General features: G+C 43.2%; 1 protein-coding gene across 1 annotated transcript; it reads left to right on the forward strand.

The window, feature by feature from the left end:
- Window positions 1–10047: 10047 nt before the first annotated feature.
- On the forward strand, window positions 10048–28866 carry LOC309797512 (uncharacterized protein; the record flags this gene model as incomplete). Its single annotated transcript, XM_082646023.1, has 7 exons — window positions 10048–10115; window positions 10577–10601; window positions 15146–15211; window positions 17713–17783; window positions 18245–18269; window positions 26233–26280; window positions 28792–28866. The coding sequence occupies exons 1-7, from the start codon at window positions 10057–10059 to the stop codon at window positions 28864–28866; spliced, it is 369 nt and encodes a 122-aa protein (XP_082502149.1). The 5' UTR covers window positions 10048–10056.
- Between the last annotated feature and the right edge of the window lie 43223 nt (window positions 28867–72089).

The raw sequence follows: 72089 nt of genomic DNA on the forward strand, positions 1-72089 counted from the left end.
TCAGGGCAGCAGGACCCAGGGTCACTGCTCTTCTTACAACCCACTGCTCCATCCGGCCAGCCCTGCCCCTGCTCCCCACACTCCAGTCCTGCCTACCCTCTGACCTTTCCTCAGGCCTGCCTTGGTCTTATCCTTCCCAGTTCTTCCAAGGCTGGGGTAAACCCTGTCAGGTGCTGTGTGTTTATAAGGCTTCCTCTGCTGTAGAATTTTGTTTCAGTATTCCAGACTAAGGGAATTGGAACAAGTTACTGTTAACTCTAATATTGCTTTCATCCTCTCTAAGGGGCTAAGAGACTTACGGACTTGTTTTGAAGTACCTAAGGTTAGCTCAGGCACAGGACACTTACTTCTTTTGTGAAGTTGGTTGCATATCTAGGCCATTTTGGAGAATGCTGCAATGAACCTAAGTTCATCTCATTGTGATATTGATTTAATTTCCTTTGGCTATATACCCAGAACTGTGATTGCTGAATCATATGATATTTCTGTTTATAATTTTATAAGGAACCCCCATACTCTTTTTCATAATAGCTGCACCATTTCACATTCCCACCAGCAGTGTACAATGTTTCCAATTCCCGACATCTTGGCCTTGACCTGTGGGATCTAGAGCACAGGCTTAGTAGTTGTGCACGGGATTAGTTGCTCCATGGGTGGATTCTTAGTGAACAAAACGTGGTTTCAGTATGCCTACTACTGGGCCAATTACAACTTCATTTAATAAGAAATCTCATCTCTTAGTACGTCTCATAGCATTCTAAATGGTTTTGATACATCTCTCTGCCACTTCCCTCATTCTAACTGTTGCCTATTAGAGCCTCGGGATAAGTCCTCCCCTCTTACCTGAAGCAACTAGTGCTAGGGAGTCCTCCTTCATTTTGCAGGGAGCCCGTGCTTGTACCCATATGCCACACCCAGTTCTGGAGGATTCCAAGAAAGAAGGAGCCTCCAGGAGTAGATGGAGGAAATTCACTCCACCTTTCTCCTTTGAGGCTAATATTCACTATCAGATTCTGTGCTAAGGGAACGAAATGTCCTTCTCCTGTGGAAAGTCTGTCTTCCATCACTTGTGCCGGCCCTGTTTCTGTGTGCTGGGCAAGAAACGCTGCGTACAGTGAAGACAGAACCAAGAGATCTACCCCAGGGATTGAGCTCAGGGTGGGCACTGACTCCCTTCCCAGGAGGGCGGAGAGGAGGTTGTGCTTTGCAAGGTGGGACAGAGAAACCAAGCAGTGTGACAAGAGCATCTCCACTCATGTTGCTGTGCAAACTGCCAGATGAAGTAGGTTCTTGGTATTTTCTGAAGGCTTTTGCAAGCAAACAAGTCTGGGAGTAAAGTCAATTAAAACATGGAAAGTTATATATAAATTTTTTTTTCGATAGGAGTCCTTTGAGAAATACATACTTTAATAGAATATGATTGCCTTATATGTGTCAATATCTTCACCACCAAAGAAAAAACAGAAAATGCTTGATTGTAAAATGTCACTTGTTTACCCAAGAGACTGTGTATGAGTAAAGTTGTTCTAGAAATCCTCAATCCCTAGGTCATAGTTTCCTGATGGTGCTGAGTGAAACCCTGGTGTGTGATTCAGTGCCTGCTACGCACAGGGAGGCTCTTAAGAACTTAGAGACGCGCCCAGTGAACCCCACGTGTGAGGACAGGATTAGAGCCTCAGGCTGGACTTGAAGAGGGGAATGCTTTAGAGAAGTGGAAGGAGATAAAGGAAGGGCACCTGAGCCATAGGGAGTCAGGGGTGTTTGGTTTAGAGACCAAGGAAAAGTGTACACCTGAGCACAGCCTGGGCCACACTTAGGATGCTATTGGCGCTTCTGGTTGAATGGGGAAGAGAAAGGACATGCCCCTCTTGCTGGAGTGAACTCTGGAGAGATGTCTTCTTTAAAGCCTGGGGAGAGGACCTTCTCTCCCATTATCTCCTGATACCTGTGTACATTCGAGACCCTTCCTGCTTTCTTCTTTCCCTCTGTTGACTCCGGTTCCTTATTTTTCTTCTTTTTTCCCCTTTTTGCACTTTGTATTTGTTTTACATATGTAGATTTTCTTGTTGTAAAGTACACATACAATGAAATCCAACGTCTAAACAAGTTTTCAAATGTTCAGGCAGTCCTGTTGACTACATGCACCTTGTTGTACAGCATGTGCCTAGAACTTTTCCATTTTGCAAATAACACTTGCTAACCATTGAACAGAGACTTCCCATGTCCACCTCCTGCCAGCTCTTGGAACCCCCCTTCTACTCTCTGCTTCTCGGAGTTTTCTTTCAGTTTTTGACCTTCCGTGACTGGCTTATTTCACTCTTACAAATGTCCTCCAAGTTCTTTCGTGTTGCTGCAAATGGCAGGATTTCCTTTTTTTCAAAGACTGAATGACATTCCACTGTAGGTATACACCACATTTTCTTTATTAATTCATCTTCCCATGGACACTAGGCAGTTTTCCTATGTTGTGTATTGTGTATAATGCTGCAATGGACATGAGATTGTTGATATCTCTTGGACATTCTTGTTTTATCTCCTTTGTATATAAACCTAAATGAGTGATTGTGGATTTTATGATAGTTCTCTTAATAATTTTGGGGGGACCTCCATTCTGTTTTCCATAATGGCTACACTATTTTCCATTACTACAGGGTACAAAACAGGGTATAGAAGTTCCACTTCTTCACATCTTTGCCAGCATCCATTAATTTTCTTTCTTTTTTCTTGTTTTCTTTTTTTTTTTTTTTTTTTGCATTACACGGACCTCTCATTTTTGTGGGCTCTCCCTTTGCGGAGCACAGGCTCCAAACGCACAGGCTCAGCAGCCATGGCTCATGGGCCCAACCGCTCAGCGGCATGTGGGATCCTCCCAGGCCAGGGCACGAACACTTGTCCCCTGCATCGGCAGGCAGACTCTCAACCACTGTGCCACCAGGGCAGCCCTAATTGTCTTTTTATAATACACATCCTAAGAGGTGTGAGTGATATCTCCTTGTGGCTTGATTTCCATTTCCCTGAGGCTTAGCGATTTTGAGCAAATTTTCATATGTAGATTGACCACTTGTATGTCTTTATGGAGAAATGTCTAGTGAAGCTTTTTACCCATTTTGAAACTCAGTTATTTGCCCGCTGTTTTTCTGTAATTGACTTGTTGTAGTTTCTTATATATTCTGGATATTGGTCCCTTATTCAGATTCAAGGTTTACACTTATTTCTTCCCATCCTATAGGTTGTCTTTTCATTCTGTTGATTGTTGAAGAGACCATCCTTTCTTCACTTGGTAATCTTAGAACCTTGGCCAAGATCAGTTGGCCATATATATGTGTGTTTATTTGGCGTCTCTCTATTATATTTCATTGGTCTATCTCACTGTCTTGATGACAGTAGCAGACTGTTTTGACTACTGTGGCATTGTTATGTGTTTTGAGTTCAGGAAGTGTTAATCTCCATCATTGCTCTTTGCTCTCAAGATTGCTTTATCTACTTGTGGGGTTTCCATATGTATTTTAGGATTCTGTCCACTTCTTTAATAATGTCATGGAATTATATGGGTTGTTGCGATATATGTGTACATTACTTTATGTAGTATAGAAATGCCAACAGTATTTAATAATGCAGTCTATGAATATGGTATGTCATTCCAATTACTTGTCTCTTCTTTAAATTCTTTCCACAATGTCCTGTACTTTTCAGTATACAAATTTTTCACCTTCGATGGGGCCTTTTCCACTGCCTTCCTCAGGTCTTCTAGAGTCAGGGGTGTGAAGGATGGACTCATGAAGAGAGTGAAATCCCTCCCTCCCCTCTGCACCTACTCTCTGATTATGTGTAATACAGGTGTACTTGGCCCTGCCCTTCACCTCTGTCTACAAGTGGGCCCCTTGTTGGGAATTTCTCTTGTATCTGAGTGTTGACTGTACTATTTCAGTGTCCACAAGGACTCTCCCAATGTCTGGCATGGGTTCAAGAGCCAAAGGTATACCTACATACGAATGATCAGATCAGGCCATCAAATTTTCTGCAGTAAAGAACAACCAGGGGAGGGGTGGCTGATTGCCTCTTTCTCATCTTTGGATTTCTTACAGCTGAGCTTTCCAGTGTGGTAGCCACGAACCAAATGTGTCTATTTATAATTAATTTAGTTCAAACAATAATTAACTCATTCTATTAAAAAATGCAAAAGACACACAATTGCTTGGTCACACTAGCCATGTTTCAAGTGTGTCTGTAACATCTGGAATTTCAGGTTGGTAAGGTTGATGGTGAAAGCTATAAATGGGTCTATAGAAGTGAGGGGTCGAAAGGTGATTTTCTCAGCATCTCTCCCTCATTTGAAATTTTCAACTGTGATCAATATCTTATTGAAGGACTCTGTCTGCACAGAGCACAGGGGAGGTCTGAGAACCTGGAGGGAAGACCAGGGGGATGCTGTGTGAGCCAGCAAGTCGAGAAGGAGAAATGGGTGGGTCAACTTGTATAATAACTTTATGCTCATGGTTGTGTTTGTACAGAATGCATGGTGGAGAGCATACATAGCAGTGATGCTGATGACGATTCACGTAGCGAACAACTCTCAGGTAGGATCTAAAGGGAGACAATTCCTAGAACACTTGGGTTCCACCCGGTTCTTTAGAAACTAAGGAGGGTGAATATGAAATCAGGAAGAAGAAGGAAATATGTGTAGAATTCTGATTTGTTCTTTCCAAATTTTAATGATATAATAGAGTTATGGTGTCCATGTCCTTTGACTGTACTGTGCTTATAGTCATCTTTTCTTGCTTTGCCATTCAGAAATTTTCTTTCTCACAAGACTACTCTTTCATTGCTTATTCACTGCCAAAGATGAAAGCTTCGTTTCTCTTTGGTACCTGGAGGGTATTTTGCACCAGGGATTTTGGTTTCCTTTTTACATTCACGTATGATGGCCATATCCTAGTGGGAACAAAGCTCTCATAGTCACTTGACACTGGAGAACAAGTTCTTATAGTGAGTGTCAGGTGGTGGATGAGACTTGAACTCTCTCCCTCTACACTTTCAGGACTTGTAGCTTCACCTTAGTTTTGTCCTCACTGTTTATTCCTCAAGGAAACTGCACTCCCAGAGGTGGATGAGTCACAGAACACATGCTTTGGGATCACAGCATGTGCTCAGTCTCCTCATTTCAGCCTCAGCACCTCCCAAGGCTGATGTGCTGACATGCTTCCATTTGAGAGGGTTCCACGTCCAGCTGCCCCTACAGACGCTTCATGGCCAGCAGGAATTCTAGAGGACTGTGTGATGGGCTGCTGGGCTCGCTTCACACACTGGCTCTCATAGCCCTGCTAACCTGGTCTCCTGGAATTGAAGAGGCCCAGGACAGAGACTCAGGGCAGCAGGACCCAGGGTCACTGCTCTTCTTAAAACCCACTGCTCCATCCGGACAGCCATGACCCTGCTCCCCACACTCCAGTCCTGCCTACACTCGGACCTTTCCTCAGGCCTTCCTTGGGCTTATCCTTCCCAGTTCTTCCAAGGCTTGGGTAAACCCTGGCAGGTGCTGTGTGTTTAGGAGGCTTCCCCTGCTGTAGAACTTTTCTTTCAGTATTCCAGAGTAAGGGAATTGGTTCAAGTTACTTTTAACTCTAATATTGCTTTCATCCTCTCTAAGGGGCTAAGAGACTTATGGAGTTGTTTTGAAGTACCTAAGGTTAGCTCAGGCACAGGACACTTACTTGTTTTGTGAAGTTGGTTGCATATCTAGGCTATTGTGGAGAATGCTGCAATGAACCTAAGTTCATCTCATTGTGATACTGATTTAATTTCCTTTGGCTATATTCCCAGAACTGTGATTGCTGAATCATATGATATTTCTGTTTATAATTTTATAAGGAACCCCCATATTCTTTTTCATAAGAGCTGCACCATTTTACATTACCACCAGCTGTGTACAAAGTTTCCAGTTCCCCACATCTTGGCCTTAAACTGTTAATTTTTTTGTTTTTTTTTTTTTTTTTTTTGGCGGTACGCGGGCCTCTCACTGCCGTGGCCTCTCCTGTTGCGGAGCACAGGCTCCGGACGTACAAGCCCAGCGGCCATGGCCCACGGGCCCAGCCTCTCCGCGGCACGCGGGATCTTCCCGGACCGGTGCACGAACTTGTGTCCCTTGCATTGGCAGGCACACTCTCAACCACTGCGCCACTTGCGAAGCCCTATACCATACAGTTTTGATTCCTGTGGCTTTGTAATGTGTTTTGAAGGCAGGAAGTGAGTAGCCTCCATCTATGTTCTTTGTTCTCAGGATTGTTTTCTCTGTTTGGAGTCCTTAGTGTTTCCATATATATTTTAGGATCTTTTTTTTTTTCTGTTTCTTTGAAAATGACATTGGGATTTTGATATGTATTATAATGAATTTATACTTACCTTTGCATAGTGTAGAAATGTCAACAATAATAAGTCTCCAGTCTATGAATATGATATGTCATTTCAATTATTTATTCCTTGTGAAATTATTTCAGCAGTGGTTTGCAGTTTTCAGTGTACAGGCCATTTACCTTCTAAGGGCATTTTGTCCCTTCCTTCCCTGGATTTTTCAGAGGCAGTGGTGAGAAGGCTGGCCTCATGAAATGAGTGAATGTCCCTCCCTCCCTTCTGCACCTGCTCGCCGATTATGTCTAGCACAGGTGCACTGGGCCATGCTCATTACCTCTCCCCTCAAGTGGAACACCTGTCGGGAATTCCTCTAGGATCTGGGAGTTGACATTACTGTTTCAGTGTCCCCAAGGTCTCATGAGTGCCTGGCAAGTGTGCATGAGCCTAGGAAACACCTACAAAGGAATCATCAAATCTGGCCAGCAAACTGCCCTGCAGAAGGTGTTGGGCTGCACCTCTCACGCCTGCAAGCCCTGTACTTGCTCAGCCTCAGGGCTAAGGATAGAGCCCGGAGTCAGGGACAGAGACATTCATGGTTTAATAGATGGGAGATCTTTCACGTCTTAAGCAAAGTGGTCCTGGAGAGACATCCCACTGTAGATAGGCGATGGCAGGCAGAACGCAGCAGCAGCAGTAGCAGCATTCTTCACTCTGGGCGGAATAGGCAGGCTACCAGTTAAAGGGGGAATTGACAGCAGATGGGCTCATCGGTTACCAGGGAAACCTGCAGAGGGACGCATCCCTCTTACCCCTTGGGCTAAATACCTTTACGGGGCAGAGGTTTTTCCTTTGGTAAACCATCAGCAAACAGCCATCTTGAATGGGTATATATATATATATATATATATATATATATATATATATATATATATATATGGAGAGAGAGAGAGAGAGGGATGTGTATTATAGTGTGGTAGCCACTAGCTAGATGTGCCTGTTATAATTTATTTAATTCAATCAATGATTAACTCAGTGTATTAAAATAAAACAAATAAAATATCCGATTAGTCCATCACATTAGTCACATTTTAAATGTATCCATAAGACTTGTAAATTCATATTCGTGTTTCTACAGAATCGACTCTGGATAGCATTTGTGGCCGTGATAAGGAAAAGGATACAGGTAGGAACAACACTTAGGTAGGATCTAATGGCAGAGGGTTCCTGGAACTTTAGGGTTATATCTCCTGCTTTGGAGACTGAGGAAGGTGGATATGAAATCGGAAAGAACAATAAAATATGTGTAGAGTTCTGACTTGTTTTTTTCATATTTGGGTGATACAATAGAGAGAAATTGTGTCCTTAGACGCGACTCTGCTCTATAATCACCTTTTCTTGATTTGCTCATCAAAAATGATCTTTTCCACATGAGCTTCTCTTTCTTGTGCTTGTCACTGCCTAATATGGAAGTTTGTTTTCTGGTTAGCACATCTAGGGTATTGTGCACAGAAGAGTTTGTTTTCTTTTGCATATTGACCTATGATGGACAGAACCTGTGGGTCAAAACTCTCATGGGCCCTTGAAACTTGAGACCAAGTTCTTCTAGAAAGGGTGAGGTGGTAGATGAGAAGTGAACTGTCTCCCCCTGCACTTTCGGGCCTTGTGGCTTCACCTCATATTTGGTGCTCACTGTTAGTTCCTCTTGTAAAGGACAGTCCCAGAGATGGATGAGTCACAGAACACGTGCTCTGGGATCACTGCATGAGCTCCTTGAGCTCATCTCAGCCTCTCCATATCCCCAAGGCTGATGTGCTGACATGCTTCCATTTGAGAGGGGTCCACGTCCAGCTGGCCCTAAAGACCCTTCATGGCCAGCAGGAATTCTAGAGGGCTGTGTGAAGGGGCTGAAGGGCTTCTTCACAGCCTTGCTTTCACAGCCCTGCTGACCTGGTCTCCTGGGATTTACCAGGCCCAGGACAGAGACTCAGGGCAGCAGGACCCAGGGTCACTGCTCTTCTTACAACCCACTGCTCCTTCCAGACAGGCCTGCCCTTGCTCCCCACACCCCAGTCCTGCCTACCCTCTGACTTTTCCTCAGGCCTGCCTTGGTCTTATCCTTCCCAGGTCTTCCAAGGCTGTGGTAAACCCTGGCAGGTGCTGTGTGTTTATGAGGCTTCCTCTGCTGTAGAATTTTGTTTTCAGTATTCCAGATTAAGGGAATTGGGACAAGTTACTTTTAACTCTAATATTGCTTTCATCCTCTCTAAGGGGCTAAGAGACTTACGGAGTTGTTTTGAAGTACCTAAGGTTAGCTCAGGCACAAGACCCTTACTTGTTTTGTGAAGTTGGTTGCATGTTCTTCCCTCAACCCAGCTGTTGCCCAGATTTGGTTAATATTCCTTTTCCTCAGAATGAGATGGTGCAGAGATAAATGTTCTAAGCTCTTGACTTCCTAAGTGGAAAAGCCAAACTGAGAACCCAGGGGTGGGTCCCAATATGGATGCTCTGGATCGCTGACCTGCATTTACCACTCAGCCAAGGGACCCTCAGTCATGAAGCAAGGGAGTCCCTGCATCCGTATCCTTGGCTGGAAGTCCTAGCATCTCCAAAGGTCCAGACCTTGCCCATCAGGTGGCCTTAGTGATCACAGAATCCAGGGCAGCTATGGGTGGACTTATCAGTTGACTTTGGCACAGTCATTAATGTGAAATTCACCTCAAGACCTGCATTCTCCTGGTCAGCTCACAGATTCTGAGAGGTGTGAGACCCCACGTATACAGTACAGGTCATATCTGTCAGTGCTGGTGTCATTGCTTAAACAAGGCCAAAAGCAGATAAGAATCAGGGAGCTATTTTATTGTATTGGATAACATTACCATAAGCCATAGCATTGGTCAATTCCTGTAGCCCACACCCAAGGACTCAAAGTGGAACCTGACTGTTAGCCTATACACTTCTCCTGCACAGCTGGGTTAGAGACAGGCTGTGCTCAGTCCGGGCTCCCTCTTCATAACGAAGTGTCCCACTTATGGAACAGCTCCCTAGAGTATGGACAGCCCCTGACTCAGTGGGCATACATACATTGTATAGAAAACAAAGACTGGGAGAAAAATATGATACGATTGATAGTGGCTGTATCTAAAGGGTAGGATTTCAGTTTTGTCAAATCTTGTGTATTTGAATTTCTTTAAGACAAGTGATTAGTGAATAAATGTAGCATATTTTGTCTAGGATTGAATTCAGTCCTTTAATGGAGGTTGCTGTTAATCAAGTATAAACTATCATACAACAGAAGACATGATAAATGCAGTCGCTGGCATTGTGGATGCTGGGGAAAGAGTGATCTGGGAAAAATCAAGAGACAGTGGCAATGTAGCAGAAGCTCAAAGCTTGGGTCATGGGTCTCTGTCATTGAAACATAGCATGCCTTTTAATGTTTACCATTTTTTAGATCGACCCTTCCCTTCTGATTAGGCTCCCCTTAGCTAGAAAGCCAAAGCTCTATTTTAAGTTCCTTCCTCTTTTCCTTTGCCTTCCTTCATCCCCCAAAGAGGATGGCCCAACACCAGCTCAGCCCACACTTACTAACCTCCCACATCCATACACACCACCCCATGTCCTCATCGAGAAGAAAGCCCCTGAGTAATTCCTGAGCCACAGCACCAGTGTCCTGACAGTTACTCTGTGTCCTTCCAGCTCTCCCTGAGGATGTGGCGGTTGACCTGCACCGTGATAGGACAGAAGAAAAGCCTTCGTGGATCATCAAGGTAAGCTGGATTTTTTCTGGTCTGAGATAGAAATATTGCTTTATTTCTCTTTCAATAGATTTAAGTTATGTATATTTGAGGGTATTCCTTCCAGATACATACAATTCCCTTGGTTGGGAGAATGTGGAGTGAGAGTCTATTACCAACTCATGGAGCCCGATTCCACAGGACATTACAATTGACAGCATCCATTACAGCCTGTAGAGTATGGAGCTCTCTCTCCTGCAGCGATTTTTCTTCTAGGCAAAGAATTCTGTAATTTCCAACCTAAATGGACTTGGAAGTTCCATCCTCCCAGCAAAGTTCTTGCCTTTCAGCCTGAGTAGGTTTGCTCTGTTAACTCTTGCTGGGTTCCCTGGACCACTGTTTCTTATCAGGTTTTCTACTGTCAGCAAATGAACAAAAGACCTCAGCATCACTGTGATCTTATCCTCATAGTGTTTTCTCTTCTGTAATTGCAGGTGGCCTTCACAGAACATGAAAACGGTATGTATTCTGGAATCAGTCACTTGGGGAGGAAGAACTTTGAACATGAGAATGTGGGACATTCTTGCTGGTTTTAGTGTAGAGGGCAAACTGATTCCAAATTTGTGCTGGGAATGAGAGTAGGGGTCCTGGTGATAGAAAGTGTTTTACAAGTAATGGAATCAATTACTATACTCCCAGGAAGAAGCTGCATTACGGTTAGGTGGTGTATGTTTGTATGCATGAGACTGGGTGTGTCTGTATGTGAAATGAGTGGTATGATTCTGTGTTTGTATGTGAAGTTTTTGTGTTGTGTTTCCCTTGATTTATGTTCCCCTAAACATCACTGTTACTGGTGCCAACTTTCTAGAAAATATTCCCATCACCACTGCATCATGAATGGGTATGGATATAAAAGTACATATATTGTACACTTTCAGTGTGTGCATTGATTTTATACCAACTGAGCCTCATTTAACCTGGAAAACAAATCCTATCACCACCCAGGCAAATGTTTACTGGATTCTTTTTTTTTTTGGCTGTTTTGGCTCTTTGTTGCAGTGCGCAGGCTTCTCATTTCGGTGGCTTCTCTTGCTCCAGTGCACGAGCTCTAGGTGCATGGGCTTCAATAGTTGTGGCACATGTTCTCAGTAGTTGTGACTTTCAGGCTCTACGGCACAGGCTTAGTGCATGTGTTGCACGGACATAGTTGCTCCATGGCTGGATTCTTAATGAAAAAAACTGGGTTTCAGCATCCCTATTACTGGGTCAATTACAACTTCATTTAATAAGAAATCTCATCCCTTAGTAGGTCTCATAGCATTCTGAATGGTTATGATACATCTCTCTGCCACTTCCCTCATTCTAACTGTTTCCTATTAGAGCCTCGGGATGAGTCCTCCCCCCTTACCTGAAGCACCTTGTGCTAGGCAGGCCTCCTTTCTTTTGCAGGGAGCCCATGCTTGTACCCACATGCCACACCCAGTTCTGGAGAAGTCCGAGAAAGAAGGAGCCTCCAGGAGTAGATGGAGGAAATTCACTCCACTTTTCTCCTTTGAGGCTAATATTCACTATCAGATTCTGTTCTTAGGAAACGAAATGTCCTTCTCCTGTGGAAAGTTTGTCTTCCATCACTTGTGCCGGCCCTGTTTCTGTGTGCTAGGCAAGAAACACTGCATACAGTGAAGACAGAACCAAGAGATCTACCCCAGGGATTGAGCTCAGGGTGGGCACTGGCTCCCTCTCCAGGAGGGCAGACAGAAGTTTGTGCTTTGCATGGTGGGACAGAGAAACCAAGCAGTGTGACAAGAGCATCTCCACTCATCTTGCTGTGCATACTGCCAGATGAAGTATGTTCTTGGTATTTTCTGAAGGCTTTTGAAAGCAAACAAGTCTGGGAGTAAAGTCAATTAAAACATGGAAAGTTATACTTAAAAATTTTTTTTCGATAGTGAGTCCTTTGAGAAATACATACTTTAATAGAATATGATTGCCTTATATGTGTCAATATTTTCCCCACCAAAGAAAAAATTGAAAATGCTCGATTGTAAAATGTCACTTGTTTACCCAAGAGACTGTGTATGAGTAAAGTTGTTCTAGAAATCCTCAATCCCTAAGTCGTAGTTTGCTGATGGTGCTGAGGGGAACAGTTGTGTGCGATTCAGTGCCTGCTACTCACAGGGAGGCTCTTAAGAACTCAGAGACCCGCCCAATGGACACCACGTGTAAGGACAGGATTGGAGCCTCGGGCTGGACTTGAAGAGAGAAATGCTTTAGAGAAGTGGAAGGAGATACAGGAAGGGCACCTGAGCCATGGGGAGTCAGGGGTTGTTGGTTTAGAGATCAAGGAAAAGTGTACACCTGAGCACAGCCTGGGCCACACTTAGGATGCTATTGGCACTTCTGGTTGAATGGGGAAGAGGAAGGACATCCCCCTCTTGCTGGAGTGAACTCTGGAGAGATGTCTTCTTTAAAGCCTGGGGAGAGGAGCTTCTCTCCCATTATCTCCTGATACCTGTGTACATTCGAGACTCTTCCTGCTTTTTTCTTTCCCTCTGTTGACTCCCTTTCCTTATTTTTCTTCTTTTTCCCCCTTTTTCCACTTTGTATTTATTTTACATATGTGTATTTTATTGTTGTAAAAGTACACATACGATGAAATCCAACGTCTTAACATGTTTTGAAATGTCCAGGCAGTCCTGTTGACTACATGCACCTTGTTGTACAGCATGTGTCTAGAACTTTTCCATTTTGCAAATAACACATTCTAACCATGGAACAGAGACTTCCCATGTCAATCTCCTGCCAGCTCTTTGAACCACCCTTCTACTCTCTGCTTCTCGGAGTTTTCTTTCAGTTTTTAACCTTCTGTGACTGGCTTATTTCACTCTTACAAATGTCCTCCAAGTTCTTTCGTGTTGCTGCAAATGGCAGGATTTCCTTCTTTTCAAAGACTGAATGACATTCCACTGTATGTATACACCACATTTTCTTTATTAATTCATCTTCCCATGGACACTAGGCAGTTTTCCTATGTTGTGTATTGTGTATAATGCTGCAATGGACATGAGATTGTAGATATCTCTTGGACATTCTTGTTTTATCTCCTTTGTATATAAACCTAAATGAGTGATTGCTGGATTTTATGAGAGTTCTCTTAATAATTTTTGGGGGACCTCCAGTCTGTTTTCCATAATGGCTACACCATTTTACATTACTACAGGGTACAAAACAGGGTACAGAAGTTCCACTTCTTCACATCTTGGCCAGCATCCATTAATTTTCTTTCTTTTTTTTTTTTTTTTTTTCTTGCAGTACATGGGCCTCTCTTTGTTGTGGGCTCTCCCGTTGCGGAGCAAAGGCTCCAAACGCACATGCTCAGCGGCCATGGCTCATGGGCCCCGCTGCTCAGCGGCATGTGGGATCCTCCCAGACCTGGGCACGAACATGTGTCCCCTGCATCAGCAGGCGGACTCTCAACCACTGTGCCACCAGGGAAGACCTAATTGTCTTTTTATAATACACATCCTAACGTGTGAGTGATATCTCCTTGTGGCTTGATTTCCATTTCCCTGATGCTTAGCGATGTTGAGAAAATTTTCATATGTAGATTGACCACTTCTATATCTTTATGGAGAAATGTCAAGTGAAGCTTTTTACCCATTTTGAAACTCAGTTATTTGCCCGCTGTTTTTCTGAAATTGACTTGTAGTAGTTTCTTATATATTCTGGATATTGGTCCCTTATTCAGAACAAGGTTTACACATATTTCCTCCCATCCTATAAGTTGCCTTTTCATTCTGTTGATTGTTGAAAAGACTATCCTCTCTTCACTTGGTAATCTTAGAACCTTGGCACAGATCAGTTGGCCATATATATGTGCATTTATTTGGAGTCTCTCTATTATATTTCATTGGTCTATCTCACTGTCTTGATGCCAGTAGCAGACTGTTTTGACTACTGTGGCATTGTTATGTGTTTTGAGTTCAGGAAGTGTTAATCTCCATCATTGCTCTTTGCTCTCAAGATTGTTTTATCTACTTGGGGGTGTGGTTCTGTATGTATTTTTGAATTGTGTCCACCTCAATAATAATGACATGGAATTTTATTTGTTGTTGCGATATATGTGTACATCACTTTCTGTAGTATAGAAATGCCAACAGTATTTAATACTCCAGTCTATGAACATGGTATGTCATTCCAATTACTTGTCTCTTCTATAATTTCTTTCCCAGTATCCTGTAGTTTTCAGTATACAAAGTTTCAGCTCCTACGGGGCCTTTTCACCTGCCTTCCTCAGGTCTTCGAGTTAGTGGTGAGAAGGATTTACTCATGGAGAGAGTGAAATCCCTCCCTCCCCTCTGCAACTTCTCTCTGATTATGTCTAATAAAGGTGTACTTGGCCATGCCCTTCACCTCTGTCTACAAGTCGGCCCCTTGCTGGGAATTCCTCTTGGATCTGAGTGTTGACTGTACTATTTCAGTGTCCACAAGGAATCTCCCAATGCCTGGCGTGGCTCCAAAAGCCCAAGATAAACCTACATACGAATGATCAGATCAGGCCATCAAATTTTCTGCAGTAAAGAACAACCAGGGGAGGGGTGGCTGGTTGGCTCTTTCTCATCTTTGGATTTCTTAGAGCTGAGCTTCCCAGTGTGGTAGCCACTAACCAAATGTGTCTATTTATAATTAATTTAGTTTAAACAATAATCAACTCATTCTATTAAAAATTACAAAGACCACACAATTGCTTGGTCACACTAGCCATGTTTGAAGTGTGTCTGTAACTTCTGGAATTTCAGGTTGGTAAGGTTGACGGTGAAAGTTTTAATTGGTCAATAGAAGTGAGGGGTCGAAAGGTGATTTTCTCAGCATCTCTCCCTCAATTGAAATTTTCAACTATGATCAATATCATATTGAAGGACTCTGTCTGCACAGAGCACAGGGGAGGTCTGAGAAACTGGAGGGAAGACCATGGAGATGCTGTGTGAGCCACCAGGTCGAGTAGGAGAAATGGGTTGGTCAACTTGTATAATAACTTTATTCTTATGGTTGTGTTTGTACAGAATGCATCGTGGAGAGCATACATAGCTGTGATGCTGATGATAATTCACTTAGGGAACAACTCTCAGGTAGGATCTAAAGGGAGACAATTCCTAGAACACTTGGGTTCCACGCGGTTCTTTAGAAACGAAGGAAGGTGAATATGAAATCAGGAAGAAGAAGGAAATAAGTGTAGAATTCTGATTTGTTCTTTCCAAATTTTAATGATATAATAGAGTTATTGTGTCCATGTCCTTTGACTGTACTGTGCTTATAGTCATCTTTCCTTTCTTTGCCATTCAGAAATTTTCTTTCTCACAAGACTCCTCTTTCATTGCTTTTTCACTGCCAAAGATGAAAGCTTCGTTTCTGTTTGGTACCTGGAGGGTATTTTGCACCAGGGATTTTGGTTTCCTTTTTACATTCACGTATGATGGCCATATCCTAGTGGGAACAAAACTCTCATAGTCACTTGTCACTGGAGAACAAGTTCTTATAGTGAGTGTCAGGTGGAGGATGAGACTTGAACTCTCTCCCTCTACACTTTCAGGACTTGTAGCTTCATCTTACATTTGTCCTCAATGTTTATTCCTCATGGAAAGCGTGCTCCCAGAGGTGGATGAGTCACAGAAAACGTGCTTTGGAATCACTGCATGTGCTCAGTCTCCTCATTTCAGCCTCAGCACCTCCCAAGGCTGATGTGGTGACATGCTTCCATTTGAGAGGGTTCCACGTCCCGCTGCCCTAGACATCTTCCACGGGCGGCAGAAATTCTAGAGGACTGTGTAAAGGGGCTGCTGGGCTTCTTCACACACTTGCTTTCACAGCCCCTCTGACTTGGTCCCCTGGGGTTGACAAGGCCCAGGACAGAGACTCAGGGCAACAGGACCCATGGTCACTGCTCTTCTAACAACCCACTGCTCATTCCAGACAGCCCTGCCCTTGCTCCCCACACCCCAGTCCTATCTACCCTCTGACCTATACTGAGGCCTGCCTTGGTCTTATCCTTCCCAGTTCTTCCAAGGCTGGGGTAAACCCTGGCAGGTGCTGTGTGTTTATGAGGCTTCCTCTGCTGTAGAATTTTGTTTCAGTATTCCAGAATAAGGGAATTGGGACAAGTTACTTTTAACTCTAATATTGCTTTCATCTGCTCTAACGGGCTAAGAGACTTACGGAGTTGTTTTGAAGTACCTAAGGTTAGCTCAGGTACAGGACCCTTAATTGTTTTGTGAAGTTGGTTGCATGTTCTTCCATCAACTCAGCTGTTGCCCAGATTTGGTTAATATTCCTTTTCCTCAGAAGGAGGTGTTGCAGAGATAAATGTTCTAAGCTCTTGACCTCCTAAGTGGAAAAGCCATACTGAGAACACAGGTGTGGGTCCCAATGTGGGTGCTCTGGATCCCTGACCTACACTTACCACTCAGCCAAGCGATCCTCAGTCATGGAGCAAGGGAGTTCCTGCCTCCATATCCTTAGCGGGAAGTCCTAGCATCTCCAAAGGTCCAGACCTTGCCGATCAGGTGGCCTTAGTGGTAACACAATCCAGGGCAGCTATGGGTGGGCTTATCAGTTGACTTTGGCACAGTCATTAATGTGAAATTCACCTCAAGACCTGTATTCTCCTGGTCAGCTACAGATTCTGAGTGGTGTGAGACCCCATGTATACAATACAGGTCATATCTGTCAGTGCTGGTGTCATTGCTTAAACAAGGCCAAAAGCAGATAAGAATCAGGGAGCTATTTATTGTATTGTATAACATTACCATAAGCCATAGCATTGGTCAATTCCTGTAGCCCACACCCAAGGACTCAAATTGGAACCTGACTGTTAGCCTGTACACTTCTCCTGCACAGCTGGGTTAGAGACAGGCTGTGCTCAGTCCGGGCTCCCTCTTCATAACAAAGTGTCCCACTTATGGAACAGCTCCCTAGAGTATGGACAGCCCCTGATTCAGTGGGCATACATACCTTGTATAGAAAACAAAGACTGGGAGAAAAATATGATACGATTGATAGTGGCTGTATCTAAAGGGTAGGATTTCAGTTTTGTCAAATCTTGTGTATTTGATGTTCTTTAAGACAAGTGATTAGTGAATAAATATAGCATATTTTGTCTAGGATTGAATTCAGTCCTTTAATGGAGGTTGCTGTTAATCAAGTATAAAATATCATACAACAGAAGACATGATAAATGCAGTAGCTGGCATTGTGGATGCTGGGGAAAGAGTGATCTGGGAAAAATCAAGAGACAGTGGCAATTTAGCAGAAGCTCAAAAGAGGCAGGATGGGTCATGGGTCTGTGTCATTGAAACAGAGCATGCATTTTAGTGTTTACCATTGTTTAGATCGACCCTTCCCTTCTGATTAGGCTCCCCTTAGCTAGAAAGCCAAAGCTCTGTTTTCATTTCCTTCCTCTTGTCCTTTGCCTTCCTTCTTCCCCCAAAGAGGATGGCCCAACACCAGCTCAGCCCACACTTACTAACCTCCCACATCCATACACACCACCCCATGTCCTCATCGAGAAGAAAGACCCTGAGTAATTGCTGACCACCATCACCAGTGTCCTGACAGTTACTCTGTGTCCCTCCAGCTCTCCCTGAGGATGTGGTGGTTGACGTGCACCATGATAGGACAGAAGAAAAGCCTCCGTGGATCATCAAGGTAAGCTGGATTTTTTCTGGTCTGAGATCGAAATATTGCTTTATTTCTCTTTCAATAGATTTAAGTTATGAATATTTGAGGGTATTCCTTCCAGATACATACAATTCCCTTGGTTGGGAGAATGTGGAGTGAGAGTCTATTACCAACCCTTGGTGCCTGATTCCACAGGACATTAAAATTGACAGCATCCATTACAGCCTGCAGAGAATGGAGCTCTCTCTCCTGCAGCGATTTTTCCTCTAGGCAAAGAATTCTGTAATTTCCAACCTAAATGGACTTGGAAGTCCCATCCTCCCAGCAAAGTTCCTGCCTTTCAGCCTGAGTAGGTTTGCTCTGATAACCCTTGCTAGGTTCCCTGGACCACTGTTTCTTATCAGGTTTTCTACTGTCAGCAAATGAACAAAAGACCTGAGCATCACTGTGATCTTATCCTCATAGTGTTTTCTCTTCTGTAATTGCAGGTGGCCTTCACAGAACGTGAAAACGGTATGTATTCTGGAATCAGTCACTTAGGGAGGAAGAACTTTGAAGATGAGAAAGTGGGACATTCTTGCTGGTTTCAGTGTAGAGGGCAAACTCATTCCAAATTTGTGCTGGGAATGAGAGTAGGGGCCCTGATGATAGAAAGTGATTTACAAGTAATGTGACCAATTACTATAGTCCCAGGAAGAAGCTGTATTACGGTTAGGTGGTGTAGGTTTGTGTGCATGAGACTGGGTGTGTCTGTATGTGAAATGAGTGGTATGATTCTGTGTGTGTTTGTGACCATTTTGTGTTGTGTTTCGCTTGATTTATGATCCCGTAAACATCACTGTTACTGGTGCCAACTTTCTAAAAAATATTCCCATCAACACTGCATCATGAATGGGTGTGGATATAAAAGTAAATAAACTGTACACTTTCAGGGTGTGCTTTGATTTTATACCAATTGAGCCTCATTTAACCTGGAAAACATATCCTATACAACACAGGCAAATGTTTACATGATTCTTTTTTTTTTTCTTTTGGCTGTGTTGGGTCTTCGTTGCACTGTGCGGGCTTCGCATTTCGGTGGCTACTGTTGTTCCAGACCACGGGCTCTAGGTGCATGGGCTTCAATAGTTGTGGCACGTGGGCTCACTAGTTGTTACTTTCGGGGTCTAGAGCACAGGCTTAGTCGTTGTGGTGCACGGGTTTAGTTACTCCATGGCTGGATTCTTAATGAACAAAACTGGGTTTCATCATCCCTACTACTGGGTCAATTACAACTTCATTTAATAAGAAATCTCATCTCTTAGTACGTCTCATAGCATTCTGAATGTTTATGATATATCTCTCTGCCACTTCCCTCTTTCTAACTGTTTCCTATTAGAGCCTCGGGATGAGTCCTCCCCCCTTAACTGAAGCTCATTGTGCTAGGCATGCCTCCTTCTTTTTGCAGGGAGCCCATGCTTGTACCCACGTGTCACACCCAGTTCTGGAGGCGTCCGAGAAAGAAGGAGCCTCCAGAAGTAGATGGAGGAAATTCACTCCACCTTTCTCCTTTGAGGCTAATATTCACTATCGGATTCTGTGCTAAGGAAACAAAATGTCCTTCGCCTGTAGAAAGTCTGTCTTCCATCACTTGTGCCGACCCTGTTTCTCTGTGTTGGCAAGAAACACTGCATACAGTGAAGACAGAACCAAGAGATCTACCCCAGGGATTGAGCTCAGGGTGGGCACTGGCTCCCTTCCCAGGAGGGTGGACAGGAGGTTGTGCTTTACAAGGTGGGACAGAGAAACCAAGCAGTGTGACAAGAGCATCTCCACTCATGTTGCTGTGCAAACTGACAGATGACGTAGATAGATTCTTGATATTTTCTGAAGGCCTTTGCAAGCAAACAAGTCTGGGAGTAAAGTCAATTAAAACATGGAAACTTATACTTAAAAATTTTTTTTCGATAGTGAGTCCTTTGAGAAATACATACTTTAATAGAATATGTTTGCCGTATATGTGTCAATATTTTCCCCACCAAAGAAAAAACTGAAAATGCTTGACTGTAAAATGTCACTTGTTTACCCAAGAGACTGTCTATGAGTAAAGTTGTTCTAGAAATCCTCAATCCCTAGGTCGTAGTTTCCTGATGGTGCTGAGGGGAACCCTGGTGTGCGATTCAGTGCCTGCTACTCACAGGGAGGCTCTTAAGAACTCAGAGACCCGCCCAGTGGACCCCACGTGTGAGGACAGGATTGCCGCCTCGGGCTGGACGTGAAGAGGGAAATGCTTTAGAGAAGTGGAAGGAGATACAGGAAGGGCACCTGAGCCATGGGGAGTCAGGGGTGGCTGGTTTAGACATCAAGGAAAAGTGTACACCTGAGCACAGCCTGGGCCACACTTAGGATGCTATTGGCACTTCTGCTTGAATGGGGAAGAGAAAGGACATCCCCCTCTTGCTGGAGTGAACTCTGGAGAGATGTCTTCTTTAAAGCCTGGGGAGAGGAGCTTCTCTCCCATTATCTCCTGATACCTGTGTACATTCGAGACCCTTCCTGCTTTCTTCTTTCCCTCTGTTGACTCCCTTTCCTTATTTTTCTTCTTTTTCCCCCTTTTTCCACTTTGTATTTATTTTACATATGTGTATTTTATTGTTGTAAAAGTACACATACGATGAAATCCAACGTCTTAACAAGTTTTTAAATGTCCAGGCAGTCCTGTTGACTACATGCACCTTGTTGTACAGCATGTGTCTAGAACTTTTCCATTTTGAAATAACACATTCTAACTATTGAACAGAGACTTCCCATGTCAACCTCCTGCCAGCTCTTGGAACCACCCTTCTACTCTGCTTCTCGGAGCTTCCTTTCAGTTTTTGAACTTCTGTGACTGGCTTATTTCACTCTTACAAATGTCCTCCAAGTTCTTTCGTGTTGCTGCAAATGGCAGGATTTCCTTCTTTTTCAAAGACTGAATGACATTCCACTGTATGTATACACCACATTTTCTTTATTAATTCATCTTCCCATGGACACTAGGCAGTTTTCCTATGTTGTGTATTGTGTATAATGCTGCAATGGACATCAGATTGTAGATATCTCTTGGACATTCTTGTTTTATCTCCTTTGTATATAAACCTAAATGAGTGATTGCTGGATTTTATGAGAGTTCTCTTAATAATTTTTGGGGGACCTCCATTCTGTTTTCCATAATGGCTACACTATTTTCCATTACTACAGGGTACAAAACAGGGTACAGAAGTTCCACTTCTTCACATCTTTGCCAGCATCCATTAATTTTCTTTCTTTCTGTTTTTTTTTTCTTTTTTTTTTGCAGTACCTGGGTCTGTCCTTGTTGTGGGCTCTCCCATTGCAGAGCACAGGCTCCAAATACACAGGATCTGCGTCCATGGTTCATGGGCCCAGCTGCTCAGCGGCATGTGGGATCCTCCCAGACCGGGGCACAAACACGTGTCCCCTGCCTCGGCAGGAGAACTCTCAACCACTGTGCCACCAGGGAAGCCCTATTTGTCTTTTTATAATACACATCGTAACAGGTGTGAGTGATATCTCCGTGTGGCTTGATTTCCATTTCCCTGATGCATAGCGATGTTGAGCAAATTTTCATATGTAGATTGACCACTTGTATGTCTTTATGGAGTAATGTCTAGTGAAGCTTTTTACCCATTTTGAAACTCAGTTATTTGCCCGCTGTTTTTCTGAAATTGACTTGTAGTAGTTTCTTATATATTCTGGATATTGGTCCCTTATTCAGATACCAGGTTTACACATATTTCCTCCCATCTTATAAGTTGCCTTTTCATTCTGTTGATTGTTGAAGAGACTATCCTTTCTTCACTTGGTAATCTTAGAACCTTGGCCAAGATCAGTTGGCCATATATATGTGCATTTATTTGGGGTCTCTCTATTATATTTCATTGGTCTATCTCACTGTCTTGATGCCACTAGCAGACTGTTTTGACTACTGTGGCATTGTTATGTGTTTTGAGTTCAGGAAGTTTCCATCTCCATCATTGCTCTTTGCTCTCAAGATTGTTTTATCTACTTGGGGGTGTGGTTCTGTATGTATTTTAGAATTGTGTCCACCTCAATAATAATGACATGGAATTTTATAGGTTGTTGTGATATATGTGTACATCACTTTATGTCGTATAGAAATGCCAACAGTATTTAATAATCCAGTCTATGAACATGTTATGTCATTCCAATTACTTGTCTCTTCTTTAATTTCTTTCCGCAATGTCCTGTAGTTTTCAGTATACAAATTTTCACCTCCTACGGGGCCTTTTCCACTGCCTTCCTCAGGTCTTCTAGAGTCAGGGGTGAGAAGGATGGACTCATGCAGAGAGTGAAATCCATCCCTCCCCAATGCACCTACTCTCTGATTATGTCTAATACAGGTGTACTGGGCCATGCCCTTCACCTCTGTCTACAAGTGGGCCCCTTGCTGGGAATTCCTCTTGGATCTGAGTGTTGACTGTACTATTTCAGTGTCCACAAGGACTCTCGCAATGCCTGGTGTGGGTCCAAGAGCCCAAGATATACCTACATACGAATGATCAGATCAGGCCATCAAATTTTCTGCAGTAAGGAACAGCCAGGGAACGGTGGCTGGTTGCCTCTTTCTCATCTTTGGATTTCTTAGAGCTGAGCTTTCCAGTGTGGTAGCCACTAACCAAATGTGTCTATTTATAATTAATTTAGTTCAAACAGTAATTAAATCTTTCTATTAAAAAGCGCAAAAAACACACAATTACTTGGTCACACTAGCCATGTTTCAACTGTGTCTGTAACATCTGGAATTTCAGGTTGGTAAGGTTGACGGTGAAAGCTATAAATGGGTTTATAGAAGTAAGGGGTTGAAAGGTGATTTTCTCAGCATCTCTCCCTCATTTGAAATTTTCAACTGTGATCAATATCTTATTGAAGGACTCTGTCTGCACAGAGCACAGGGGAGGTCTGAGAACCTGGAGGGAAGACCAGGGTGATGCTGTGTGAGCCTGCAAGTCAAGTAGGAGAAATGGGTGGGTCAACTTGTATAATAACTTAATGCTCATGGTTGTGTTTGTACACAATGCATGATGGAGAGCATACATAGCAGTGATGCTGATGACGATTCACGTAGGGAACAACTCTCTGGTATGATCTAAAGGGAGACAATTCCTAGAACACTTTGGTTCCACCCGGTTCTTTAGAAACGAAGGAAGGTGAATATGAAATCAGGAAGAAGAAGGAAATATGTGTAGAATTCTGATTTGTTCTTTCCAAATTTTAATGATATAATAGAGTTATTGTGTCCATGTCCTTTGACTGTACTGTGCTTATAGTCATCTTTTCTTGCTTTGCCATTCAGAAATTTTCTTTCTCACAAGACTACTCTTTCATTGCTTTTTCACTGCCAAAAATGAAAGGTTCGTTTCTGTTTCGTACCTGGAGGGTATTTTGAACCAGGATTTTGGTTTCAGTTTTACATTCATGTATGATGGCCATATCCTAGTGGGAACAAAACTGTCATAGTCACTTGACACTGGAGAACACGTTCTTATAGTGAGTCTCAGGTGGTGGATGAGACTTGCACTCTCTCCCTCTACTCTTTCAGGACTTGTAGCTTCACCTTACTTTTGTCCTCACTGTTTATTCCTCATGGAAAGCGCGTTCCCAGAGGTGGATGATTCACAGAACACATGCTTTGGGGTCACTGCATGTGCTCAGTCTCCTCATTTCAGCCTCAGCGCCTCCCAAGCCTGATGTGCTGAGTTGCTTCCAATTGAGAGGGCTCCACGTCCAACTGCCCCTAAAGACCCTTCATGGCCGGCAGGAATTGTAGAGGACTGTGTGAAGGGGCTGCTGGGCTCGCTTCACACACTGGCTCTCACAGCCCTGCTAACCTGGTCTCCTGGAATTCACCAGGCCCAGGACAGAGACTCAGGGCGGCAGGACCCAGGGTCACTGGTCTTCTTACAACCCACTGCTCCATCCGGACAGCCCTGCCCCTGCTCCCCACACTCCAGTCCAGCCTACCCTCTGACCTTTCCTCAGGCCTTCCTTGGTCTTATCCTTCCCAGTTCTTCCAAGGCTGGTGTAAACCCTGGCAGGTGCTGTGTGTTTTGGAGGCTTCCCCTGCTGTAGAACTTTTGTTTCAGTATTCCAGACTAAGGGAATTGGTTCAAGTTACTTTTAACTCTAATATTGCTTTCATCCTCTCTAAGGGGCTAAGAGACTTACGGAGTTGTTTTGAAGTACCTAAGGTTAGCTCAGGCACAGGACACTTACTTGTTTTGTGAAGTTGGTTGCATATCTAGGCTATTGTGGAGAATGCTACAATGAACCTAAGTTCATCTCATTGTGATACTGATTTAATTTCCTTTGGATATAAACCCAGTACTGTGATTGCTGAATCATATGATATTTCTGTTTATAATTTTATAAGGAACCCCCATACTCTTATTCATAATAGCTGCACCATTTTACATTACCACCAGCTGTTTACAAAGTTTCCAATTCCCCACATCTTGGCCTTAAACTGTTAATTTTTTTCTTTATAATACACAGCCTAATAGGTGTGCGGTGTTCATTTGCATTGCCCTGATGATTAGTGAGGTTGAGAACCTTTTCCTATATTTGTTACTCATTTGTATGTCTTTTTCAGGAAATATCATATTTACGTCTTTGCACATTTCTTTTTTTTTTTTTTTTTTTTTTTTTTCGTTTTGCGGTATGTGGGCCTCTCACTGCTGTGGCCTCTCCCGTTGCGGAGCACAGGCTCCGGACGCGCAGGCCCAGCGGCCATGGCCCACGGGCCCAGCCGCTCCGCGGCACATGGGACCCTCCCAGACCGGGGCACGAACCCGCATCCCCTGCATCGGCAGGCGGACTCCCAACCACTGCGCCACCAGGGAGGCCCTTTGCACATTTCTTAACCCATTTATTTACCCTTTTTAATTTTTAACTTAGTTTGCTTTTGAGTTGTATTGTTTTTCTTAGATGTTTTGGACATTAGCTCCTTTTCTGATATATGTTTGTAATCTTTCTGTAAGTTATATTTTCATCCTATTGACTGTTGAAAAAACTATACTTTCCCTATTTGTTGTCTTAGAAGCTTGGTGATTTTCATATGGCCATGTATCTATGAGTTTTCTTGGGATTTATTTATTCTGGTCTTTAGGCGTATGTATCTGTTTCTATGTCAGTACCATACAGTTTTGATTCCTGTGGCTTTGGAATCTGTTTTGAAGATAGGAAGTGAGAAGCCTCCATCCATGGTCTTTGTTCTCAGGATTGTGTTGTCTGTTTGGAGTCCTTAGTGTTTCCATATATATTTTAGGATTTTTTTTTTATCTATTTCTTTGAAAATGACATTGGGATTTTGATAGGTATTACAATGAATTTATACTTACCTTTGCGTAGTGTAGAAATGTCAACAATAATAAGTCTCCAGTGTATGAATATGATATGTCATTTCAATTATTTGTTCCTTGTTAAATTCTTTCAGCAGTGGTTTGTAGTTTTCAGTGTACAGATCATTTACCTTCTAAAGGCATTTTGTCCCTTCCTTCCCTGGATTTTTCAGAGGCAGTGGTGAGAAGGATGGGCTCATGAAGTGAGTGAATGTCCCTCCCTCCCTTCTGCACCTGCTCGCCGATTATGTCTAGCACAGGTGCACTGGGCCATGCTCATTACCTCTCCCCTCAAGTGGAACACCTGTCGGGAATTCTTCTAGGATCTGGGTGTTGACACTACTGTTTCAGTGTCCCCAAGGTCTCATGAGTGCCTGGCAAGTGTGCATGAGCCTAGGAAACACCTACAAAGGAATCATCAAATCTGGCCAGCAAACTGCCCTGCAGAAGGTGTTGGGCTGCACCTCTCACGCCTGCAAGCCCTGTACTTGCTCAGCCTCAGGGCTAAGGAAAGAGCCCGGAGTCAGGGACAGAGACATTCATGGTTTAATAGATGGGAGATCTTTCACGTCAGAAGCAAAGTGGTCCTGGAGAGACATCCCACTGTAGATAGGCGATGGCAGGCAGAACGCAGCAGCAGCAGTAGCAGCATTCTTCACTCTGGGCGGAATAGGCAGGCTACCAGTTAAAGGGGGGATTGACAGCAGATGGGCTCATCGGTTACCAGGGAAACCAGCAGAGGGACACATCCCTCTTACCCCTTGGGCTAAGTACCTTCACGGGGCACAAGTTTTTTCTTTGGTAAACCATCAGCAAACAACCATCTTGAATCGGTAGATATATATACATACATGTATATATATATATATATATGGAGGGAGAGAGAGAGAGAGAGAGGGATGTGTATTACAATGTTGTAGCCACTAGCTAGATGTGCCTGTTATAATTTATTTAATTCAATCAATGATTATCTTAGTGTATTAAAATAAAACAAAATAAAATATCCAATTACTCAGTCACATTAGTCACATTTTAAATGTATCCATAAGACTTGTAAATTCATATTCGTGTTTCTACAGAATCGACTCTGGATAGAATTTGTGGCCGTGATAAGGAAAAGGATACAGGTAGGAACAACACTTAGGTAGGATCTAATGGCAGAGGGTTCCTGGAACTTTAGGGTTACATCTCCTGCTTTGGAGACTGAGCAAGTTGGATATGAAATCAGAAGGAAGAATAAAATATGTGTGGAGTTCTGACTTGTTTTTTTCATATTTTAATGATACAATAGAAAGCAATTGTGTCCTTAGAGAGGACTGTGCTCTATAATCACCTTTTCTTGATTTGCTCATCAAAACTGATCTTTTGCACATGAGCTGCTCTTTCTTGTGCTTGTCACTGCCTAATATGGAAGTTTGTTTTCTGGTTAGCTCATCTAGGGTATTGTGCACAGGAGAGTTTGTTTTCTTTTGCATATTGACCTATGATGCACAGAACCTGTGGGTCAAAACTCTCATGGGCCCTTGAAACTTGAGACCAAGTTCTTCTAGAAAGGGTGAGGTGGTGGATGAGAACTGAACTGTCTCCCTCTGCACTTTCAGGACTTGTGGCTTCACCTCATGTTTTGTCCTCACTGTTTGTTCCTCTTGTAAAGACAGTCCCAGAGATGGATGAGTCACAGAACACGTGCTCTGGGATCACTGCATGTGCTCAGTCTCCTTGAGCTCTTCTCAGCCTCTGCACTTCCCCAAGGCTGGTGTGCTGACATGCTTCCATTTGAGAGGGTTCCACGTCCAGCTGCCCCTAAAGAACCTTCATGGCCGGCAGGAATTCTAGGGGGCTGTGTGAAGGGTCTGCTCTGCTATTTCACACACTTGCTTTCACAGCCCTGCTGACCTGGTCTCCTGGGATTTACCAGGCCCAGGACAGAGACTCATGGCACAGGACCCAGGGTCACTGCTCTTCTAACAACCCACTGCTTCTCCCAGACAGCCCTGCCCTTGCTCCCCACACCCCAGTCCTGCCTACACTCTGACCTTTCCTCAGGCCTGCCTTGGGCTTATCCTTCACAGTTCTTCCAAGGCTGGGGTAAACCCTGGCAGGAGCTGTGTGTTTAGGAGGCTTCCTCTGCTGTAGAATTTTGTTTCAGTATTCCAGACTAAGGGAATTGGGACAAGTTACTTTTAACTCCAATATTGCTTTCATCCGCTCTAAGGGGCTAAGAGACTTATAGAGTTGTTTTGAAGTACCTAAGGTTAGCTCAGGCACAGGATCCTTACTTGTTTTGTGAATTTGGTTGCATGTTCTTCCCTCAACACAGCTGTTGCCCAGATTTGGTTAATATTCCTTTTCCTCAGAGAGATGGTGCAGAGATAAATGTTCTAAGCTCTTGACCTCCTATGTGGAAAAGCCAAACTGAGAACACAGGTGTGGGTCCCAATATGGATGCTCCGGATCCCTGACCTGCACTTACCACTCAGCCAAGGGATCCTCAGTCATGGAGCAAGGGAGTCCCTGCATTCGTATCCTTGGCTGGAAGTCCTAGCATCTCCAAAGGTCCAGACCTTGCCCATCAGGTGGCCTTAATGATCACAGAATCCAGGGCAGCTATGGGTGGGCTTATCAGTTGACTTTGGCACAGTCATTAATGTGAAATTCACCTCAAGACCTGAATTCTGGTAAGCTCCCAGATTCTGAGAGGTGTGAGACCCCATGTATACAGTACAGGTCATATCTGTCAGTGCTGGTGTCATTGCTTAAACAAGGCCAAAAGCAAATAAGAATCAAGGAGCTATTTTATTGTATTGGATAACATTACCATAAGCCATAGCATTGGTCAATTCCTGTAGCCCACACCCAAGGACTCAAAGTGGACCCTGACTGTTAGCCTGTACACTTCTCCTGCACAGCTGGGTTAGAGACAGGCTGTGCTCAGTTCAGGCTCCCTCTTCATAACGAAGTGTCCCACTTATGGAACAGCTCCCTAGAGTATGGACAGCCCCTGACTCAGTGGGCATACATACATTGTATAGAAAACAAAGACTGGGAGAAAAATATGATACGGTTGATAGTGGCTGTATCTAAATGGTAGGATTTCAGTTTTGTCAAATCTTGTGTATTTGATTTTCTTTAAGACAAGTGATTAGTGAATAAATATAGCATATTTTGTATAGGACTGAATTCAGTCCTTTAATAGAGGTTGCTGTTAATCAAGTATAAAATATTATACAACAGAAGACATGATAAATGCAGTAGCTGGAATTGTGGATGCTGGGTAAAGAGTGATCTGTGAAGAATCAAGAGACAGTGGCAATTTAGCAGAAGCTCAAAGCATGGGTCATGGGTCTGTGTCATTGACACAGAGCATGCAATTTAGTGTTTACCATTTTTTAGATCGACCCTTCCCTTCTGATTAGGCTCCCCTTAGCTAGAAAGCCAAAGCTCTGTTTTCATTTCCTTCCTCTTGTCCTTTGCCTTCCTTCATCCCCCAAAGAGGATGGCCCAACACCAGCTCAGCCAACACTTACTAACCTCCCACATCCATACACACCACCCCATGTCCTCATCGAGAAGAAAGCCCCTGAGTAATTACTGAGCCGCAGCACCAGTGTCCTGACAGTTACTCTGTGTCCCTCCAGCTCTCCCTGAGGATGTGGCGGTTGACCTGCACCGTGATAGGACAGAAGAAAAGCCTCCGTGGATCATCAAGGTAAGCTGGATTTTTTCTGGTCTGAGATAGAAATATTGCTTTATTTCTCTTTCAATAGATTTAAGTTATGAATATTTGAGGGTATTCCTTCCAGATACATACAATTACCTTGGTTGGGAGAATGTGGAGTGAGAGTCTATTACCAACCCTTGGTTCCTGATTCCTCAGGACATTAAAATTGATAGCATCCATTACAGCCTGTAGAGTATGGAGCTCTCTCTCCTGCAGCGATTTTTCCTCTAGGCAAAGAATTCTGTAATTTCCAACGTAAATGGACTTGGAAGTTCCATCCTCCCAGCAAAGTTCTTGCCTTTCAGCCTGAGTAGGTTTGCTCTGATAACCCTTGCTGGGTTCCCTGGACCACTGTTTCTTATGAGGTTTTCTACTGTCAGCAAATGAACAAAAGACCTGAGCATCTCTGTGATCTTATCCTCATAGTGTTTTCTCTTCTGTAATTACAGGTGGCCTTCACAGAACGTGTAAACAGTATGTATTCTGGAATCAGTCACTTGGGGAGGAAGAACTTTGAAGATGAGAAAGTGGGACATTCTTGCTGGTTTTAGTGTAGAGGGCAAACTGATTCCAAATTTGTGCTGGGAATGAGAGTAGGGGCCCTGGTGACAGAAAGTGATTTACAGGTAATGTGACCAATTACTATAGTCCCAGGAAGAGTCTGTATTACGGTTAGGTGGTGTAGGTTTGTGTGCATGAGACTGGGTGTGTCTGTATGTGAAATGAGTGGGATGATTCTGTGTGTGTATGTGAACATTTTGTGTTGTCTTTCCCTTGATTCATGTTCCCCTAAACATCACTGTTACTGGTGCCAACTTTCTAAAATATATTCCCATCAACAGTGCATCATGAATGGGTATGGATATAAAAGTAAATAAACTGTACACTTTCAGGGTCTGCATTGATTTTATACCAATTGAGCCTCATTTAACCAGGAAAACAAATCCTATCACAACCCAGGCAAATGTTTACTGGATTATTATTTTTTTTTCTTTTGGCTGTGTTGGGACTTCGTTGCACTGCGCGGGCTTCTCATTTCGGTGTCTACTGTTGTTCCAGACCACGGGCTCTAGGTGCATGGGCTTCAATAGTTGTGGCACGTGGGCTCAGTAGTTGTGACTTTCAGGCTCTAGAGCACAGGCTTAGTAGTTGTGGTGCACGGGTTTATTTGCTCCATGGCTGGATTCTTAGTGAACAAAACTGGGTTTCATCATCCCTACTACTGGGTCAATTACAACTTCATTTAATAAGAAATCTCATCTCTTAGTACGTCTCATAGCATTCTGAATGGTTATGATACATCTCTCTACCACTTCCCTCATTCTAACTGTTTCCTATTAGAGCCTCCCGATGAGTCCTCCCCCCTTACCTGAAGCACCTAGTGCTATGCAGGCCTCCTTCCTTTTGCAAGGAGCCCATGCTTGTACCCACATGCCACACCCAGTTCTGGAGGAGTCCGAGAAAGAAGGAGCCTCCAGGAGTAGATGGAGGAAATTCACTCCACCTTTCTCCTTTGAGGCTAATATTCACTATCAGATTCTGTGCTAAGGAAACGCAATGTCCTTCTCCTGTGGAAAGTCTGTCTTCCATCACTTGTGCCGGCCCTGTTTCTGTGTGCTGGGCAAGAAACACTGCATACAGTGAAGACAGAACCAAGAGATCTACCCCAGGGATTGAGCTCAGGGTGGGCACTGGCTCCTTTCCCAGGAGGGAGAAAAGGAGATTGTGCTTTAGAAGGTGGGACAGAGAAACCAAGCAGTGTGACAAGAGCATCTCCACTCATGTTGCTGTGCAAACTGCCAGATGATATAGGTTATGGTATTTTCTGATGGCCTTTGCAAGCAAACAAGTCTGGGAGTAAAGTCAATTAAAACATGGAAAGTTATACTTAAAAATTTTTTTGCGATAGTGAGTCCTTTGAGAAATACATACTTTAATAGAATATGATTGCCTTATATGTGTCAATATTTTCCCCACCAAAGAAAAAACTGAAAATGCTTCATTGTAAAATGTCACTTGTTTAACCATGAGACTGTCTATGAGTAAAGTTGTTCTAGAAATCCTCAATCCCTAGGTCGTAGTTTGCTGATGGTGCTGAGGGGAACCCTGGTGTGCGATTCAGTGCCTGCTACTCACAGGGAGGCTCTTAAGAACTCAGAGACCCGCCCAGTGGACCCCACGTGTGAGGACAGGATTGGCGCCTCGGGCTGGACTTGAAGAGGGAAATGCTTTAGAGAAGTGGAAGGAGATAAAGGAAGGGCACCTGAGCCATGGGGAGTCAGGGGTGGCTGGTTTAGACATCAAGGAAAAGTGTACACCTGAGCACAGCCTGGGCCACATTTAGGATGCTATTGGCACTTCTGCTTGAATGGGGAAGAGAAAGGACATCCCCCTCTTGCTGGAGTGAACTCTGGAGAGATGTCTTCTTTAAAGCCTGGGGAGAGGAGCTTCTGTCCCATTATCTCCTGATACCTGTGTACATTCGAGACCCTTCCTGCTTTCTTTTTTCCCTCTGTTGACTCCCTTTCCTTATTATTCTTCTTTTTCCCCCTTTTTCCACTTTGTATTTATTTTACATATGTATATTTTATTGTTGTAAAAGTACATATATGATGAAATCCAACGTCTTAACAAGTTTTGAAATGTCCAGTCAGTCCTGTTGACTACATGCACCTTGTTGTACAGCATATGTCTAGAACTTTTCCATTTTGCAAATAACACATTCTAACTATTGAACAGAGAATTCCCATGTCAACCTCCTGCCAGCTCTTGGAACCACCCTTCTACTCTCTGCTTCTCGGAGTTTTCTTTCAGTTTTTGACCTTCTGTGACTGGCTTATTTCACTCTTACAAATGTCCTCCAAGTTCTTTCGTGTTTCTGCAAATGGCAGGATTTCCTTCTTTTTCAAAGACTGAATGACATTCCACTGTATGTATACACCACATTTTCTTTATTAATTCATCTTCCCATGGACACTAGGCAGTTTTCCTATGTTGTGTATTGTGTATAATGCTGCAATGGACATCAGATTGTAGATATCTCTTGGACATTCTTGTTTTATCTCCTTTGTATATAAACCTAAGTGAGTGATTGCTGGATTTTATGATAGTTCTCTTAATAATTTTTGGGGGATCTCCATTCTGTTTTCCATAATGGCTACACCATTTTACATTACTACAGGGTACAGAAGTTCCACTTCTTCACATCTTTGCCAGCATCCATTAATTTTCTTTTCTTTTCTTTTCTTTTCTTTTTTTTTTTTTTTTTGCAGCACACGGGCCTCTCATTGTTGTGGGCTCTCCTGTTGTGGAGCACAGGCTCCAAACGCACAGGCTAAGCAGCCATGGCTCACGGGCCCAGCCGCTCAGTGGCATGTGGGATCCTCCCAGACCGGGGCACAAACACGTCTCCCCTGCATAGGCACGCAGACTCTCAACCACTGTGCCAAACGGAAGGCCCTAACTGTCTTTTTATAATTCACATCCTAAGAGGTGTGAGTGATATCTCCTTGTGGTTTCATTTCCATTTCCCTGATGCTTAGCAATGCTGAGCAAATTTTCATATGTAGATTGACCACTTGTATGTCTTTATGGAGAAATGTCTTGTGAAGCTTTTTACCCATTTTGAAACTCAGTTATTTGCCCGTCTTTTTTGGAAATTGACTTGTAGTAGTTTCTTATATATTCTGGATATTGGTCCCTTATTCATATACAAGGTTTACACATATTTCCTCCCATCCTATATGTTGCCTTTTCATTCTCTTGATTGTTGAAGAGACTATCCTCTCTTCACTTGGTAATCTTAGAACCTTGGCCAAGATCAGTTGGCCATATATATGTGCGTTTATTTGGGGTCTCTATTATATTTCATTGGTCTATCTCACTGTCTTGATGCCAGTAGCAGACTGTTTTGACTACTGTGGCATTGTTATGTGTTTTGAGTTCAGGAAGTGTTAATCTCCATCATTGCTCTTTGCTCTCAAGATTGTTTTATCTACTTGGGGGTATTCCATATGTATTTTCGAATTCTGTCCACTTCTATAATAATGACATGGAATTTTGTGGGTTGTTGCAATATATGTGTACATCCATTTATGTAGTATAGAAATGCCAACAGTATTTAATAATCCAGTCTATGTACATGGTATGTCATTCCAATTCCTTGTCTCTTCTTTAATTTCTTTCCGCAATGTCCTGTAGTTTTCAGTATACAAATTTTTCACCTCCTACGGGGCCTTTTCCACTGCCTTCCTCAGGTCTTCTAGAGTCAGGGGTGAGAAGGATGGACTCATGGAGAGAGTGAAATCCATCCCTCCCCTCTGCACCTACTCTCTGATTATGTCTAATACAGGTGTACTGGGCCATGCCCTTCACCTCTGTCTACAATTGAGCCCCTTGCTGGGAATTCCTCTTGGATCTGAGTGTTGACTGTACTATTTCAGTGTCCACAAGGACTCTCGCAATGCCTGGCGTGGGTCCAAGAGCCCAAGATATACCTACATACGAATGATCAGATCAGGCCATCAAATTTTCTGCAGTAAGGAACAGCCAGGGGAGGGGTGGCTGGTTGCCTCTTTCTCATCTTTGGATTTCTTACACCTGAGCTTTCTAGTGTGGTAGCCACTAACCAAATGTGTCTATTTATAATTAATTTAGTTCAAACAATAATTAAATCATTCTATTAAAAAGCACAAAAACCACACAATTGCTTGGTCACACTAGCCATGTTTCAAGTGTGTCTGTAACATCTGGAATTTCAGGTTGGTAAAGTTGACGGTGAAAGCTATAAATGGGTCTATAGAAGTGAGGGGTCGGAAGGTGCTTTTCTCAGCATCTCTCCCTCATTTGAAATTTTCAACTGTGATCAATATCTTATTGAAGTACTCTGTCTGCACAGAGCACAGGGGAGGTCTGAGAACCTGCAGGGAAGACCAGGGTGATGCTCTGTGAGCCAGCAAGTCGAGTAGGAGAAATGGGTGGGTCAACTTGTATAATAAATTTATGCTCATGGTTGTGTTTGTACAAAATGCATGGTAGAGAGCATACATAGCAGTGATGCTGATGACGATTCACGTAGGGAACAACTCTCAGTAAGGATCTAAAACGAGGCAATTCCTAGAACACTTTGGTTCCACCCGGTTCTTTAGAAACGAAGGAAGGTGAATATGAAATCAGGAAGAAGAAGGAAATATGTGTAGAATGCTGATTTGTTCTTTCCAAATTTTAATGATATAATAGAGTTATTGTGTCCATGTCCTTTGACTGTACTGTGCTTATAGTCATCTTTTCTTGCTTTGCCATTCAGAAATTTTCTTTCTCACAAGACTACTCTTTCATTGCTTTTTCACTGCCAAAAATGAAAGGTTCGTTTCTGTTTGGTACCTGAAGGGTATTTTGCACCAGGATTTTGGTTTCAGTTTTACATTCACGTATGATGGCCATATCCTAGTGTGAACAAAACTGTCATAGTCACTTGACACTGGAGAACAAGTTCTTATAGTGAGTGTCAGGTGGTGGATGAGACTTGAACTCTCTCCCTCTACACTTTCAGGACTTGTAGCTTCACCTTACTTTTGTCCTCACTGTTTATTCCTCATGGAAAGCACGCTCGCAGAGGTGGAAGAGTCAGAGGACACATGCTTTGGGATCACTGCATGTGCTCAGTCTCCTCATTTCAGCCTCAGCACCTCCCAAGGCTGATGTGCTGAGTTGCTTCCAATTGAGAGGGCTCCACGTGCAACTGCCTCTAAAGACCCTTCATGGCCGGCAGGAATTGTAGAGGACTGTGTGAAGGGGTTGCTGGGCTCGTTTCACACACTGGCTCTCACAGCCCTGCTAACCTGGTCTCCTGGAATTCACCAGGCCCAGGACAGAGACTCAGGGCAGCAGGACCCAGTGTCACTGCTCTTCTTACAACCCACTGCTTCATCCGGACAACCCTGCCCCGGCTCCCCACACCCCAGTCCTGCCTACCCTCGGACCTTTCCTCAGGCCTGCCTTGGTCTTATCCTTCCCAGTTCTTCCAAGGCTGGGGTAAACCCTGACACGTGCTGTGTGTTTTGGAGGCTTCCCCTGCTGTAGAACTTTTGTTTCAGTATTCCAGACTAAGGGAATTGGTTCAAGTTACTTTTAACTCTAATATTGATTTCATCCTCTCTAAGGGGCTAAGAGACTTATGGAGTTGTTTTGAAGTACCTAAGGTTAGCTCAGGCACTGGACCCTTACTTGTTTTGTGAATTTGGTTGCATATCTAGGCTATTGTGGAGAATGCTGCAATGAACCTAAGTTCATGTCATTGTGATACTGATTTAATTTCCTTTGGATATAAACCCAGTACTGTGATTGCTGAATCATATGATATTTCTGTTTATAATTTTATAAGGAACCCCCATACTCTTTTTCATAATAGCGGCATCATTTTACATTTATATCTCCTGAGGAGATATTTCCCTCTTACACAGCACAATTCACCTGTCAACAAAGCTCATCACCACTGCACACTGCCTGAACACTACCTTGTTCTTCCCTCAACACAGCTGTTGCCCAGATTTGGTTAATATTCCTTTTCCTCAGAAGGAGATGGTGCAGAGATAAATGTTCTCAGCTCTTGACCTCCTATGTGGAAAAGCCAAACTGAGAACACAGGTGTGGGTCCCAATATGGATGCTCCGGATCCCTGACCTGCACTTACCACTCAGCCAAGGGATCCTCAGTCATGGAGCAAGGGAGTCCCTGCATTCGTATCCTTGGCTGGAAGTCCTAGCATCTCCAAAGGTCCAGACCTTGCCCATCAGGTGGCCTTAATGATCACAGAATCCAGGGCAGCTATGGGTGGGCTTATCAGTTGACTTTGGCACAGTCATTAATGTGAAATTCACCTCAAGACCTGAATTCTGGTAAGCTCCCAGATTCTGAGAGGTGTGAGACCCCATGTATACAGTACAGGTCATATCTGTCAGTGCTGGTGTCATTGCTTAAACAAGGCCAAAAGCAAATAAGAATCAAGGAGCTATTTTATTGTATTGGATAACATTACCATAAGCCATAGCATTGGTCAATTCCTGTAGCCCACACCCAAGGACTCAAAGTGGACCCTGACTGTTAGCCTGTACACTTCTCCTGCACAGCTGGGTTAGAGACAGGCTGTGCTCAGTTCAGGCTCCCTCTTCATAACGAAGTGTCCCACTTATGGAACAGCTCCCTAGAGTATGGACAGCCCCTGACTCAGTGGGCATACATACATTGTATAGAAAACAAAGACTGGGAGAAAAATATGATACGGTTGATAGTGGCTGTATCTAAATGGTAGGATTTCAGTTTTGTCAAATCTTGTGTATTTGATTTTCTTTAAGACAAGTGATTAGTGAATAAATATAGCATATTTTGTATAGGACTGAATTCAGTCCTTTAATAGAGGTTGCTGTTAATCAAGTATAAAATATTATACAACAGAAGACATGATAAATGCAGTAGCTGGAATTGTGGATGCTGGGTAAAGAGTGATCTGTGAAGAATCAAGAGACAGTGGCAATTTAGCAGAAGCTCAAAGCATGGGTCATGGGTCTGTGTCATTGACACAGAGCATGCAATTTAGTGTTTACCATTTTTTAGATCGACCCTTCCCTTCTGATTAGGCTCCCCTTAGCTAGAAAGCCAAAGCTCTGTTTTCATTTCCTTCCTCTTGTCCTTTGCCTTCCTTCATCCCCCAAAGAGGATGGCCCAACACCAGCTCAGCCGACACTTACTAACCTCCCACATCCATACACACCACCCCATGTCCTCATCGAGAAGAAAGCCCCTGAGTAATTCCTGAGCAGCATCACCAGTGTCCTGACAGTTACTCTGTGTCCCTCCAGCTCTCCCTGAGGATGTGGCGGTTGACCTGCACCGTGATAGGACAGAAGAAAAGCCTCCGTGGATCATCAAGGTAAGCTGGATTTTTTCTGGTCTGAGATAGAAATATTGCTTTATTTCTCTTTCAATAGATTTAAGTTATGAATATTTGAGGGTATTCCTTCCAGATACATACAATTACCTTGGTTGGGAGAATGTGGAGTGAGAGTCTATTACCAACCCTTGGTTCCTGATTCCTCAGGACATTAAAATTGATAGCATCCATTACAGCCTGTAGAGTATGGAGCTCTCTCTCCTGCAGCGATTTTTCCTCTAGGCAAAGAATTCTGTAATTTCCAACGTAAATGGACTTGGAAGTTCCATCCTCCCAGCAAAGTTCTTGCCTTTCAGCCTGAGTAGGTTTGCTCTGATAACCCTTGCTGGGTTCCCTGGACCACTGTTTCTTATGAGGTTTTCTACTGTCAGCAAATGAACAAAAGACCTGAGCATCTCTGTGATCTTATCCTCATAGTGTTTTCTCTTCTGTAATTACAGGTGGCCTTCACAGAACGTGTAAACAGTATGTATTCTGGAATCAGTCACTTGGGGAGGAAGAACTTTGAAGATGAGAAAGTGGGACATTCTTGCTGGTTTTAGTGTAGAGGGCAAACTGATTCCAAATTTGTGCTGGGAATGAGAGTAGGGGCCCTGGTGACAGAAAGTGATTTACAGGTAATGTGACCAATTACTATAGTCCCAGGAAGAGTCTGTATTACGGTTAGGTGGTGTAGGTTTGTGTGCATGAGACTGGGTGTGTCTGTATGTGAAATGAGTGGGATGATTCTGTGTGTGTATGTGAACATTTTGTGTTGTCTTTCCCTTGATTCATGTTCCCCTAAACATCACTGTGACTGGTGCCAACTTTCTAAAATATATTCCCATCAACAGTGCATCATGAATGGGTATGGATATAAAAGTAAATAAACTGTACACTTTCAGGGTCTGCATTGATTTTATACCAATTGAGCCTCATTTAACCAGGAAAACAAATCCTATCACAACCCAGGCAAATGTTTACTGGATTATTATTTTTTTTTTCTTTTGGCTGTGTTGGGACTTCGTTGCACTGCGCGGGCTTCTCATTTCGGTGTCTACTGTTGTTCCAGACCACGGGCTCTAGGTGCATGGGCTTCAATAGTTGTGGCACGTGGGCTCAGTAGTTGTGACTTTCAGGCTCTAGAGCACAGGCTTAGTAGTTGTGGTGCACGGGTTTATTTGCTCCATGGCTGGATTCTTAGTGAACAAAACTGGGTTTCATCATCCCTACTACTGGGTCAATTACAACTTCATTTAATAAGAAATCTCATCTCTTAGTACGTCTCATAGCATTCTGAATGGTTATGATACATCTCTCTACCACTTCCCTCATTCTAACTGTTTCCTATTAGAGCCTCCCGATGAGTCCTCCCCCCTTACCTGAAGCACCTAGTGCTATGCAGGCCTCCTTCCTTTTGCAAGGAGCCCATGCTTGTACCCACATGCCACACCCAGTTCTGGAGGAGTCCGAGAAAGAAGGAGCCTCCAGGAGTAGATGGAGGAAATTCACTCCACCTTTCTCCTTTGAGGCTAATATTCACTATCAGATTCTGTGCTAAGGAAACGCAATGTCCTTCTCCTGTGGAAAGTCTGTCTTCCATCACTTGTGCCGGCCCTGTTTCTGTGTGCTGGGCAAGAAACACTGCATACAGTGAAGACAGAACCAAGAGATCTACCCCAGGGATTGAGCTCAGGGTGGGCACTGGCTCCTTTCCCAGGAGGGCGGACAGGAGATTGTGCTTTAGAAGGTGGGACAGAGAAACCAAGCAGTGTGACAAGAGCATCTCCACTCATGTTGCTGTGCAAACTGCCAGATGATATAGGTTATGGTATTTTCTGATGGCCTTTGCAAGCAAACAAGTCTGGGAGTAAAGTCAATTAAAACATGGAAAGTTATACTTAAAAAATTTTTTGCGATAGTGAGTCCTTTGAGAAATACATACTTTAATAGAATATGATTGCCTTATATGTGTCAATATTTTCCCCACCAAAGAAAAAACTGAAAATGCTTCATTGTAAAATGTCACTTGTTTAACAAAGAGACTGTCTATGAGTAAAGTTGTTCTAGAAATCCTCAATCCCTAGGTCGTAGTTTGCTGATGGTGCTGAGGGGAACCCTGGTGTGCGATTCAGTGCCTGCTACTCACAGGGAGGCTCTTAAGAACTCAGAGACCCGCCCAGTGGACCCCACGTGTGAGGACAGGATTGCCGCCTCGGGCTGGACTTGAAGGGGGAAATGCTTTAGAGAAGTGGAAGGAGATACAGGAAGGGCACCTGAGCCATGGGGAATCAGGTGTGGTTGGTTTAGAGATCAAGGAAAAGTGTACACCTGAGCACAGCCTGGGCCACACTTAGGATGCTGTTGGCACTTCTGGTTGAATGGGGAAGAGAAAGGACATCCCCCTCTTGCTGGAGTGAACTCTGGAGAGATGTCTTCTTTAAAGCCTGGGGAGAGGAGCTTCTCTCCCATTATCTCCTGATACCTGTGTACATTCGAGACCCTTCCTGCTTTCTTCTTTCCCTCTGTCGACTCCCTTTCCTTATTTTTCTTCTTTTTTCCCCTTTTTCCCCATTGTATTTATTTTACATATGTGTATTTTATTGTTGTAAAAATACTCATACGATGAAATCCAACTTCATAACAAGTTTTGAAATGTCCAGGCAGTCCTGTTGACTACATGCACCTTGTTTTACAGCATGTATCTAGAACTGTTCCAATTTGAAATAACACATTCTAACCATTGAACAGTGACTTCCCATGTCAACCTCCTGCCAGCTCTTGGAACCCCCCTTCTGCTCTCTGCTACTCGGAGTTTTCTTTTAGTTTTTGACCTTCTGTGACTGGCTTATTTCACTCTTAGAAATGTCCTCTACTTTCTTTCGTGTTGCTGCAAATGGCAGGATTTCCTTCTTTTTCAAAGACTGAGTGACTTTCCACTGTATGTATACACCACATTTTCTTTATTAATTCATCTTCCCATGGACACTAGGCAGTTTTCCTATGTTGTGTATTGTGTATAATGCTGCAATAGACATGAGATTGTAGATATCTCTTGGACATTCTTGTTTTATCTCCTTTGTATATAAACCTAAATGAGTGACTGCAGGATTTTATGATAGTTCTCTTAATAATTTTTCAGGGACCTCCATTCTGTTTTCCATAATGGCTACACCATTTTACATTACTCCAGGGTACAAAACAGGGTACAGGAGTTCCACTTCTTCACATCTCTGCCAGCATCCATTAATTTTCTTTCTTTCTTATTTTTTTTTTTTTTTTTTTTTGCAGCACACGTGTCTCTCATTGTTGTGGGCTCTCCCGTTGCAGAGCACAGGCTCCAAATGCACAGGCTCAGCAGCCATGGGACATGGGCCCAGCCGCTCAGCGGCATGTGGCATCCTCCCAGACCGGGGAATGAACATGTGTCCCCTGCCTCGGCAGGCGGACTCTCAACCACTGTGCCACCACGGAAGATCTATTTGTCTTTTTATAATACACATCCTAACAGGTGTGAGTGATATCTCCCTGTGGCTTGATTTCCATTTCCCTGATGCTTAGCGAGGTTGAGCAAATTTTCATATGTAGATTGACCACTTGTATGTCTTTATGGAGAAATGTCTAGTGAAGATTTTTACCCATTTTTAAACTCAGTTATTTGCCTGCTGTTTTTCTGAAATTGACTTGTAGTAGTCTCTTATATATTCTGGATATTGGTCTCTCATTCAGATACAAGGTTTACACATATTTCCTCCCATCCTATAGGTTGCCTTTTCATGCTGTTGATTGTTGAAGAGACTATCCTGTCTTCACTTGGTAATCTTAGAACCTTGGCCAAATATATGTGCGTTTATTTGAGGTCTCTCTATTATATTTCATTGGTCTATCTCACTGTCTTGATGCCAGTCGCAGACTATTTTGACTACTGTGGCATTGTTATGTGTTTTGAGTTCAGGAAGTGTTAATCTCCATCATTGCTCTTTGCTCTCAAGATTGTTTTATCTACTTGTGGGGGTTCCATATGTATTTTAGGATTCTGTCCACTTCTATAATAATGACATTGAATTTTGTGGGTTGTTGCGATATATGTGTACATCACTTTATGTAGAATAGAAATGCCAACAGTATTTAATAATCCAGTCTATGAACATGGTATGTCATTCCAATTACTTGTCTCTTCTTTAATTTTTTTCAGCAATGTCCTGTAGTTTTCAGTATACAAATTTTTCACCTCCTACGGGGTGTTTTTCACTGCCTTTCTCAGGTCTTATAGAGTCAGGATTGAGAAGGATGGACTCATAGAGAGATTGAAATCCCTCCCTCCCCCTGCACCTACTCTCTGATTATGTGTAATACAGGTGTACTGGGCCATGCCCTTCGCCTCTGTCTACAAGTGGGCCCCTTGCTGGGAATTCCTCTTGGATCTGAGTGTTGACTGTACTATTTCAGTGTCCACAAGGACTCTCCCAATGTCTGGCTTGGGTCCAAGAGCCCAAGATATACCTACATATGAATGATCAGATCAGGCCATCAAATTTTCTGCAGTAAATAACAACCATTGGAATGGTGGCTGGTTGCCTCTTTCTCATCTTTGGATTTCTTAGAACTGAGTTTCCAGTGTGGTAGCCACTAACCAAATGTGTCTATTTATAATTAATTTAGTTCAAACAAGACTTAACTCATTCTATTAAAAAATGCAAAAACCACACAATTGCTTGGTCACACTAGCCATGTTTGAAGTGTGTCTATAACATCTGGAATTTCAGGTTGGTAAGGTTGACGGTGAAAGCTGTAAATGGGTCTATAGAAGTAAGGGGTTGAAAGGTGATTTTCTCAGCACCTCCTCCTCATTTGAAATTTTCAACTGTGATCAATATCTTATTGAAGGACTCTGTCTGCACAGAGCACAGGGGAGGTCTGAGAACCTGGAGGGAAGACCAGGGGGATGCTCTGTGAGCCAGCAAGACGAGTAGGAGAAATGGGTGGGTCAACTTGTATAATAACTTTATGCTCATGTTGTGTTTGTACAGAATGGATCATGGAGAGCATATATAGCAGTGATGCTGATGACGATTCTGATAGCGAACAACTCTCAGGTAGGATCTAAAGCGAGACAACTCCTAGAACACTTGGGTTCCACCCGGTTCTTTAGAAACTAAGGAAGGTGTATATGCAAACAGGAAGAAGAAGGAAATATGTGTAGAATTCTGATTTGCTCTTTCCAAATTTTAATGATATAATAGAGTTATTGTGTCCATGTCCTTTGACTGTACTGTGCTTATAGTCATCTTTTCTTGCTTTGCCATTCAGAAATTTTCTTTCTCAGAAGACTACTCTTTCATTGATTTTTCTCTGCCAAAGATGAAAGGTTCGTTTCTGTTTGGTACCTGGAGGGTATTTTGCACCAGGGATTTTGGTTTCCTTTTTACATTCGCGTATGATGGCCATATCCTAGTGGGAATAAAACTCTCATAGTCACTTGACACTGGAGAACAAGTTCTTATACTGAGTATCAGGTGGTGGATGAGACTTGAACTCTCTCCCTCTACACTTTCAGGACTTGTAGCTTAATGTTACTTTTGTCCTCACTGTTTAATCCTCATGGAAAATGCGCTCCCAGAGATGGATGAGTCACAGAACACATGCTTTGGGGCCACTGCATGTGCTCAGTCTCCTCATTTCAGCCTCAGCACCTCCCAAGGCTGATGTGCTGAAGGTGCTTCCATTTGAGAGGGGTCCACGTCCAGCTGCCCCTTAAGACCCTTCATGGGCGGCAGGAATTGTAGAGGACTGTGTGAAGGGGCTGCTGGGCTCACTTCACACACTGGTTCTCACAGCCCTGCTAACCTGGTCTCCTGGAATTCACCAGGCCCAGGACAGAGACTCATGGCAGTAGGGCCCAGGGTCACTGCTCTTCTTACAACCCACTGCTCCATCCGGACAGACCTGCCCCTGCTCCCCACACTCCAGTCCTGCCTACCCTCTGACCTTTCCTCAGGCCTGCCTTGGTCTTATCCTTCCCAGTTTTTCTAAGACTGGTGTAAACCCTGGCAGTTGCTGTGTGTTTATGAGGCTTCCTCTGCTGTAGAATATTGTGTCAGTATTCCAGGCTAAGGGAATAGGGAAAAGTTACTTTTAACTCTAACACTGCTTTCATCCTCTCTAAAGAGCTAAGAGACTTACGGAGTAGTTTTGATGTACCTAATGTTAGCTCAGGCACAGGACCCTTACTTGTTTTGTGAAGTTGGTTACATATCTAGGCTATTGTGGAGAATGCTGCAATGAACATAAGTTCATCTCATTGTGATACTGATTTAATTTCCTTTGGCTATATACCCAGAACTGTGATTGCTGAATCATATGATATTTCTGTTTATAATTTTAAAAGGAACCCCCATACTCTTTTCCATAATAGCGGCACCATTTTACATTCCCACCAGCAGTGTACAAAGTTTCCAATTCCCCACATCTTGGCCTTGACTTGCGGGCTCTAGAGCACGGGCTTAGTAGTTGTGGTGCACGGGCTTAGTTGCTCCATGACTGGATTCTTAGTGAACAAAACTGTATTTCACAATCCCTACTACTGGGTCAATTACAACTTCATTTAATAAGAAATCTCATCTCTTAGTAGGTCTCATAGCATTCTGAATGGTTATGATACAACTCTCTACCACTTCCCTCATTCTAACTCTTTCCTATTAGAGCTTCGGGATGAGTCCTCCCCCCTTACCTGAAGCACCTTGTTTTAGGTAGGCCTCCATCATTTTGTAGGGAGCCCATGCTTGTCCCCACATGCCACACCCAGTTCTGGAGGAGTCCGAGAAAGAAGGAGCCTCCAGGAGTAGATGGAGGAAATTCACTCCACCTTTCTCCTTTGAGGCTAATATTCACTATCGGATTCTGTGCTAAGGAAACGCAATGTCCTTCTCCTGTGGAAAGTCTGTCTTCCATCACTTGTGCCGGCCCTGTTTCTGTGTGCTGGGCAAGAAACACTGCGTACAGTGAAGACAGAACCAAGAGATCTACCCCAGGGATTGAGCTCAGGGTGGGCACTGACTCCCTTCCCAGGAGGGCGGAGAGGAGGTTGTGCTTTGCAAGGTGGGACAGAGAAACCAAGCAGTGTGACAAGAGCATCTCCACTCATGTTGCTGTGCAAACTGCCAGATGAAGTAGGTTCTTGGTATTTTCTGAAGGCGTTTTGCAAGCAAACAATTCTGGGAGTAAAGTCAATTAAAACATGGAAAGATATACTTAAAAATTTTTTTTCGATAGTGAGTCCTTTGAGAAATACATACTTTAATAGAATATGATTGCCTTATATGTGTCAATATTTTCCCCACCAAAGAAAACACTGAAAATGCTTGATTGTAAAATGTCACTTGTTTACCCAAGAGACTGTGTATGAATAAAGTTGTTCTAGAAATCCTCAATCCCTAGGTCGTGGTTTCCTGATGGTGCTGAGGGGAACCCTGATGTGCGATTCAGTGCCTGCTACTCACAGGGAGGCTCTTAAGAACGCAGAGACCCGCCCAGTGGACCCCACGTGTGAGGACAGGATTGGAGCCTCGGGCTGGACTTGAAGAGGGAAATGCTTTAGAGAAGTGGAAGGAGATACAGGAAGGGCACCTGAGCCATGGGGAGTCAGGGGTGCTTGGTTTAGACATCAAGGAAAAGTGTACACCTGAGCACAGCCTGGGCCACACTTAGGATGCTATTGGCACTTCTGCTTGAATGGGGAAGAGAAAGGACATCCCCCTCTTGCTGGAGTGAACTCTGGAGAGATGTCTTCTTTAAAGCCTGGGGAGAGGACCTTCTCTCCCATTATCTCCTGATACCTGTGTACATTCGAGACCCTTCCTGCTTTCTTCTTTCACTCTGTTGACTCCCTTTCCTTATTTTTCTTCTTTTTTCCCCTTTTTCCACTTTGTATTTATTTTACATATGTATATTTTATTGTTATAAGAGTACACATACGATAAAATCCAACGTCTTAACAGGTTTTGAAATGTCCAGTCAGTCCTGTTGACTACATGCACCTTGTTGTACAGCATGTGTCTAGAACTTTTCCATTTTGCAAATAACACATTCTAACCATTGAACAGAGACTTCCCATGTCAACCTCCTGCCAGCTCTTGGAACCACCCTTCTACTCTCTGCTTCTCGGAGCTTCCTTTCAGTTTTTGAACTTCTGTGACTGGCTTATTTCACTCTTACAAATGTCCTCCAAGTTCTTTCGTGTTGCTGCAAATGGCAGGATTTCCTTCCTTTTCAAAGACTGAATGACATTCCACTCTATGTATACACCACATTTTCTTTATTAATTCATCTTCCCATGGACACTAGGCAGTTTTCCTATGTTGTGTATTGTGTATAATGCTGCAATGGACATGAGATTGTAGATATCTCTTGGACATTCTTGTTTTATCTCCTTTGTATATAAACGTAAATGAGTGATTGCTGGATTTTATGAGAGTTCTCTTAATAATTTTTGGGGGACCTCCATTCTGTTTTCCATAACGGCTACACCATTTTACATTATTTCAGGTTACAAAATAGGGTACAGAAGTTCCACTTCTTCACATCTTTGCCAGCATCCGTTAATTTTCTTTTTTTTTTTTTTTTTTTTTTTTGCATTACACGGGCTTCTCATTGTTGTGGGCTCTCCCGTTGAGAAGCACAGGCTCCAAACGCACAGGCTAAACGGCCCTGGCTCATGGGCCCAGCTGCTCAGCGGCATGTGGGATCCTCCCAGACCGGGGCACAAACACGTGTCCCCTGCCTCGGCATGCGGACTCTCAACCACTGTGCCAACCGTGAGGCCCTCATTGTCTTTTTATAATACACATTCTAAGAGGTGTCGGTGATATCTCCTTGGAGCTTCATTTCCATTTCCCTGATGCTTAGCGATGTCGAGCAAATTTTCATATGTAGATTGACCACTTGTATGTCTTTATGGACAAATGTCTAGTGAAGCTTTTTACCCATTTTTAAAGTCCATTATTTGCCCGTGTTTTTCTGAAATTGACTTGTAGTAGTTTCTTATATATTCTGGATATTGGTCCCTTATGCAGATACAAGGTTTACACATATTTCCTCCCATCCTATATGTTGCCTTTTCATTCTGTTGATTGTTGAAGGGACTATCCTCTCTTCACTTGGTAATCTTAGAACCTTGGCCAAGATCAGTTGGCCATATATATGTGCGTTTATTTGGGGTCTCTCTATTATATTTCATTGGTCTATCTCACTGTCTTGATGCCAGTAGCAGACTATTTTGACTACTGTGGCATTGTTATGTGTTTTGAGTTCAGGAAGTGTTAATCTCCATCATTGCTTTTTGCTCTCAAGATTGTTTTATCTACTTGGGGGTGTTCCATATGTATTTTCGAATTCTGTCCACTTCTATAATAATGACATGGAATTTTGTGGGTTGTTGTGATATATGTGTACATCCCTTTATGTAGTATAGAAATGCCAACAGTATTTAATAATCCAGTCTATGTACATGGTATGTCATTCCAATTACTTGTCTCTTCTGTAATTACTTTCCCCAATGTCCTGTAGTATTCAGTATACAATTTTTTCACCTCCTACGGGGCCTTTTCCACTGCCTTCCTCAGGTCCTCTAGAGTCAGGGGTGAGAAGGATGGACTAATGGAGAGAGTGAAATCCATCCCGCCCCTCTGCACCTACTCTCTGATTATGTCTAATACAGGTGTACTGGGCCATGCCCTTCACCTCTGTCTACAATTGGGCCCCTTGCTGGGAATTCCTCTTGGATCTGAGTGTTGACTGTACTATTTCAGTGTCCACAAGGACTCTCGCAATGCCTGGCGTGGGTACAAGAGCCCAAGATATACCTACATACGAATGATCAGATCAGGCCATCAAATTTTCTGCCGTAAGGAACAGCCAGGGGAGGGGTGGCTGGTTGCCTCTATCTCATCTTTGGATTTCTTAGAGCTGAGCTTTCCAGTGTGGTAGCCACTAACCAAATGTCTCTATTTATAATTAATTTAGTTCGAAAAATAATTAAATCATTCTATTAAAAAATGCAAAAACCACACAATTGCTTGGTCACACTAGCCATGTTCCAAGTGTGTCTGTAACATCTGGAATTTCAGGTTGGTAAAGTTGACGGTGAAAGCTATAAATGGGTCTATAGAAGTGAGGGGTTGGAAGGTGAATTTCTCAGCATCTCTTCCTCATTTGAAATTTTCAACTGTGATCAATATCTTATTGAAGGACTCTGTCTGCACAGAGCACAGGGGAGGTCTGAGAACCTGGAGGGAAGACCAGGGTGATGCTGTGTGAGCCAGCAAGTCGAGTAGGAGAAATGGGTGGGTCAACTTGTATGATAACTTTAGGCTCATAGTTGTGTTTGTACAAAATGCATGGTGGAGAGCATAGATAGCAGTGATGCTGAGGACGATTCACATAGGGAACAACTCTCAGGTAGGATCTAAAGGGACACAATTCCTAGAACACTTTGATTCCACCCGGTTCTTTAGAAATGAAGGAAGGTGAACATGAAATCAGGAAGAAGAAGGAAATATGTGTAGAATTCTGATTTGTTCTTTCCAAATTTTAATGATATAATAGAGTTATTGTGTCCATGTCTTTTGACTGTACTGTGCTTATAGTCATCTTTTCTTGCTTTGCCATTCAGAAATTTTCTTTCTCACAAGACTACTCTTTCATTGCTTTTTCACTGCCAAAAATGAAAGGTTCTTTTCTGTTTGATACCTGGAGGGTATTTTGCACCAAGGTTTTGATTTCATTTTTACATTCACGTATGATGGCCATATCCTAGTGGGAACAAAACTCCCATAGTCACTTGACACTGGAGAACAAGTTCTTATAGTGAGTGTCAGGTGGTGGATGAGACTTGAACTCTCTCCCTCTACACTTTCAGGACTTGTAGCTTAATGTTACTTTTGTCCTCACTGTTTATTCCTCATGGAAAGCGCGCTCCCAGAGATGGATGAGTCTCAGAACACATTCTTTTGGATCACTGCATGTGCTCAGTCTCCTCATTTCAGCCTCAGCACCTCCCAAGGCTGATGTGCTGAGAGGTTTCCAATTGAGAGGGCTCCACGTCCAACTGCCCCTAAAGACCCTTCATGGCCGGCAAGAATTCTAGAGGACTGTGTGAAGGGTCTGATGGGCTCGCTTCACACACTGGCTGTCACAGCCCTGCTAACCTGGTCTCCTGGAATTCACCAGGCCCAGGACAGAGACTCAGGGCGGCAGGACCCAGGGTCACTGCTCTTCTTACAACCCACTGCTCCATCCGGACAGCCCTGCCCCTGCTCCCCACACTCCAGTCCTGCCTTCCCTCGGACCTTTCCTCAGGCCTTCCTTGGGCTTATCCTTCCCAGTTCTTCCAAGGCTGGGGTAAACCCTGGCAGGTGCTGTGTGTTTAGGAGGCTTCCCCTGCTGTAGAACTTTTGTTTCAGTATTCCAGACTAAGGGAATTGGTTCAAGCTACTTTTAACTCTAATATTGCTTTCATCCTCTCTAAGGGGCTAAGAGACTTACGGAGTTGTTTTGAAGTACCTAAGGTTAGCTCAGGCACCGGACACTTACTTTTTTTGTGAAGTTGGTTGCATATCTAGGCTATTGTGGAGAATGCTGCAATGAACCTAAGTTCATCTCATTGTGATACTGATTTAACTTCCTTTGGATATATACCCGGAACTGTGATTGCTGAATCATATGATATTTCTGTTTATAATTTTATAAGGAACACCCATACTCTTTTTCACAAGAGCTGCACCATTTTACATTACCACCAGCTGTGTACAAAGTTTCCAATTCCCCACATCTTGGCCTTAAACTGTTAATTTTTTTCTTTATAATACACAGCCTAACAGGTGTGAGGTGTTCATTTGCATTGCCCTGATGATTAGTGAGGTTGAGAACCTTTTCCTATATTTGTTACTCTTTTGTATGTCTTTTTCAGGAAATGTCTTATTTAAGTCTTTGCACATTTCTTAACCCATTTATTTACCCTTTTTAATTTTTTAATGTATTTTGCATTTGAGTTGTAGTGTTTTTCTTAGATGTTTTGGACATTAGCTCCTTTTCTGATATATGTTTGTAATCTTTCTGTAAGTTATATTTTCATCCTATTGACTGTTGAAAAAACTATACTTTCCCTATTTGTTGTCTTAGAAGCTTGGTGAATTTCATTTGGCCCTGTATCTATGAGTTTTCTTGGGATTTATTTATTCTGGTCTTTAGGCCTATGTATCTGTTTCTATGTCAGTACTATACAGTTTTGATTCCTGTGGCTTTGTAGTGTGTTTTGAAGACAGGAAGTGAGAAGCCTCCATCTATGTTCTTTGTTCTCAGGATTGTTTTGTCTGTTTGGACTCCTTAGTGTTTCCATATATATTTTAGGATCTTTTTTTTTCTATTTCTTTGAAAATGACATTGGGATTTTGATATGTATTACAATGAATTTATAATTACCTTTGGGTAGTGTAGAAATGTCAACAATAAGAAATCTCCAGTCTATGAATATGATATGCCATTTCAATTATTTGTTCCTTGTTAAATACTTTCAGCAGTGGTTTGTAGTTTTCAGTGTACAGGCCATTTACCTTCTAAGGGCATTTTGTCCCTTCCTTCCCTGGATTTTTCAGAGGCAGTGGTGAAAAGGCTGGCCTCATGAAGTGAGTGAATGTCCCTCCCTCCCTTCTGCACCTGCTCGCCAATTATGTCTAGCACAGGTGCACTGGGCCATGCTCATTACCTCTCCCCTCAAGTGGAACACCTGTCGGGAATTCCTCTAGGATCTGGGTGTTGACATTACTGTTTCAGTGTCCCCAAGGTCTCATGAGTGCCTGGCAAGTGTGCCTGATCCTAGGAAACACCTACAAATGAATCATCAAATCTGGCCAGCAAACTGCCCTGCAGAATGTGTTGGGCTGCACCTCTCACACCTGCAAGCCCTGTACTTGCTCAACCTCAGGGCTAAGAACAGAGCCTGGAATCAGGGACAGAGACATTCATGGTTTAATAGATGGGAGATCTTTCACGTCAGAAGCAATGTAGTCCTGGAGAGACATCCCACTGTAGATAGCCAATGGCAGTCAGAACGCAGCAGCAGCAGTAGGAGCATTCTTCACTCTGGGCGGAATAGGCAGGCTACCAGTTAAAGGGGGAATTGACAGCAGTTGGGCTCATCGGTTACCAGGGAAACCAGCAGAGTGACGCATCCCTCTTACCTCTTGGACTAAGTACTTCACTGGGCACAAGTTTTTCCTTTGATAAACCATCAGCAAACAGCCATCTTGAATGGGTATATATATATATATATATATATATATATATATATGGAGAGAGAGAAAGAGAGGGATGTGTATTACAGTGTGGTAGCCACTAGCTAGATGTGCCTGTTATAATTTATTTAAGTCAATTAATGATTAACTCATAGTATTAAAATAAAACAAATAAAATATCCAATTACTCAGTCACATTAGTCACATTTTAAATGTATCCATAAGACTTGTAAATTCATGTTCGTGTTTCTACAGATTCGACTCTGGATAGCATTTGTGGCCGTGATAAGGAAAAGGATACAGGTAGGAACAACACTTAGGTAGGATCTAATGGCAGAGGGTTCCTGGAACTTTAGGGTTATATCTCCTGCTTTGGAGACTGAGGAAGGTGGATATGAAATCAGAAAGAAGAATAAAATATGTGTAGAGTTCGGACTTGTTTTTTTCATATTTTAATGATACAATAGAAAGCAATTGTGTCCTTAGACGTGACTGTGCTCTATAATCACATTTTCTTGATTTGCTCATCAAAAATGATCTTTTGCACATGAGCTGCTCTTTCTTGTGCTTGTCACTCCCTAATATGGAAGTTTGTTTTCTGGTTAGCACATGTAGGGTATTGTGCACAGGAGAGTTTGTTTTCTTTTGCATATTGACCCATGATGGACAGAACAAAACACTCATGGGTCAAAACACTCATGGGCCCTTGAAACTTGAGACCAAGTTCTTCTAGAAAGGGTGAGGTGGTGGATGAGAAGTGAACTGTCTCCCTCTGCACTTTCAGGACTTGTGGCTCCACCTCATGTTTTGTCCTCACTGTTAGTTCCTCTTGTAAAGGACAGTCCCAGAGATGGATGGGTCACAGAACACATGCTCTGGGAACACTGCATGTGCTCAGTCTCCTTGAGCTCATCTCAGCCTCTCCATTTCCCCAAGGCTGATGTGCTGACATGCTTCCATTTGAGAGGGGTCCACGTCCAGCTGCCCCTAAAGACCCTTCATGGCCGGCAGGAATTCTAGAGGACAGTGTGAAGGTGCTGCTGGGCTATTTCACACACTTGCTTTCAAAGCCCTGCTGACCTGGTCTCCTGGGGTTGACCAGGCCCAGGACAGAGACTCAGGGCAGCAGGACCCAGGGTCACTGCTCTTCTTACAACCCACTGCTCCTTCCAGACAGCCCTGCTCTTGCTCCCCACCCCACAGTCCTGCCTACCCTCTGACCTTTCCTCAGGCCTGCCTTGGTCTTATCCTTCCCAGTTCTTCCAAGGCTGGGGTATACCCAGGCAGGTGCTTTGTGTTTATGAGGCTTCCTCTGCTGTAGAATTTTGTTTCAGTTTTCCAGATTAAGGGAATTGGGACAAGTTACTTTGAACTCTAATATAGCTTTCATCCGCTCTAAGGGGCTAAGATACTTACGGAGTTCTTTTGAAGTACCTAAGGTTAGCTCAGGCACAGAACCCTTACTTGTTTTGTGAAGTTGGTTGCATGTTCTTCCCTCAACACAGCTGTTGCCCAGATTTGGTTAATATTCCTTTTCCTCAGAAGGAGATGGTGCAGAGATAAATGTTCTAAGCTCTTGATCTCCTAAGTGGAAAAGCCAAACTGAGAACCCAGGGGTTGGTCCCAATATGGATGCTCTGGATCCCTGACCTGCACTTACAACTCAGCCAAGGGATCCTCAGTCATGGAGCAAGGGAGTCCCTGCATTCGTATCCTTGGCTGGAAGTCCTAGCATCTACAAAGGTCCAGACCTTGCCCATCAGGTGGCCTTAATGATCACAGAATCCAGGGCAGCTATGGCTGGACTTATCAGTTGACTTTGGCACAGTCATTAATGTGAAATTCACCTCAAGACCTGCATTCTCCTGGTCAGCTACAGATTCTGAGAGGTTTGAGACCCCACGTATACAGTACAGGTCATATCTGTCAGTGCTGGTGTCATTGCTTAAACAAGGCCAAAAGCAAATAAGAATCAGGGAGCTATTTTATTGTATTGGATAACATTACCATAAGCCTTAGCATTGGTCAATTCCTGTAGCCCACACCCAAGGACTCAAAGTGGAACCTGACTGTTAGCCTGTACACTTCTCCTGCACAGCTGGGTTAGAGACAGGCTGTGCTGAGTCTGGGCTCCCTCTTCATAACAAAGTGTCCCACTTATGGAACAGCTCCCTAGAGTATGGACAGCCGCTGACTCAGTGGGCATACGTACATTGTATAGCAAACAAAGACTGGGAGAAAAATATGATACGATTGATAGTGGCTGTATCTAAAGGGTAGGATTTCAGTTTTGTCAAATCTTGTGTATTTGATTTTCTTTAAGACAAGTGATTAGTGAATAAATGTAGCATATTTTGTCTAGGATTGAATTCAGTCCTTTAATGGAGGTTGCTGTTAATCAAGTATAAAATATCATACAACAGAAGTCATGATAAATGCAGTAGCTGGCATTGTGGATGCTGGGGAAAGAGTGATCTGGGAAAAATCAAGAGACAGTGGCAATTTAGCAGAAGCTCAAAAGAGGCAGGATGGGTCATGGGTCTCTGTCACTGAAACAGAGCATGCATTTTAATGTTTACCATTTTTTAGATCGACCCTTCCCTTCTGATTAGGCTCCCTTTAGCTACAAAGCCAAAGCTCTGTTTTCATTTCCTTCCTCTTGTCCTTTACCTTCCTTCATCCCCCAAAGAGGATGGCCCAACACCAGCTCAGCCCACACTTACTAACCTCCCACATCCATACACACCACCCCATGTCCTCATCGAGAAGAAAGGCCCTGAGTCATTCCTGAGCTGCATCACCAGTGTCCTGACAGTTACTCTGTGTCCCTCCAGCTCTCCCTGATGATGTGGCGGTAGACCTGCACCGTGATAGGACAGAAGAAAAGCCTCCGAGGATCATCAAGGTAAGCTGGATTTTTTCTGGTCTGAGATAGAAATATTGCTTTATTTCTCTTTCAATAGATTTAAGTTATGAATATTTGAGGGTATTCCTTCCAGATACATACAATTCCCTTGGTTGGGAGAATGTGGAGTGAGAGTCTATTACCAACTCATGGTGCCTGATTCCTCAGGACATTAAAATTGACAGCATCCATTACAGCCTGTATAGTATGGAGCTCTCTCTCCTGGAGCGATTTTTCCTCTAGGCAGAGAATTCTGTAATTTCCAACCTAAATGGACTTGGAAGTTCCATCCTCCTAGCAAAGTTCTTGCCTTTCAGCCTGAATAGGTTTGCTCTGATAACCCTTGCTGGGTTCCCTGGACCACTGTTTCTTATCAGGTTTTCTACTGTCAGCAAATGAACAAAAGACCTGAGCATCACTGTTATCTTATCCTCATAGTGTTTTCTCTTCTGTAGTTGCAGGTGGCCTTCACAGAACGTGAAAACAGTATGTATTCTGGAATCAGTCACTTGGGGAGGAAGAACTTGGAAGATGAGAAAGTGGGACATTCTTGCTGGTTTTAGTGTAGAGGGCAAACTGATTTCAAATTTGTGCTGGGAATGAGAGTAGGGGTCCTGGTGATAGAAAGAGATTTACAAGTAATGTGACCAGTTACTATAGTCCCAGGAAGAAGCTGTATTACGGTTAGGTGGTGTAAGTTTGTGTGCATGAGAAAGGGTGTGTCTGTATGTGAAATGAGTGGTATGATTCTGTGTGTGTATGTGAACATTTTGTGTTGTGTTTCCCTTGACTTATGTTCCCATAAACATCACTGTTCCTGGTGCCATCTTTCTAAAAAATATTCCCATCAACTCTGCATCATGAATGGGTATGGATATAAAAGTAAATAAACTGTACACTTTCAGGGTGTGCATTGATTTTATACCAAGTGAGCCTCATTTAACCTGGAAAACAAATCCTATCACCACCCAGGCAAATGTTTACTGGATTCTTTTTTTTTTCTTTTGGCTGTGTTGGGTCTTCGTTGCACTGTGCGGGCTTCTCATTTCGGTGGCTACTGTTGTTCCAGACCACGGGCTCTAAGTGCATGGGCTACAAAATTTGTGGCACGTGGGCTCAGTAGTTGTGATTTTCAGGGTCTAGAGCACAGGCTTAGTAGTTGTGGTGCACGGGTTTAGTTGCTCCATGGCTGGATTCTTAGTGAACAAAACTGGGTTTCAGCATGCCTACTACTGGGCCAATTACAACTTCATTTAATAAGAAATCTCATCTCTTAGTACGTCTCATAACATTCTGAATGGTTATGATACATCTCTCTGCCACTTCCCTCATTCTAACTGTTTCCTATTAGAGCCTCAGGAGGAGTCCTCCCCCCTTACCTGAAGCACCTAGTGCTAGGCAGGACTCCTTCTTTTTGCAGGCAGCCCATGATTGTACCCACATGCCACACCCAGTTCTGGAGGAGTCCGAGAAAGAAGGAGCCTCCAGGAGTAGATGGAGGAAATTCACTCCACCTTTCTCCTTTGAGGCTAATATTCACTATCGGATTCTCTGCTAAGGAAACGCAATGTCCTTCTCCTGTAGAAAGTCTGTCTTCCATCACTTGTGCCGGCCCTGTTTCTGTGTGCTGGGCAAGAAACACTGCATACAGTGAAGACAGAACCAAGATATCTACCCCAAGGATTGAGCACAGGGTGGGCACTGGCTCCCTTCCCAGGAGGGCGGACAGGAGGTTGTGCTTTGCAAGGTGGGACAGAGAAATCAAGCAGTGTGACAAGAGCATCTCCACTCATGTTGCTGTGCAAACTGCCAGATGATGTATGTTCTTGGTATTTTCTGAAGGCTTTTGCAAGCAAACAAGTCTGAGAGTAAAGTCAATTAAAACATGGAAAGTTATACTTAAAAATTTTTTTCGATAGTGAGTCCTTTGAGAAATACATACTTTAATAGAATATGATTGCCTTATATGTGTCAATATTTTCCCCACCAAAGAAAAAACTGAAAATGCTTGATTGTAAAATGTCACTTGTTTAACCATGAGACTGTCTATGAGTAAAGTTGTTCTAGAAATCCTCAATCCCTAGGTCGTAGTTACCTGATGGTGCTGAGGGGAACCCTGGTGTGCGATTCAGTGCCTGCTACTCACAGGGAGGCTCTTAAGAACTCAGAGACCCGCCCAGTGGACCCCACGTGTGAGGACAGGATTGCCGCCTCGGGCTGCACTTGAAGAGGGAAATGCTTTAGAGAAGTGGAAGGAGATACTTTAAGGACACCTGAGCCATGGGGAGTCAGGTGTGGTTGGTTTAGAGATCAAGGAAAAGTGTACACCAGAGCACAGCCTGGGCCACACTTAGGATGCTATTCGCACTTCTGGTTGAATTTGGAAGAGAAAGGACATCCCCCTCCTGCTGGAGTGAACTCTGGAGAGATGTCTTCTTTAAAGCCTGGGGAGAGGAGCTTCTCTCCCATTATCTCCTGATACCTGTGTACATTCGAGACCCTTCCTCCTTTCTTCTTTCCCTCTGTTGACTCCCTTTCCTTATTTTTCTTCTTTTTTCCCCTTTTTCCACTTTGTATTTATTTTACATATGTATATTTTATTGTTGTAAAAGTACACATACGATGAAATCCAACGTCTTAACATGTTTTGAAATGTCCAGGCAGTCCTGTTGACTACATGCACCTTGTTGAACAGCATGTGTCTAGAACTTTTCCATTTTGAAATAACACATTCTAACCATTGAACAGAGACTCCCCATGTCAACCTCCTGCCAGCTCTTGGAACCACCCTTCTACACTCTGCTTCTAAGAGTTTTCTTTCAGTTTTTGACCTTCCGTGACTGGCTTATTTCACTCTTACAAATGTCCTCCAAGTTCTTTCGTGTTGCTGCAAATAGCAGGATTTCCTTCTTTTTCAAAGACTGAATGGCATTCCACTCTATGTATACACCACATTTTCTTTATTAATTCATCTTCCCATGGACACTAGGCAGTTTTCCTATGTTGTGTATTGTGTATAATGCTGCCATGGACATGAGATTGTAGATATCTCTTGGATATTCTTGTTTTATCTCCTTTGTATATAAACCTAAATGAGTGACTGCTGGATTTTATGAGAGTTCTCTTAATAATTTTTGGGGGACATCCATTCTGTTTTCCATAATGGCTACACCATTTTACATTACTACAGGGTACAAAACAGGGTACAGGAGTTCCACTTCTTCACATTTCTGCCAGCATCCATTAATTTTCTTTCTTTCTTTTTTTTTTTGCAGTACATGTGTCTCTCATTGTTGTGGGCTCTCCCGTTGCGGAGCGCAGGCTCCAAACACACAGGCTCAGCGGCCATGGCTCATGGGACAAGCTGCTCAGCGGCATGTGGGATCCTCCCAGACCTGGGCACGAACATGTGTCCCCTGCATCGGCAGGCGGACTCTCATCCACTGTGCCAGCAGGGAAGCCCTAATTGTCTTTTTATAATACACAACCTAACAGGTGTGAGTTATATCTCCTTGTGGCTTGATTTCCATTTCCCTGATGCTTAGCGAGGTTGAGCAAATTTTCATATGTAGATTGACCACTTGTATGTCTTTATGGAGAAATGTCTAGTGAAGCTTTTTACCCTTTTTGAAACTCAGTTATTTGCCCACTGTTTTTTTTAAATTGACTTGTAGTAGTTTCTTATATATTCTGGATATTGGTCCCTTATTCAGATACAAGGTTTACACATATTTCCTCCCATCCTATAGGTTGCCTTTTCATTCTGTTGATTATTGAAGAGACTATCCTTTCTTCACTTGGTAATCTTAGAACCTTGGCAAAGATCAGTTGGCCATATATATGTGCGTTTATTTGGGGTCTCTCTATTATATTTCATTGGTCTATAACACTATCTTGATCCCAGTAGCAGACTGTTTTGACTACTGTGGCATTGTTATGTGTTTTGAGTTCAGGAAGTGTTAATCTCCATCATTGCTGTTTTCTCTCAAGATTGTTTTATCTACTTGGCGGGTTCCATATGTATTTTAGAATTCTGTCCACTTCTATAATAATGACATGGAATTTTCTGGGTTGTTGTGATATATGTGTACATCACTTTATGTAGTATAGAAATGCCAACAGTATTTAATAATCCAGTCTATGAACATGGTATGTCATTCCAATTACTTGTCTGTTCTTTAATTTCTTTCTAGAGTGTCCTGTAGTTTTCAGTATACAAATTTTCACCTCTTACGGGGCCTTTTCCACTGCCTTCCTCAGGCCTTCTAGAGTCAGGATTGAGAAGGATGGACTCATGGAGAGAGTGAAATCCCTCCCTCCCCCTGCACCTACTCTCTGATAATGTCTAATACAGGTGTACTGGGCCATGCCCTTCACCTCTGTCTACAAGTGGGCCCCTTGCTGGGAATTCCTCTTGGATCTGAGTGTTGACTGTACTATTTCAGTGTCCACAAGGACCCTCCCAATGCCTGGCGTGGGTTCAAGAGCCCAAGATATACCTACATACGAAGGATCAGATCAGGCCATCAAATTTTCTGCAGTAAAGAACAATCAGGGGAAGGGTGGCTGGTTGCCTCTTTCTCATCTTTGGATTTCTTACAGCTGAGCTTTCCAGTGTGGTAGTCACGAACCAAATGTGTCTATTTATAATTAATTTAGTTCAAAGAATAATTAACTCATTCAATTAAAAAATGCAAAAAACACACAATTGCTTGGTCACACTAGCCATGTTTGAAGTGTGTCTGTACCATCTGGAATTTCAGGTTGGTAAGGTTGACGGTGAAAGCTATAAATGGGTCTATAGAAGTGAGGGGTCGAAAGGTGATTTTCTCAGCATCTCTCCCTCATTTGAAATTTTCAACTGTGATCAATATCTTATTGAAGGACTCTGTCTGCACAGAGCACAGATGAGGTCTGAGAACCTGGAGGGAAGACCAGGGTGATGCTGTGTGAGCCAGCAAGTCGAGTAGGAGAAATGGGTGGGTCAACTTGTATAATAACTTTATGCTCATGGTTGTGTTTGTACAGAATGGATCTTGGAGAGCATACATAGCACTGATGCTGATGACGATTCACATAGCGAACAACTCTCAGGTAGGATCTAAAGCGAAACAATTCCTAGAACACTTGGGTTCCACCCGGTTCTTTAGAAACTAAGGAAGGTGAATATGAAATCAGGGAGAAGAAGAAAATATGTGTAGGATTCTGATTTGCTCTTTCCAAATTTTAATGATATAATAGAGTTATTGTGTCCATGTCCTTTGACTGTACTGTGCTTATAGTCATCTTTTCTTGCTTTGCCATTCAGAAATTTTCTTTCTCACAAGACTACTCTTTCATTGCTTTTTCACTGTCAAAGATGAAAGGTTCGTTTCTCTTTGGTACCTGTAGAGTATTTTGCACCAGGATTTTGGTTTCAGTTTTACATTCACGTATGATGGCCATATCCTAGTGGGAACAAAAGTCTCATAGTCACTTGACACTAGAGAATAAATTCTTATAGTGAGTGTCAGGTGGTTGATGAGACTTGAACTCTCTCCCTCTACACGTTCAGGACTTGTAGCTTCATCTTACTTTTGTCCTCACTGTTTATTCCTCATGGAATGCGTGCTCCCAGAGGTGGATGAGTCACAGAACACATACTTTGGAATCAATGCGTGTGCTCAGTCTCCTCATTTCAGCCTCAGCACCTCCCAAGGCTGATGTGCAGACATTTTTCCATTTGAGAGGCCTCCACGTCCAGCTGATCCTAAAGACCCTTCATGGCTGGCAGGCATTCTAGAGGACTCTGTGAAGGGGTTGCTGGGCTTGCTATACACACTGGCTCTCACAGACCTGCAAACTTGGTCTCCTGAAATTCACCAGGCCCAGGAGAGAGACTCAGGGCAGCAGGACCCAGTGTCACTGCTCTTCTTGCAACCCACTGCTCCATCCGGACAGCCCTGCCCCTGCTCCCCACACCCCAGTCCTGCCTACGCTCTGACCTTACCTCAGGCCTGCCTTGGTCTTATCCTTCCCAGTTCTTCCAAGGCTTGTGTAAACCCTGGCAGGTGCTGTGTGTTTAGGAGGCTTCCCCTGCTGTAGAACTTTTGTTTCAGTATTCCAGACTAAGGGAATTGGTTCAAGTTACTTTTAACTCTAATATTGCTTTCATCCTCTCTAAGGGGCTAAGAGACTTATGGAGTTGTTTTGAAGTACCTAAGGTTAGCTCAGGCACAGGACCCTTACTTATTTTGTGAAGTTGGTTGCATATCTAGGCTATTGTGGAGAATGCTGCAATGAACTTAAGTTCATCTCATTGTGATACTGATTTAATTTCCTTTGGATATATACCCAGAACTGTGATTGCTGAATCATATGATATTTCTGTTTATAATTTTATAAGGAACCCCCGTACTGTTTTTCATAAGAGCTGCACTATTTTACATTCCCACCAGCAGTGTACAAAGTTTCCAATTCCCTACATCTTTGCCTTAAGCTGTTAATTTTTTTCTTTATAATACACAGCCTAACAGGTGTGAGATGTTCATTTTCCTTGCCCTGATGATTAGTGAGGCTGTGAACCTTTTCCTATATTTGTTAGCCATTTGTATGTCTTTTTCAGGAAATGTCTTATTTAAGTCTTTGCACATTTCTGAACCCAGTTATTTGCCCTTTTTAATTTTTTAATGTATTTTGCATTTGAATTGTAGTGTTTTTCTTAGATGTTTTGGACATTAGCTCCTTTTCTGATATATGTTTGTAATCTTTCTGTAAGTTATATTTTCATCCTATTGACTGTTGAAAAAACTATACTTTCCCTATTTGTTGTCTTAGAAGCTTGGTGAATTTCATTTGGCCATGTATCTATGAGTTTTCTTGGGGGTTATTTATTCTGGTCTTTAGGCCTATGTATCTGTTTCTATGTCCATACCGTACAGTTTTGATTCCTGTGGCTTTGTAATTTGTTTTGAAGTCAGGAAGTGAGAAGCCTCCATCTATGTTCTTTGTTCTCAGGATTGTTTTGTCTGTTAGGAGTCCTTAGTGGTTCCATATGTATTTTAGGATTTTTTTTCTTTTACTTTGAAAATGACATTGGGATTTTTATATGTATTACAATGAATTACTACTTACCTTCGTGTAGTGTAGAAATGTCAACAATAATATGTCTCCAGTCTATGAATATGCTATGTCATTTCAATTATTTTTTCCCTGTTTAATTCTTTCAGCAGTGGTTTGTAGTTTTCAGTGTACAGGCCATTTACCTTCTAAGGGCATTTTGTCCCTTCCTTCCCTGGATTTTTCAGAGGCAGTGGTGAGAAGGATGGCCTCATGATGTGAGTGAATGTCCCTCCCTCCCTTCTGCACCTGCTCGCTGATTATGTCTAGCACAGGTGCACTGGGCCATGCTCATTACCTCTCCCCTCAAGTGGAACACCTGTCGGGAATTCCTCTAGGATCTGGGTGTTGACATTACTGTTTCAGTGTCCCCAAGGTCTCATGAGTGCCTGGCAAGTGTGCATGAGCCTAGGAAACACCTACAAAGGAATCATCAAATGTGGCCAGCAAACTGCCCTGCAGAAGGTGTTGGGCTGCACCTCTCACGCCTGCAAGCCCTGTACTTGCTCAGCCTCAGGGCTAAGGAAAGAGCCCGGAGTCAGGGACAGAGACATTCATGGTTTAATAGATGGGAGATCTTTCACGTCTTAAGCAAAGTGGTCCTGGAGAGACATCCCACTGTAGATAGGCGATGGCAGGCAGAACGCAGCAGCAGCAGTAGCAGCATTCTTCTCTCTGGGCGGAATAGGCAGGCTACCAGTTAAAGGGGGGATTGACAGCAGATGGGCTCATCGGTTACCAGGGAAACCAGCAGAGGGACACATCCCTCTTACCCCTTTGGCTAAGTACCTTCACGGGGCAGAGGTTTTACCTTCATTAAACCATCAGCAAATAGTCAACTTTAATTGATACAACATACAGAGGTGAATAAACAGGGGAGTGGTGGTAACATTCTCCATATATTATATATATATATATATACATTTATATGGAGAGAGAGAGAGAGAGAGGGATGTGTATTACAATGTGGTAGCCACTAGCTAGATGTGCCTGTTACAATTTATTTAATTCAGTCAATGATTATCTTAGTGTATTAAAATAAAACAAAATAAAATAACCAATTACTCAGTCACATTAGTCACATTTTAAATGTATCCATAAGACTTGTACATTCGTATTCGTGTTTCTACAGAATCGACTCTGGATAGCATTTGTGGCTGTGATGAGGAAAAGGATACAGGTAGGAACAACACTTAGGTAGGATCTAATGGCAGAGGGTTCCTGGAACTTTAGGGTTAAATCTCCTCCTTTGGAGACTGAGGAAAGTGGATATGAAATCAGAAAGAAGAATGAAATATGTGTAGAGTTCTGACTTTTTTTTCATATTTTAATGATACAATAGAGAGAAATTGTGTCCTTAGACGTGACTGTGCTCTATAATCACCTTTTCTTGATTTGCTCATCAAAACTGATCTTTTGCACATGAGCTGCTCTTTCTTGTGCTTGTCACTGCCTAATATGGAAGTTTGTGTTCTGGTTAGCAAATGTAGGGTATTGTGCACAGGAGAGTTTGTTTTCCTTTGCATATTGACCTATGATGGACAGAACCTGTGGGTCAAAACTCTCATGGGCCCTTGAAACTTGAGACCAAGTTCTTCTAGAAAGGGTGAGGTGGTGGATGAGAAGTGAACTGTCTCCCTCTGCACTTTCAGGACTTGTGGCTTCACCTCATGTAGTGTCCTCACTGTTAGTTCCTCTTGTAAAGGACAGTCCCAGAGATGGATGAGTCACAGAACACGTGTTCTGGGATCACTGCATTTGCTCAGTCTCCTTCAGCTCATCTCAGCCTCTGCACTTCCCGAAGGCTGATGTGCTGACATGCTTCCATTTGAGAGGGGTCCACGTCCAGCTGCCCCTAGAGAACCTCCATGGGCGGCAGAAATTCTAGAGGGCTGTGTGAAGGGGCTGCTGGGCTTCTTCACACACTTGCTTTCACAGCCCTGCTGACCTGGTCTCCTGGGGTTCACCAGGCCCAGGACAGAGACTTAGGGCAGCAGGACCCAGGGTCACTGCTCTTCTTACAACCCACTTCTCCGTCCAGACAGCCCTGCCCCTGCTTCTCACACCCCAGTCCTGCCTACCCTCTGACCTTTCCTCAGGCCTGCCTTGGTCTTATTCTTCCCAGTTCTTCCAAGGCTGGGGTAAACCCTGGCAGGTGCTGTGTGTTTAGGAGGCTTCCCCTGCTGTGGAACTTTTTTTTCAGTATTCCAGACTAAGGGTATTGGGACAAGTTACTTTTAACTCAAATATTGCTTTCATCCCCTCTAAGGGGCTAAGAGACGTACGGAGTTGTTTTGAAGTACCTAAGGTTAGCTCAGGCACATGACCCTTACTTGTTTTCTGAAGTTGATTGCATGTTCGTCCCTCAACACAGCTGTTGCCCAGATTTGGTTAATATTTCTTTTCCTCGATAGGAGATGGTGCAGAGATAAATGTTCTAAGCTCTTGACCTCCTAAGGAGAACAGCCAAACTGAGAACCCAGGGGTGGGTCCCAATGTGGGTGCTCTGGATCCCTGACCTGCACTTACCACTCAGCCAAGGGATCCTCAGTCATGGAGCAAGGGAGTCCCTGCATCCGTATCCTTGGCTGGAAGTCCTAGCATCTCCAAAGGTCCAGACCCTGCCCATCAGGTGGCCTTAGTGGTCACAGAATCCAGGGCAGCTATGGGTGGACTTATCAGTTGAGTTTGGCACAGTCATTAAGGTGAAATTCACCTCAGGACCTGCATTCTCCTGGTCAGCTCACTGATTCTGAGAGGTGTGAGACCCCATGTATACAGTACAGGTCATATCTGTCAGTGCTGGTGTCATTGCTTAAACAAGGCCAAAAGCAGATAAGAATCAGGGATATTTTATTGTATTGGATAACATTACCATAAGCTTTAGAATTGGTCAATTCCTGTAGTCCACAACCAAGGACTCAAAGTGGAACCTGACTGTTAGCCTATACACTTCTCCTGCACAGCTGGGTTAGAGACAGGCTGTGCTCAGTCTGGGCTCCGTCTTCATAACGAACTGTCCCACTTATGGAACAGCTCCCTAGAGTACGGACAGCCCCTGACTCAGTGGGCATACGTACATTGTATTGAAAACAAAGACTGGGAGAAAAATATGATAGGATTGATAGTGGTTGTATCTAAATGGTAGGATTTCAGTTTTGTCAAATCTTGTGTATTTGATTTTCTTTAAGACAAGAGATTAGTGAATAAATATAGCATATTTTGTTTAGGATTGTATTCACTCCTTTAATAGAGGTTGCTGTTAATCAAGTATATAATATACAACAGAAGACATGATAAATGCAGTAGCTGGCATTGTGGATGCTGGGGGAAGAGTGATCTGGGAAAAATCAAGCGACAGTGGCAATTTAGCAGAAGCTCAAAAGAGGCAGGATGGGTCATGTGTCTCTGTAATTGAAACAGAGCATGCATTTTAGTGTTTACAATTTCTTAGATCGACCCTTCCCTTCTGATTAGGATTCCCTTAGCTTCAAAGCCAAATCTCTGTTTTCATTTCCTTCCTCTTGTCCTTTGCCTTCCTTCTTCCCCAAAGGGGATGGCCCATCACCAGCTCAGCGCACACTTACTAACCTCCCACATCCATACACACCACCCCATGTCCTCATCGAGAAGAAAGACCCTGAGTAATTCCTGAGCAGCAGCACCAGTGTCCTGACAGTTACTCTCTGTCCCTCCAGCTCTCCCTGAGGATGTGGCGGATGACATGCACCATGATAGGACAGAAGAAAAGCCTCCGTGTATCCCCAAGGTAAGCTGGATTTCTTCTGGTCTGAGATAGAAATATGGCTTTATTTCTCTTTCAATAGAATTAAGTTATGAATATTTGAGGGTATTCATTCCAGATACATACAATTCCCTTGATTGGGAGAATGTGGAGTGAGAGTCTATTACCAACTCATGGTGCCTGATTCCACAGGACATTAAAATTGACAGCATCCATTACAGCCTTTAGAGTACAGAGCTCTCTCTCCTGCAGCGATTTTCCCTCTAGGCAAAGAATTCTGTAATTTCCAACCTAAATGGACTTGGAAGTTCCATCCTCCTAGCAAAGTTCTTGCCTTTCAGCCTGAGTAGGTTTGCTCTCATAACCCTTGCTGGGTTCCCTGGACCACTGTTTCTTATCAGGTTTTCTACTGTCAGCAAATGAACAAAAGACCTGAGCATCACTGTGATCTTATCCTCATAGTGTTTTCTCTTCTGTAATTGCAGGTGACCTTCCCAGAACGTGAAAACGGTATGTATTCTGGAATCAGTCACTTGGGGAGGAAGAACTTTGAAGATGAGAAAGTGGGACATTCTTGCTGGGTTTAGTGTAGAGGGCAAACTGATTCCAAATTTGTGCTGGGAATGAGAGTAGGGTCCCTGGTGATAGAAAGTGATTTACAAGTAATGTGACCAATTACTATAGTCCCAGGAAGAATCTGCATTACGGTTAAGTGGTGTAGGTTTGTGTGCATGAGACTGGGTGTGTCTGTATGTGAAATGAGTGGGATGACTCTGTGTGTGTATGTGAACTTTTTGTGTTGTGTTTCCCTTGATTTATGTTCCCCTAAACATCACTGTTACTGGTGCCAACTTTCTAGAAAATATTCCCATCACCACTGCATCATGAATGGGTATGGATATAAAAGTAAATAAACTGTACACTTTCAGTGTGTGCATTGATTTTATACCAAGTGAGCCTCATTTAACCTGGAAAACAAATCCTATCACCACCCAGGCAAATGTTTACTGGATTCTTTTTTTTTTTTTTTGCCTGTGTTGGCTCTTTGTTGCAGTGCACGGGCTTCTCATTTCGGTGGCTTCTCTTGTTCCAGAACACGGGCTCTAGGTGCATGGGCTTCAATAGTTGTGGCACGTGGGCTCAGTAGTTGTGATTTGCGGGCTCTAGACCCCAGGCTTTGTAGTTGTGGTGCACGGACTTAGTTGCTCCATGGCTGGATTCTTAATGAACACAACTGGGTTTCAGCATCCCTACTACTGGGTCAATTACAACTTAATTTAATAAGAAATCTCATCTCTTAGTAGGTCTCATAGCATTCTGAATGGTTATGATACATCTCTCTGCCACTTCCCTCATTGTGTTTCCTATTAGAGCCTCGGGATGAGTCCTCCCCCCTTACCTGAAGCACCTAGTGCTAGGCAGGCCTCCTTCCTTTTGCAGGGAGCCCATGCTTGTACCCACATGCCACACCCAGTTCTGGAGGAGTCCGAGAAAGAAGGAGCCTCCAGGAGTAGATGGAGGAAATTCACTCCACCTTTCTCCTTTGAGGCTAATATTCACTATCGGATTCTGTGCTAAGGAAACGAAATGTCCTTCTCCTGTGGAAAGTCTGTCTTCCATCACTTGTGCCGACTCTGTTTCTGTGTGCTGGGCAAGAAACACTGCATACAGTGAAGACAGACCCAAGAGATCTACCCCAGGTATTGATCTCAGGGTGGGCACTGGCTCTGTCTGTCCTGTCCGTGATCCATCATTCATCATGGTTGTGACTCTTGGACAGACACTTATCTCTCTAAATTTCCACACCCTCCACCATAACATATGGGTTACAGCCCCCACTTTGCCCTCCCCTTCACCCCCAACAGGGCTGGGTGTCAGACATGATAATGGATATTCTCCATGAGCTCTAAAGCATTGTTCCCATGAAAAAGCTGAAGAGTAAGCTTGAATCCCCCTTTACTTGGAGCCGTCAAATCCCTTCTCTCCTTTCAACAGCTACGAAATATCCAGCTTCTTCATGCCATCATTCAGGATTGAACACTTATAGAGCATTTGTGAAGCACCGGTCCTTTATTTTTCAAACATTTTACCTGTATTCAATCATTTTTGGCCACATGACATAATGCTAAAAGTAGGCCATATTAACATTTCTACATCTCAGAACAGGGAACTGAGGCAAAGAGGGATCTACATATCATTCCCAAGCACATGCTTCTTCCAAACGGGATTTGAATCCAGTCCATCAGTCATGGTCCCAATGGTTTGCTGAGTTTCTAGACATTCTCAGTTAAATAAAGATATTTGCCCACAAAACATGTCTGTTGGGTGTTTGCACTGCATACCAAACTGCAATATCTTCCTAAGTCCAACTTTGTTTCAGGAGGCTCTGCTGGGCCGCTGGTGAGGAAAGGGACCAAAGGATTGAACTGTGAATAAATTATTGCTAATTTCCCCATTGTCTTCTGCCAGCAAGATGTCAATAATTGTCTCTATTGTAATGCATTTCCCAGGATGCTGCTCCCAGAATGCCAGAAGAAGAAACACTCATCAGAGGTCAAGAATATCAATCCCAGGCTGGCTGAAAAAGTTCCGCATCTGGCCACATTTTAGGGGGCACCCTATAAATGACCCAGCTGAAGGTACTGTGGAAAATTTTTCATTAGGTTCACTCAAGAATAATTATTCTAGTTGATTCAGTGCCTCATATTGAAGAAAAAGCTATGAAATATTAAGCAGTATTCTTCTTTTATTCCATGTGTTCAAATTGAAACTTACTAAGCCAGCTGGTACTGTTTTAACCATGGAAGTAAACATACATTTAAAATTCAACATTTGGTTCATGTTTAAGAGTGAAGATGGTCTCTAGTTACGGTTTAGACTTTAGCTGATTTTTGAACGTTAGCAACAACTCATCCCTCCCTGAAACCATGTTTTGAGATTTCTTTAAATTATTAGACATTATTTAGAACAGGATTATATTGACATAAAAGTTGTACATGCAGTACAGAAAATTCCTGTATCCTATCACTCCAGTTTCAGCTATTAATAATATATAGCATAGGTGAACTACATTTGTTACAATTAGTGAAACAATGTAAGTATATTTTTACTAATGATAAGTCCGTAGTTCACCTAAGAGTCACCCCTTGTGTTGTTATATTCAATGATATTTGAAATATGTACAATATTATTTGTCACCATTATGGTGCCATACAGAAATGTGTACACTAATGTTCATAGTAGCATTATTCTTAGTAGCGAAAAGATAGAAACAATCCAAAGTCCATGAGGTGATGAATGGATAAATAAAATGTGATATATACACAGAATGGAATAATTTTCAACCATAAAAAGGAATTAAAGATTGACTTATGCTACAAAATGAATGATCCAAATAATATAAAAAATATTTTATTGTTAGTGAAATTAGGCAGGCACAGAAAGACAAATATTATATGATTCCACTATTATGAGGTACCTAGTGTAGGCAAACTCACAGACACCGGAAGTAGAAATTACCAAGGTCAGGAGGCAGGAGTAAGGTGGATTATGATTTAATGGGTACAGAGGTTACGTTGAAATAATGAAAAAGATTAAGATGTAGATTGTGTTGATGGCTACACAGCATTGTGAAAGTAAGAAATGCTAGTGAACTGTCTACTTAAAAATTATGAAAAGCATAAATATGTATATTTCATCACAATAAAATAAGTCAAAAATCCAACAGAATGGACGATGAATGAAGGAGCGACAGATTTGATTAGAAGGAAGCTGAAAGAGTCTTGTAACATTTCAAGAAGAAGGGGGATTTGGAGGGACTTTGAAATGGGCAGAGGGGCCGTGGGACTCTATACTGAAGCATAGTGCAATGTTAGTGTTTAAGCTTTTTCAGACTGACACTTTCAAATTGATTAGGTTCCCTACAGCTAGAAAGCTAAAGGTTCTCTTCCTCATTTCTGAAATGTTCCTCCCCTTTGCCTTCTTCCACCCACCAGGGAGGTTTGTCCAACAGCACCTCAGTCCACACTCATTAACCACCTGCATCCATACACTCCCACCCTGTGTGAACATTAACGAGGCTCTCTGAGTAATTCCTGAGCAGCATCACCAGTGTCCTGACATTAACCCTGTGTCCTCCTAGAGCCCCCTGAGGACCTGTTGGAAGAACTGCCCTATGTGAGGGCAGTTGAAGAGGCTCCTTCTACCTCCAGGGTAAGCTCCCCTTATTTATCAGAGATTAAAAGTTTGCTTCATTTCTTTCTTTTCCAATTGATTTCAGATATGAAGATCTACAGTGTTCAAGACAGCTGATGTATACAGTTTTGCTTGGTTGGATGAATGCTGATTGAAGGTCTTTCCCAACAGATAACTCATTCAAAAGTCCATTTAAAAAATGGCAACATCAGTTAGAAACTGTATAGTCAGACACACTTTCCTCAGCAGAAAATTTCCCTCCTTGAAATAGACTTTTGTATTTGCCCCTCAAATTGGACCTGAGAGATCTTCCAGGCAAAGCTCCAGCCTTTCCCACAGCTGTCTTCTCTGGTTTCTTTTGGGGCTATTGACTCAACAACAGTTCCCAATTTGGTTTTCTGAGGACAAAAAAAGAGATGAAATACCTGTGTCCGCAGAGCACAGGATGCTGAGATCCTTACACTGTTTTCTCTTCTCTAATCACAGGTGGATAGGACAGCAAACAAAAACGGTACGTATTCAGAGATCACCCCTCTGCTGAGGAACAATCTAGATGATGAAGACGGTGGGACTCTCTTGCTGGCTTTGCTTGGAGAGACACCCTGATTCAGGGTCCCTACAGGGATGAGGGCTGGGGGTGTAGAGCTAGAGACTGATTTCCCAGTAAAAAGCCATGCCCAAGTTCTATGGTCCTGGAAGTAACTGCATCATTTAGATGATGTGGGTTTGTGTGTATCAGGGTTGGGGTGTGGTCCATGTGTGAGCCTATGTGGTGTGTTTGTGAACCTGCATGCATAAGCGTGTGTGTGTTTCCTGAGGAGATATTTCCCTCTTACACAGCAGAATTCACCTGTCAACAAAGCTCATCACCACTGCACACTGTCTGTCCACAACCTTGTTCTTCCCTCAACACAGCTGTTGCCCAGATTTGGTTAATATTCCTTTTCCTCAGAAGGAGATGGTGCAGAGATAAATGTTCTCAGCTCTTGACCTCCTAAGTGGAAAAGCCAAACTGAGAACCCAGGGGTGGGTCCCAATGTGGGTGCTCTGGATCCCTGACCTGCACTTACCACTCAGCCAAGGGATCCTCAGTCATGGAGCAAGGGAGTCCCTGCATCCGTATCCTTGGCTGGAAGTCCTAGCATCTCCAAAGGTCCAGACCTTGCCCATCAGGTGGCCTTAGTGGTCACAGAATCCAGGGCAGCTATGGGTGGGCTTATCAGTTGACTTTGGCACAGTCATTAATGTGAAATTCACCTCAGGACCTGCATTCTCCTGGTCAGCTCACAGATTCTGAGAGGTGTGAGACCCCATGTATACAGTACAGGTCATATTTGTCAGTGCTGGTGTTATTGCTTAAACAAGGCCAAAAGCAGATAAGAATCAGGGAGCTATTTTATTGTATTGGATAACATTACCATAAGCCTTAGCATTGGTCAATTCCTGTAGCCCACACCCAAGGACTCAAAGTGGAACCTGACTGTTAGCCTGTACACTTCTCCTGCACAGCTGGGTTAGAGACAGGCTGTGCTCAGTCCGGGCTCCCTCTTCATAACGAAGTGTCCCACTTATGGAACAGCTCCCTAGAGTATGGACAGGCCCTGACTCAGTGGGCATACGTACATTGTATTGAAAACAAAGACTGGGAGAAAAATATGACACGATTGATAGTGGCTGTATCTAAAGGGTAGGATTTCAGTTTTGTCAAATCTTGTATATTTGATTTTCTTTAAGACAAGTGATTAGTGAATAAATATAGCATATTTTGTCTAGGATTGAATTCAGTCCTTTAATGGAGGTTGCTGTTAATCAAGTATAAAATATCATACAACAGAAGACATGATAATTGCAGTAGCTGGCATTGTGGATGCTGGGGAAAGAGTGATCTGGGAAAAATCAAGAGACAGTGGCAATTTAGCAGAAGCTCAAAAGAGGCAGGATGGGTCATGGGTCTGTGTCATTGAAACAGAGCATGCATTTTAGTGTTTACCATTTTTTAGATCGACCCTTCCCTTCTGATTAGGCTCCCCTTAGCTAGAAAGCCAAAGCTCTGTTTTCATTTCCTTCCTCTTGTCCTTTGCCTTTCTTCCTCCACCAAAGAGGATGGCCCAACACCAGCTCACGCCACACTTACTAACCTCCCACATCCATACACACCACCCCATGTCCTCATCGAGAAGAAAGCCCCTGAGTAATTCCTGAGCAGCATCACCAGTGTCCTGACAGTTACTCTGTGTCCCTCCAGCTCTCCCTGAGGATGTGGCGGTTGACGTGCACCATGATAGGACAGAAGAAATGCCTCCGTGGATCCCCAAGGTAAGCTAGATTTCTTCTGGTCTGAGATAGAAATATTTCTTTATTTCTCTTTCAATAGAATTAAGTTATGAATATTTGAGGGTATTCATTCCAGATACATACAATTCCCTTGGTTGGGAGAATGTGGAGTGAGAGTCTATTACCAACTCATGGTGCCTGATTCCACAGGACATTAAAATTGACTGCATCCATTACAGCCTGTAGAGTACAGAGTTCTCTCTCCTACAGCGATTTTTCCTCTAGGCAAAGAATTCTGTAATTTCCAACCTAAATGGACTTGGAAGTTCCATCCTCCTAGCAAAGTTCTTGCCTTTCAGCCTGAGTAGGTTTGCTCTGATAACCCTTGCTGGGTTCCCTGGACCACTGTTTCTTATCAGGTTTTCTACTGTCAGCAAATGAACAAAAGACCTGAGCATCACTGTGATCTTATCCTCATAGTGTTTTCTCTTCTGTAATTGCAGGTGACCTTCCCAGAACGTGAAAACGGTATGTATTCTGGAATCAGTCACTTGGGGAGGAAGAACTTTGAAGATGAGAAAGTGGGACATTCTTGCTGGTTTTAGTGTAGAGGGCAAACTGATTCCAAATTTGTGCTGGGAATGAGAGTAGGGTCCCTGGTGATAGAAAGTGATTTACAAGTAATGTGACCAATTACTATAGTCCCAGGAAGAATCTGCATTACGGTTAGGTGGTGTAGGTTTGTGTGCATGAGACTGGGTGTGTCTGTATGTGAAATGAGTGGGATGACTCTGTGTGTGTATGTGAACTTTTTGTGTTGTGTTTCCCTTGATTTATGTTCCCCTAAACATCACTGTTACTGGTGCCAACTTTCTAGAAAATATTCCCATCACCACTGCATCATGAATGGGTATGGATATAAAAGTAAATAAACTGTACACTTTCAGTGTGTGCATTGATTTTATACCAAGTGAGCCTCATTTAACCTGGAAAACAAATCCTATCACCACCCAGGCAAATGTTTACTGGATTCTTTTTTTTTTTTTTTGGCTGTGTTGGCTCTTCGTTGCAGTGCACGGGCTTCTCATTTCGGTGGCTTCTCTTGTTCCAGAGCACGGGCTCTAGGTTCATGGGCTTCAATAGTTGTGGCACGTGGGCTCAGTAGTTGTGATTTGCGGGCTCTAGAGCACAGGCTTTGTAGTTGTGGTGCACGGACTTAGTTGCTCCATGGCTGGATTCTTAATGAACACAACTGGGTTTCAGCATCCCTACTACTGGGTCAATTACAACTTAATTTAATAAGAAATCTCATCTCTTAGTAGGTCTCATAGCATTCTGAATGGTTATGATACATCTCTCTGCCACTTCCCTCATTGTGTTTCCTATTAGAGCCTCGGGATGAGTCCTCCCCCCTTACCTGAAGCACCTAGTGCTAGGCAGGCCTCCTTCCTTTTGCAGGGAGCCCATGCTTGTACCCACATGCCACACCCAGTTCTGGAGGAGTCCGAGAAAGAAGGAGCCTCCAGGAGTAGATGGAGGAAATTCACTCCACCTTTCTCCTTTGAGGCTAATATTCACTATCGGATTCTGTGCTAAGGAAACGAAATGTCCTTCTCCTGTGGAAAGTCTGTCTTCCATCACTTGTGCCGACTCTGTTTCTGTGTGCTGGGCAAGAAACACTGCATACAGTGAAGACAGACCCAAGAGATCTACCCCAGGTATTGATCTCAGGGTGGGCACTGGCTCTGTCTGTCCTGTCCGTGATCCATCATTCATCATGGTT

Source organism: Mesoplodon mirus, assembly GCF_964341445.2.
Source record: "Mesoplodon mirus genome assembly, contig: HAP1_SCAFFOLD_666, whole genome shotgun sequence".
In the NCBI taxonomy this organism is placed as follows: Eukaryota; Metazoa; Chordata; class Mammalia; order Artiodactyla; family Ziphiidae; genus Mesoplodon; species Mesoplodon mirus.